Source organism: Nothobranchius furzeri, chromosome 9, assembly GCF_043380555.1.
Source record: "Nothobranchius furzeri strain GRZ-AD chromosome 9, NfurGRZ-RIMD1, whole genome shotgun sequence".
In the NCBI taxonomy this organism is placed as follows: domain Eukaryota; kingdom Metazoa; phylum Chordata; class Actinopteri; order Cyprinodontiformes; family Nothobranchiidae; genus Nothobranchius; species Nothobranchius furzeri.
In genome coordinates, this window is record NC_091749.1 from 54,044,090 (window position 1) to 54,108,846 (window position 64,757).

Below are 64,757 nucleotides of genomic sequence, written 5' to 3' on the forward strand. Positions count from 1 at the left end.
TGAACAAAATGTCAAATAATTACCCTTCATGATCACAATCAATGCAATAATAAATTTGTTGTTTTTCCACTTTTCTCAAAATAACCTTCCCTGCCTGTGTGACTCGGCAAAGAAAGCTCAGGCTGATCATCGTCTCACACACACCAGCCTGGAAGTCATCCTTCTCTGTTTTGGCCTCAGCTAAAGAAAGCAGTTTGTATTTATAGACAGTTGTAAGCACACAAATGTTATATTCGTTCAGTGTGGTTCGGGTTATTTCTGGATGCCTGTGCCCCCTTGGTGTGTGTCTTTGTATGATCGACAACAACAAAATAACAGAGCTCTTTCTATCCCCAGAATGCGCCAGCACACACGCACGCACACACACACACACACACACACACACACACACACACACACACACACACACACACACACACACACACACACACACACACACACACACACACACACACACACACACACACACACACACACAAGCAGGGGGAAAAAAGAAAATCATGAAAGCATTAGAGCATCAACTGTTGAACTCAACACAACCACTTCCTGTTGAAATATTTGGACACAAAAGGACACAGCAGTTTCCAAAATCATCTTTCTTCCACCTGAATGATTTGTGTTTCACCTGCTAACACGTTAGTGAAGTGAGGTGTGAAACCAAACCCAACAACAAAATGGGTCAGTGGTTCTCAGGGATCCAGCTCTCTGAGGATCCCAACATTGTTAAAACTTCCTCTCCAGTTAGCTGGGTCACACCAGTAGTTATTGTCTTTGATGCGCCTGGCCCCGCTCGCTCGGATAAGACACAAATGATCGCCATCAAACAGGAAGTAGGCCTGTCTCAGGGAGGAGACCACAGAGGACCGTCTGATTGTGTGTTTGTCTCCGTGCTGCTGGAGGGACCACGCCCAGACGTCCACCACACAGACAGGAAGTTGATCTGTCAGGATGCCAACAGGGTTTCCTCTGACAGAGGGAAGACGACTCGCAGCCTTGTTTTCACCCCATCATCCATTCCTTCTTCCCCTTTTCCTGTTTAACCCTCCATCCCTCGCTTTTTCTCCTCACCACAGAAAACATCCCTCCTCTTGTTATTGTTACTATCTAAAAGAGGGTAACCGGGCTCGAGTTGTGTATGTGAGCACCCCACCCATTGTGCCTCCTCACACGTACACCCACACCCACTTCACTCACCACAGTTACTAACCCCAAAACACCCACATGCTTTGTTGTTTCTTCTGCTGCCACCAGCCTGAGAAGAGAAACAGGGAGTGGAAGATGTGGTCGGAGGCCATTAAAGGACATGTTTAATGTGTGAATCAGTCATTTACTTTGTGTGTGTGTGTGTGCGCGCGCGCGCGTGCATGTGAAAATCATATAAGCTCTTTGAACGTGCTTAAAAAATGCTTGAATCAAATGATGGTGAGGGTGTTTTAAGCCTGTTTTTAAAGCATGGACATTGATTTATAAATTGACTGATTGATTGATTGATTGTGCCATATTCAGTTTCAATTAGCTTCAACGACTTCCAAGCACTTAAATCCAAGTACTTTCTAAACCTTGAAAACACCACATTGAGATTCAAGCCTTTTTAAAGGACTTCAAGCACCTGTAGGTCTCTTGTAACAGTGTCATCCGACAACAGTTACAGCTGGTTTATTACAGAGCATCTGCAACAAAAACGACCAGGTGTTTGGTAGTTACCTGAAAGCCTGACGCTGAGCTTAGTTTCTGATCATATTTGAATGGCGTCACACTCTAGTATGACTCTAGTAGGACTCATCCTGCCAAAACAAATAAATAAATGAGTAAATACATTTGAAAAAAAAAAACATTTTTAAATGTAGGAATGATCCATTTTCACATGTATTTGTTTATTTGAACTTTTTAAAATATATTTCTAATTTTATTTAAACATTTATGTATTTATGGTTTTTTTTGCTCAACTTGGCTCCAGAGAAAAAACAACTCAGGTTAGAAATCTTGGTGTCGTAACTGACTCAGACCTGAGCTTCTCTGGTTACATTAGGCTATGACTAGATCAGCGTTTTATCATCTTCATCAAAAAGCAAGACTCAGAGGTCTCATGTCTAGACCAAACCTAAAGAAACTCATTCATGCGTTCATCTCCAGCAGGCTGCGGGACTATTGCAGTGATCTTTTGTCTGGTCTTCCCTAAAAAGCTGTGAAGCAACTGCAGCTTACTCAGAAAGCTGCTAGAGTCTTAACAAGAACCAAGAGAACCAAACACATCACTCCTGTTCTTAAATCTCTACACTAACTTCAGAATTGACTTCAAAGTGCTTCCACTAGTTTATAAATCACTCAATGGCATGGGGCCAAAATACATGTCAGATCTCCCTCAGGTATATACGCCCAGCAGGGCTCTGAGATCCTTAGGAAACAGTCAACTGGTAGAACCCAGGTAAGACCCAAACAGGACAAAGCTGCTTTTAGCTACTATGCTGCTCACAGATGCTTCCTCATAACCTCAAATGTGCCCCAACTCTGGTAACTTTTAAAGCAGTCGAACATTTTCATGTATTCATCAACCTTTGAATGGTTGTTTTTATACTGCACCTTCTGCACTGCTCACCCTTTTACTTAAAAAAAAAATCTTAAATCTGAAATTAATGAGTGTATTTTAAATGTGCCGTCATGTTGATCTTAATGTTCATGCTATTCTTGCTAATGCAAAGCACACTGAATTGCCTCTGTGTATGAAATGTGCTATATAAATAAAGCTGCCTTGCTTCATTCTCTGCATTGATCGGATGACCTTTCTAGAGTCTGGTCCTCTCACTTCACATAAGCATCGTATCCAACTACAAAATCATCTGCATCGTGCCGTAGGCCTCGAGCACCCTCCGCGTTTATGCGCTGAATCACGGCTGCACCACCATGTTTCCAGCGTGTTTGTGCATCTTTTGTGAACATTTAACATTTTCTCTTTCACGTCACTTAACAGTTGAGGAAAGCCTGAGAGCCCATTGTATCGCTGACCTTCTGTGGTTTAGCTCTGCTAATCCCACCCTCACTGTATCAACAATCTGACCTCCCTCCATTTGTTGAGTAAATCACTCTCACATTTCTTTTCTAATCTGCTTATGGCCACATGCACAAACACAGACACACAAACATGCTCACACGCATAGAGAGGAATGAAAGTGCTCAGGCTGGAGGACTTTTCTACATCCCGTGGTGGGTTCATGGTGAGTGACAGCCAGCCACCAACTCAAAAAGAGAAGGATAGGAAATGGGTCAGGTCTATCATGTTTTCAAATCTTTATAGCCAAAATTGTACCACTTTTTTGTTCTTTTATTATTATTTTGAAAATAAGAAATTATAATCCTTATTAGAAAATGATGGAAAAGAATAAATTCTAAACATCAATTTATATTTTAAAAGGTACAAATGTAAAAAAGGTCTAATCTGAATATCTTTTACAGTTAATTTTTCTACTTCAGCTGTTTTTTTTTCTTCCACCTTATGTCTCACTGTGGTGTAATTAGTCAAAAACATCTAATAAAAATAAATAACGAGAAGAGTAAGACAGTTAGGCAAAATCTAAAAGTTATTTAGAAACATGAACGAACAATTTGGAAGCTCTAAATAAAGTTTGTTTGGACTTGGCTAAAACTCCAAAGGTGATGATTTTTACAGACAACTTGGTTACTAACTGGAGTTGACAATGAAGACGCTCCTTTACGGAAACCAAACAGCACAAAGACAAAAGCGAACATTTGAGGAAGTGCAAGTCCAAAGTTAGTTTAAAAAAAGTTTTATTTTGAGATCTCAGAATAAATTTAAGATCAGTTTGTTCTTTACGATGAAACAATTTAAGAACTAAATAAAAAAAAATTCATCTCAAACATTCAATTTACCACGGCGTAAAAAAACAAACAAACTATACAATAATAATAAATTTCCTGTAGCATGAAACATCTGGGGTGGTCTCTTTGGTTTCAACACTAAACATACATGATAATCTAAGATAGTCCTCTCACTTGATATTTGACACCAGCATCACTCTTCATCTCTTTACTTATTTAAGCTTTAAAAACGTTTCCTTTTTAATGTAAAAAATTAGACAAAAATTTATCCTGAGATAAATCAGAAGCTTGGGGGCTCATTTTAGACAAATCCCAGAAGGATTTTCCTCTGAGTGACACTGTGAAGTCAGCAGGTTATGCCTCCTGTTAAACCCCATTTCTCATCCTACTGCATCCTTTAGATAAACAACCCCAACAGGCTCCTCAATAATCAGTTTGTTCTGAGATCCGACCCCTTTTGCCTGTCATCATGTCTTTCCCCATCCTCTTAAGTCCTTCCTTCTAATCCCCAGTTCCTCTCCTTGGGGTTGACTCGTATTCATGGAGCTGATGGATGCGGCCATCTGAGAGGGGACAAGAAATTATTAAAACTTTTAAAAAAGGTAAGAAAAAAATTGCCTTGTGCCACTCTGGTTGTACCTTGGAGCCAGCTGGTACCGTCCTCTACAGTGATTTGAACGACCTCTGGGTAGCTTCAGACATCGGCTCATATCTTCAGAGGAATGACATGAATAAAAATCTTGTCCTCGTCCTCTGTGTCCTCCTCTGCCCCACATTCTGTCTCTGCTTTTATAGACATTTTGGCCTCTTCTTTCCCTCCATCCCCATCCACGTTGATGTCCTCCTGCTGTTTCTCCTCTTTGTCTCCAATCTTCACCAGAAGAACCTGAGGGTGAGAAAGATGCCTGAAAATGAACATCTGGCACCTCAAACAGAAAGATCGGACTTTTTTTTTTTTTTTTTTTTACTGTTGGGGAAAGAATTTGGACATTAAATAAATAAATAAAAGATCTAAAGTTGTATTGAAAAACGTTAGGCTCTTTTTATTTATCACTTGTTTTTACTCTCTTAATGAGTATTACGGTAATCAGACTTGTCTCATTAGCTTAAAGCAAATAGGACACTGAGTGAAATAATAAAAACATTGTGATGTCACAAATCATCTGGCTTCTCGTTTACAAATCTGTCTGAATTTCATATTTCAGCCAGAATGTGCGTTATGTGAGATTGATAGCAGGTTTAAAATAGTGTAAAAAAGTCTTCACATGAAATTTAGGGGATTAGAGGTGTTTTAAGACGACAAACATAACCGGTCCCACTGTGATTAAAGGAGGAATAGGAGGTTTTTCTTGTCGTTCCCGCAAGTTGTTTGAAAAATACACAATCTAAAGGTCCAACCCACTTCCTCACTCTAAACCACGCCTCCGGTATACAAGAACATGCACTGCTTCTTCCTGAGGATTCAGTTTCACATTTTCAGCCTGTTGTTGGCACCTTATTTGCCTTTATTCCAAACGTAACACACCTTCATAACCGTATAACTATTTATAATGCTAGCTGATGTAATATGGTGTTTAATGCTGAAAAACCAACCAGTGTTCAGATTTCTTGCTGTATTCTTAAATTAAAAATCACAGCAACTCAGTGCCACCAACAATCTGGGAAACCCCCCGCAAAAGGAACCCAGCCCACACATCCTCAGACTTGCTCTCTCTTTGCTGGGTCCCCCCACACACAAAAACACCAGTTGCTCTGCCAGCCAAAAGAGGACTGACTGCGTTTACAGACAACAGGTCCGTCACATAAACGTTTCCCAACAAGGTCAGAACCAAACTAAAAGAACACATAAAGCAACTCCTTACATGAACTTTGTAAACGACAATCAAAATGTAACATTCTGTTTGTTACAATAGCTAGACCTACTCTGGCTTCACCTCCTGTTTAAATGCTCGAAGCCAAGAACACATGATCCATGCGCAAACAGGGGTGTGAGCAGAGGGTGTACGGATGGCCAGAGGGCAGTTTGATACATCCAGTCAATTAGAATGGGATGAGCACATTGATTAGATGAGGTTTATAAAATTATTCCTTTTTTTTTTTTGCAAAACATTTACTTGTTGAACAACATTTCATACCACACCTTTAACTATTCTGTCTGGGTAGAATTAATCACCGTTTCCCCAAATTGAAGTTGTTGAAGTTCAAGATAAGTTTTTCATAGCAATTCAACAGAACCCCACTTCAAAGTTCCATCAGAAGTTATTTAAAGTTTGCAAAAAGAGCTTCATTAAACCAGGGAGACAGACCTTTGTATACAGAAGCCTTCTTAAAGCCGACATGCTCCAGTCATTCTAATAAGCACCTGTTTTCTCTCTTAGATGCTCAGACAATGTCGGGCACCAGAAACACAGCAGGAGGAAAAAGGAACACACACTTATAAACACTGAGAAATGGCAGAAATAATGTTTTATGAAGCTCAGAAAAAAATAAAAAAGCCACACAATGAACATGATTGTTTTGTACTGATGATAATCAAACACGTTTGTCCTGAAATTGGTTATCAAAATGATTAACTGGCAGGAACGGACTCTCTGAGCTCGTTTAGTTTCTTTTTAAGTCTCTTCCAGCAGAGCAGAACAGCTTGTAACGCTAAAGGAAAGCAGCCAGATGGGTGAGATTTAAGCCAATTAGAAAGAACAGAAAATAAAACATCCAAATCTAACTTTAGATTGAACCAAATGAGACCTGCTAAACAAAATCAGGCCACCATACACAGTCTGAGCGTTTCATTACTAAAAAAGCACACGTGCTAATGCCAAGTTTCAGTAAATGAGATGTCAGTCGAACCACAAACAGCCAGGGTTTATTTTTTATTGTCTATTGCTTCTTTAAAAAAAAAAAAGAAAAATGTCAATAAAGAAACTGGAGACATTAGAGCAACATCCCTGCTCTCATCTCGTGAGTTGTTTTCTGCTCTAAACATGCACGAGTATTTTTTAACTTTCTAAGCAGAAATAAAATGAAGAGATGTGGGAGAGCAGCTATTCTGGATTCTCTGTTGGAGTGTAATTGCGAGGGCAGACAGGCAGAAGAGATATTCGCTGAGGAGACTAAACATCAGGCCTGATTCCAAACAAAAACCCAACTGGGCTCTCAGCGATACCACATAGCGCCACTGCTACTCACGCACATACGCACACACACACACACACCATTTACCCGCAGCTCTGTAGTAATGATTGGTGTCTGCGTCCAACAGAAATGAAACGCTGAGGTACAAGGACCTATATCATTCATCTATAAAGCCAGAAGCATCCTCCGGAGACCCACATAGGTTGACTTGGGCAGAAAGCAGACAGTTCGGTGAGAATGTGAGACTCTGTGCCAACATGGCACACAAACAAATAAATCCCCACAAAAGAATCAGAAGATTTGTAGCAGAGGAGAGATTGTGATGAAAACCATTCACCCAACCTTGAGAAGTGTGAGAAGACAACTAACTTGTATGTAGGGATGTGTAGCTCTTACAATGGCACATGAAACTGAAGAAAAAGCAGAGAATAAAGGAGATGAAAATAAAAGCCCAAAGAGGGGAAGGGGAGCAGAGAGAGAGAGGAGGGGAGTCTGCAATCAGTTAGCCTTGTTGTGTGTCTTAAAATAGAGCTCTCCCAGCCTATAAACAGAAACCTACTATTACTGCTGCACTGACAAAGCAGGTCTCCACCAATGTGTACACACAAGTGTGTGTGTGTGTGTGTGTGTGCGCGCACACACAACGGTATGCATTACAGCCACAGTACACATGGACTTCATTACAGCCTTCATTACAGCATGGCCCTCTGGGTAATGTGGTTCTGTGAGGAGGCCAATGAACTACAAATAACTGTCAGATTATTAAAAAAAAAGAGTCTTCCATGGAGTGTTTTTGTGTTTCCAGGAGTCAGGCGTCTCTTGTTTTAAATAAAAATGTTAGATGACAAGATACAAACAAGAAACCCAGGAAGAGAAAAATGGCTTTGACAACAAAGAGTCACATCATTGCAAAAGAACATGGCGGTTTTATGTTAGGCATCCTAACCGCAGCATCGCCAAGGCGTCCTAAGAGCAGCAGCTCATTTTTTAAATCCAGTATGACCCTCGAGACAGGTTAAAGGATCAAAATACTTTTTTCTTAAAGACAAACAGCAGCATAATAAACGTGAGAAAATAAAAGCATATTCTTACATTTTTGCATTATGAAAATCTTTAAAAAAAAAAAAAAGAACCAGACAGATACAGACAAGAATATCCGCTCACGGAGGCGTTATTTTCCCTTGATTTGAGCTGCTCTCACTAATGTTGTTTACAATATTGATGGTATTGTTTCTATAGAGGAGCACGGCTAAGTGATGTTTGTCAAGGGCACTGCTGGAATGCAAAGCATCAATGATCCAATGACACACAACAAAAAACTAATTAGATGGTTTCTATTAAAGCAACTGATTCAGGTACAACGCCTGAGTGCTTGTGTCTGTCCCTACCTCCAGGTGAAGGGCTCAGACTTCTCTCTGGTGCCCTGGGTCTTGACTGCAGGGCTCGGCTTCTCTTTCTGCAGGTTTCTACAAGTTTCTCCTTCAATAGAAGAAACTGGGAAAGGCAGGACGGCTGGGAGGAGAGGCAGGTGAATTCAGGTAAGAAAAGCAAATTCTACACAAATAAATATAAAAGAATCAGTCCATAAATCGACTGTTACAGCAGAGGTCACTTTTATCTCTTAAAATGCGGACACAACCAAAGCCACGTTTGGTTGCCCTGCTTCACTCACATCGTCGTCCAGCAGCTCGTGTTTTTCCACGCCTCTGTGTGCCAGCAGATACTTTGAGTGGAACAGCCTTCCGTCAAAGACATGCCAAGGCATCAAGGCAGCACTGGGCAGTGGGCAGCCGCTGGCATTGTTAGCACCCAACAGGTGGCTGATTCCTCGGACATACAGAGATCCCAGCTGCACGGCACGACTGGAAAGGAGAGGCAACTGAAAACCGAAAGCATTGTTTTAGTGTCACATTTCTGTAGAAGCACCTTTCCTCAAAGGGTTTTGTATTTATGCTTTATTTTTGTCCGGTTGTGAAGAAAATATGAGACCAGAGATATGTTTCACTCTACGTTCTAGCTAACACTTATATATAAATGACAATAAAGTCTTATCAAGCTGATATCACACAGCCAACGGCCCATTTAAAGTTTATTTTGTCATGTACACGCAATGAAACATTGGTTTACATGTAAAACATGCAAAATGGTGTGAAGAAATGTTTTTATATTTCAGAGGATAGTGATGATGTAACAAAGTTTTTTGGGCCCACACAAACAAACAACCAATCAAATGTCTTTATTTACAGGAAACATGTAAACCTAATTTTACATCATGTTAATATTAATCACTCACACACTTTCTCACACACTTCATTTTGTTCAAAAAACGTGATCTACAGGTTCCACATGGTGGGAAGCAGCAACCAGATGAGGTATATCAAAGTTGAAATGCATTAGTGAGCTCCTCTTGTAATAAATATTTACAAGCATTTGACACATTTTAAATAGTTTTAATTATGTTTGTGAAACTTGGCCTAAAACCCGCTGATCTGTAGTAAAAAAAATCCTAGCTAGCATCAAAGCTAATGCAAGAAACAATCTAGGCTTATCAAAGTCAGTTAGGCTAATTGTGTTCGAGTAATTACTTTGTTTGTTGACGATTCTAGACAAAAAATATATTATTGAAAAGCCTGATTATATACATATACAGCATGACATTACTTGTAAGGATTGTACACTGGTGGAATGAGCAACGACGTGTCTAACATGAGGGTAGCAGTCCCTAAAGATGTGTCAAAAACAGCTGTAAAATTATCCTGGTAACACTTCACAATAAGGGTCTATTTGTAACATTACTTAATGCATTACTAAGCAATAAAAAACAGAGGGTCCATTTATTAACATTCCCGGTACTGTTAATGACAGTTTCACGTCTGAGCCAGCATGGACCAGACTGACAGCTTTTAAAGTGTTCACGTCTAAGTAGCCTTGTATTTTTCCGAGCTCAACAGGTCGATTTTTCGACCCTCATACCAAGCAGGTCTGCTTCGGGTTGAACCGGTCCAACAAACTCAGGACTAACTGATTGGCCGTCTCAAATTCACACCTACAATACTAGCGAGAGCTTCCCGCACGCGTGATTCATTATCATTCTGGATACTGAAAGTAAACGTCGCCCCTGACTGAAGCTGCACTCTCTGTCTGTCTTTTTCACTGCAGTGAGGAGCACACACACACACACAGACACACACACGCTCACAGCTGCCTTTGTTTAAGGGAGACACCACAGACTTTTTGCTCGGAGATTTTCCGGTTCCCGAGAAGTGTGTGTGAACAAACCCTACCGGTGCAGGACTCGGACCAATGCCACCCAGCCCCGACCGTGCTGGCCTAAATGTGAAACTGCCATAGGTTTAGCTTTATGTTAAGGTCTATGTTAAGGTAATTTCTATGTTATGGTAATGCTAAGATAATGTTAAGGTAATGCTAAGGTCTATGTTAAGGTAATGTTAAGGATTATGTTAAGGTCAGGACAAAGGGCCAGGGGATGTCTGCTTAGTAATGTAATAATAATGGATAAGCAGTTGATAATACTTTATTAAATTGTTTATTAATGCACTAAGTAACATTAATAATGGGACCTTTACTGTAAAGTGTTACAGAATCATTGATACAAATAAACAAAATAATATATATATCATATTGTAACGTCCAGCAATGGTCAATTTAGGTACAGTCTGACCTTTCAACATCTATTCAACATCTGGTCAGAAAGGAGACACAACACTGCATGTGTTCCTTTTAAATGAGTCTGCCTTCATACCAGCTGGGACTCACAGACTCTGCAAGTCTGAAAGATAAACAATAACTTTCTTTCCCAAGGTCCCATCTGTCTGCCTCCACAGAAAGAAGAGCTCCAGCTCGAATCAATTGCTAAATTCAAGAATGATTTCCTAAATCAATATGAACTTCTTCCATGACTTATAATCTAGATAATCATTAAATAAACATTTGTTTATTACTACTTATAATAATTATAGTATAATGAAATGCTTCATTAATCTGTGCTCACTGAATGGATGTTATGTTATGTTTGTCTACTAGAAACTGCCATGTATTCAACATGTTTTGACGATGAGGTCCTCACACCTGCACTCACACAATAAGAAGTAAGGTTGAGTTAAACTCCAACGCATAGAGACTTTTAAACCAGTCAGAACATCCTGTATCAATAAGGTGTTTTTCTGAGTTAGAGCAAACCAAATTCTCTTCACCAGAACTCAGCTTACTTTGATAAGGAAGCTCTGACTGACATCGCATTCACACATAGGTTCCTTCATCACGTTTAGTTACATCCACTCACCATCCACTCACTAAATGCTTAGGTAATTAGTCCTGTTTTAATTGTTTGCTAAATAAATCCTTACTTTTATAAACCTGACTCTTGAAGTAACGCAAAGTACGGTTGATCACTGAAAAAGCAAAGAACCTAGATCTTCTGAATTAAATCCTAGAATCTTCTGAATAATTACAATAAAGACCTAGCAGGTTAATATTTTAGATTTATATAGAATATTACATCTTCCTGGTCATAACAAATAAAAATCATCGATTTGCCTACGTGACAATATCTATTTCATAAATATCATTATCGCGATTCTTTAAAACACACTTGTCATTATTTCGGGGGCGATATAGCTTACCACTACTACACACCAATAACACCTGAGCTGCACCAGAATATAAACCCAAATCCCATCTGTTTACTTCGTACCACCCATGGGAAATTCCTTAAAGCCTCCCACACAGTTGCAAAATGAATCAGCATTTCTCAATCCCAATTTGCAGAACAGACTCTGCCCAACCCCAACACATAAATCAACCAATTTAATCAACTCAAACCACCCACTTTGCAGTCCTGTCCATTGGCATATAAAATAAGTCTCTTGACGAGTCAATTTTTGTATATTTAAGAGTTGGAAAGATGTGGTGTAGTGGCATTTTGCACTATATTCAAGTTCTACTTATGCGGTTGTTTTAAAACTCTTTTTCTTTATTTACATCACCAGCAAAAAGCTTACAGCTCTCATTCACATTCTTTAATAAAATAGCTGTTGCCTCTAGTATGAAAGAATGTCTCCGGAGTTGATTTCTGTGGATAAAAAGCTCCGGCGCTCCTGTTTCTGGGGGTAGAAGTTTTTTGGGTGGGTGCAGGAATACTCATTAATATTAATGAGATGGAAAAAAATCCTTGCGTCTTATTGGCTAAAAGCAAAGAGACTCTTTTGCTGCCTCTATTTTCTCTTCTTTCTTGGGTAATACTGCAAAGCTGATGTTTTATCTCCACAATTAACACAAGCCTGAACATGTACCACCATGTTGTAGAATGGCTAATGCTAACAATTAGCTACTAGCTGAGACATGGGTGTTTCTCAATGTCAAGGCGCCTGGCCTTGCGAGGACAGGTTCCTTGGGGCAACAGTAGCTCAGGTGGTAGAGCGGATTGCCTCATGATCGGAGGGTCATGGGTTCGATTCCTGCTCCCGCCAGGGGTATCCTGCTGTTATGTCCCTGGGCAAGACACTTCACCCAACTTGCCTGTGTTAGTGGTGGTCAGAGGGGCAGGCGGCGACAAATGGTAGCCTCGCCTCTGTCAGACCTCCCCAGGGCGGCTGTGGCTACAAGTAGCTTACCATCACTAGCAGTGTGTGACTGTGAGAGTGTGTGAAAGCGTCTTTGGGCGTCTAGAAAAGCGCTATATAAGTTCAATGCATTATTATTATTATTATTATTATTATTATTATTAAGAGGACACTGTCCATCCTTGGTCAAAGAAAATGGTTAAATGGAACAGACTTGCATCACGTGACCGCGGCTTCCACAACGGTCACGTAGCGTCACGTGACACGGGAGACAACATTATATTTTATACGTATTAGTTTCAATATAAATATATAACCTTTTACTTTTTAAATTGTGTATATGTTTATTAAATTAAAAATATAAGTGAGTTACTACCCGCTAGCCATCGAAGCTGCAACTACTAAGCAACTGCCCAACAATAGATTACTTCTTTGGATCTAAAAGAACACTTTATCCTCCTATATTGATCATATTCAGCTACCGGACAATCTCTCCTGATGACCTGGCTGCTCGCTACAATGAACAGTTAGCTCACATTTTAAACTCCCTTGCTCCAGTTAAAACCCGTTCTGTTACTTTCTGTCAGTCTGCTCCCTGGTTTTCCCCTCAACTCCGGACGCTGAAAACCAAATCCAGGCAGCTTGAACGCCTCTACAGAAAAACTGGTCTCACCATTCACAAAGAACCATATAAAAATCATATGACTCAGTATAAGGACTTAATTATACTAACCAAACAACAGTATTACTCCTGTCTAATCAACTCCATTTGAGGCAACACTAAGTCATTGTACTCCATTATCAATAAAATTCACCGGCCATCCGATACTCTGCCCCCACACATGTGCTCTACTGCTACTTGTAATGCCCTTCTTCTGTTCTTCAACAAAAAATAATAAACATTCACCGTGCAATCAACCAAAGCATCCCCCCTACCTCCCCATATGATCCTCCCGAACCAACACAGTTATTTTCCATTTTCCAACTTCCCAGTGATTCTGAGATATCAAATATTATCCAAAAGTCAAAGCCTTCTACCTGCCTTCTCGACCCCCTTCCCACGGCCTTGGTTAAATCCTGCCTCCCCTCCCTGCTCCCTCTCGTCTCCGCTCTCATACACGCATCCCTTTCCTCCGGTATTGTTCCCTCTATCTTCAAAACTGCTGCAGTTACTCCAATACTTAAAAAAACCTGGTTTGGATCCTAACATTTTTACTAATCTCCACCCCATCTCCAACCTACCCTTTGTCTCCAAAGTTTTAGAAAAAATAGTCGCTACCCAGCTCCACACCCATCTGACATTAAACTCCTTCTATGAACCCTTCCAGTCCGGTTTCCGCCCACTTCACAGCACAGAAACAGCACTCCTCAAAATAACTAGCAATCTCCTCATTGCTGTTGATTCCGGTCTACTATCCATCCTGGTCCTTCTTGATCTGAGTGCGGCCTTTGACACAATATCTCATTCCATTGTCCTCCATAAGTTATCTTCCATCGGCATTGCTAGCATCCCACTTCAGTGGTTTCAGTCCTACCTATCAGGTTGCACTCAGTTCATTACTATCAAATCCTCTCGCTCACAGACCTCTTCTGTCTCTTCTGGTGTGCCCCAGGGCTCTGTCCTGGGGCCCCTCCTTTTCATTATATACATTATTCCCCTTGGCAATATCTTCCGCAGATTCAATATTCATTTTCACTGCTTTGCGGATGACACCCAGCTCTATTTGTCCAGTAAGCCAAATTTTGCACTTCCTCCCTCCTCACCTGCCTTCAAGAAATAAAATCCTGGTTCAGTTTGAACTTCCTGAAATTAAATACAGACAAAACAGAACTTCTTTTGGTTGGTACCAAGAACACCCTCTCACAATTTGACAGTTTCTCTCTCACAGTTGACAATTCTTCAGTTTCCCCCTCTCCCCAGGTCAAGAGTCTGGGTGTCATCCTAGACAGCACACTATCCTTCCAATCTCATATCAATAGCATCACACGGTCAGCTTATTCCCATCTTCGTAACATTAATCGTCTTCGCCCCTCCCTTGATGTCCACTCTACTTCTATTCTTGTCCATAGTCTGGTTACATCATGTATCGATTATTGCAACTCTCTTCTCTCAGGCCTCCCTCAGAAAACCCTCCGTAAGCTCCAGTTGGTTCAGAATGCAGCAGCACGAATCATTACTAAAACTCCCATCCCTCATCACATCACCCCCATCCTCAAACAACTCCATTGGCTACCAGTGCACACCAGGATTAACTACAAGATTAAAAATACCGTGGCGTATTCTGGGCAATTTCTGACCAAGGCTAGGCTACGAGACACCTCCCGTGTATCCTCGCTCAGCTAGCTAAACGGCTAACAACCAGAGAACACAAGCCTCGGTAGAACATGAACAGTGGAACACGTCTTGGCGGCTCCCGATGACGTATCTCCTAGGCAACCGGGGCGGGGCCAAGACATCAAAGCAAGGTTCCTTGGCATTGAGAAACACCCATGGTCACAAGCCAAGGTGGCTATGAATGCTAATATTTCTCTGTTACGTAAAAGTGAGTGGCTTTTTCTCACTCAATCGTTTTCCTGCTCAGATGTGCCTGAATCAGGAAGAACAAGTCAGCTGAAGTAGAAAGTAGCTTCAGACGGCAGGATTTGGAGCCTTATTTCCTGATATTTGGACATCTCGCCTCGCATTGGATACCAGCAACAAAACTCTACCAACTGTGCCAACTGACTCCAACATTGATGTTTTATCTCCACAAATAACACAAGCCAGAAGGAGTTCTGCTGTGTGGTGGAGTTGCTAATGCTAATGGTTAGCTTCTACTAGCGGAGTCGTTCTCTGCTGTTTCCTGGATGCTAAACCAACACCAGCCTTCCCCGTCGTGAGTAAAGATGGGCGAATGTTAAAGCCCCATTCCACAACTTTTACACCTTAAATGTTTTTTTAAATGTTTTGGCGGCATACTAGTTTATTTATGTGCTTGTGTAGCCGACAAACAGAGCTAAAACACGTTGTTTTACAAGTATTATTCTCAGGTGATGTTGCGTTCTCGTATAATTATATTTTAGAGACTTACTTGTCTGTGAAAAGTTCATCAACTCTGCATCAGCCAAGGTACGTCCTTAAATTTGAAGCATGTAAGCGGTAGTCTAACGCTATTGGCTAGTTCTGGTTGGCGCTGTTTATATTGCACGGAGCTCTGCGGGGAAGGGGGCGTGCTTAGCAAAAAAAAAGACTTATTGCTTATATTATATCACAGTACATGAGAAGATAATCACTTTTACAGATTTCTGAACAATCAAAAATCATTTCTGAAAGGGGAAAACTCAGGAAAGATTTTTCAAGTGTGATGTCACTCTGCCAGGCTTGCCAAATCCTTAAGATTCACCATCTATTTTCTATCAGAAGCTAATGCAGGGATAGGTGTAGGACACCATTTTCATGTTCAGCCTGCATGAAAAACTCAAGTGACTGACTATAATCAGAAAGAATTGTTTAAAAATGTGTTTTCAGTGCTCCACACCTTTAATTTTGGCATCAGTCTGAACGTTGAGGAGGAGATTGTGTTAAATATAAAGAGGAAAATAAAATTTTGTTCCACTAAACAAAGCAGTTTCAACTTATCTTTACAATTGTAAAACACACTAAGTTCACTACAGATACTATGAATGCAAAATAAACAGATATACTTTTCATTCTGAGAGAAGAAGGAGTTGTAACCGGAGGAGTCAAAAAAAAAAAAAAACAGCTGCAACATTGGTCAGGAACAGCAGGCAGATGTGCTCTGTGAATGTGTGTCCTCTCTCACCTGTCCTTTAGCAAACAGCACTGATAACAGTGATTACACATCTACACACATGCATGCACACACACACACACACACACACACACACACACACACACACACACACACACACACACACACACACACACACACACACACACACACACACACACACACACACCATCCTGCCTGCCTGCCACCTGCTTCCAGTCAAACACAGCTTCATCTTCTGGAAACAATGGATTGCTGAACTGAGACACAGAAGCCTAAAGGCGCACACAAACAACACACTGACACAAAGAGCGGAGGAAACAAGAGCTGGAGAGCTACATGAAGAGAAACACAAGCAGAGAAAGTGGTCAGATGTTAAAAGTTAGAGAACATGAGAACCCACAAAGGCCAGAGACAAAGACTGAGATGTGTCTGTGTGTGTCCGTCCAGTGGGGCGGAGTGTGTGTGGTGTAAATAGCTCCATGTGGTGAGGGCCAGCCAGGACAGACAGCCGACTGTCGCCAGCATACCCTCCCTGTCACACACACACACACACACACACACACACACACACACACACACACACACACACACACACACACACACACACACACACACACACACACAGAACACACACATCAAAATCAAAATCCCATGAGGAGGAATGCTGGAACTACCTACAAATAAAACTTTTCACTTTCTCTAAAAACACACAGTTTTATTTATTGTTACTTTGTAAAACAGAAACACATTTTTAGTCATTATTGTGATAACATTTTTTGGTGACACACACACTCACACTAAATAACCAACCATTTTAACTCTCTCACACATTCATGTGTGAGTTTGTGTATTTAATCTGTACATTAGTAACTCTATCAAAGCCCCTCCTGCAACTCTGAGTCTCCTCCAAATCAACGCCCAGATCTAATTATTGTGTAGGAAACAGACAAGCAGCAAAAATACAAATTACTTCACATAAGTATGGTAATTAAGCAGTAAAAATAAATGGGGCTACCAAAAATGGGAACAAACACAACGGCTGTTTTCCCAGAGAATTAGAAAAAAAAGAGCACAGCTGACTGCAGAAATCTGTAAAATTCCAGCTGAAACTAAATCACAGTTTCTACAACTAGTTTCTGATTTCTGATTATAAATTTAACCATAAAGCATCATCAAAAGGGAATATACTAAAAAATAAACCTGAAAACATAACATATTTGATGTCACACAGTAAAATCTGATTAGTTCAGCTTACTAGAAAAAAATAATCCAAATCGAATAATTATGTGGAGCTACTAATACTTACAAAGCAAAATAAACTTAAATACAAGTAACTTTAACTCAGACAAACTAGTACAAAGTACTTAGAAATGTTTTTACTTAACTAGTTTTTCTGAATTGTATATACTTCAGTAGTAAACTGTAAGCAGTTTTTTAACTAGGTTGTACAACTTAAAACTACATTTAAGTGTATTTTACTTTGTGGGCATTAGTAGGTCCAACACATAATTACCTAACGCCGTGTGCTTTAAGTGTATATAAGTTTTAATTCATAATGCAGCCGCTACATTTTGTTGTGCCTCTCAGACATTTTTATAAAGCTGTCCCATGAATTCTTAGAAAGTCAGGAGCACATTCAGGTTCTCCTCTGGTTCCCTTGACTTTCTATTAATGGAAGTTTTTTATTTTTTCTGAGCTGAGGACTTTGTTTACTGTAAACAGCCGCGTACATTGTCTCTTTGGGAAAACAGCAAAAGTTTGTGACAAAAACAAGAGGCCAACAAAAAAAAAAGAGTCAAAGAAATATTTGATATGTTTGAGAGCTTGTGGCTGAGACAAACCTTGATCTGCTGAAGCTCCGGGGAGGATTTCAGCCTCTGACAGACGGCCTGACTCAGGTACGCATCGACGTCCTCTTCGGACAATGTTTGTACCTGAAACACACACACACAAAACCGCACGCGCGGGACCGCGCACAGCTCGTCATTTCAATCGCATCCCCGCGTTGGGTCAGTTTGTTTGGTCTGCTCGCTGCGGTACGAGTCAACAGAAAAAGAAACAATGCTGACAGCAGAAACAAAGCGGCCCAGTTGTGAGCAAAACAAACAAACCCTGAAGTTATTTAAATAGAGTGAGAGGGGAATGTGAATGCCGTTGTGAATAATGATCAGACAACGGCCACCATTGTGTGTCAGACTGTCTGCACATCTCTGACTATCTACTCGCCTAATAGTTTGTTTGACAAGCTGCTCTCGTGTCTGTCTGTTTCTCTGTCATCCTTTTAAATCAGTCTGAAGAAAATCAGCGTCTGTCTGGACTCTGAATTGTCACTCACTCAGCTCTATTTATGCTGATTCAATTAGAGAATTACCTACAAATCTGAAAGTTCAACCATCATAAAGCAACTGAAACTCTGAACTTTTGGGGTCAGAAAGTTCAGGTTCGGACTGTTCAAAATTATTTTATTGTTTAGTCATGGAGTTTGTTTTGGGTTTTTAAACAACTAAAAATAGAAATACACTAATTAAGAGCCAGTTTAGGGATAATTATATTCCTTAAACCAAAAACAACTTATTTAAAATAAGTCTAAAGTATTTTTTGTTTGAGATCACATTTTTAAGTGTTTAATTCAAAATCTCAGAAAAAAAGCATGACAACTTGTTTTGGGCCTTTTTATGTTTATTTACTTGGCAGATGCTTTTATGCAAAGCAACGTACAATTTATAACCTATAGGGCATGTTGTGATCTGTGGGGGAAACCGGAGTACCCGGAGGAAACCCACGCATGCATGGGGAGAACAGCTGAGTTTTGAACCTGCAACCTTCTTGTTGCAAGGCAACAGTGCTAACAACTGCACCACCATGCAGCCCAACGAGTTTTTGTTTGAAAATATTTAAATCAGAGAGCAGTTTAGATATTTATCTACAGTGAGGCCAGTAGCGCGTTACTTAATGCGTTACTCTAAAATGACTACTTTTTCTAGTAATGACTAATCTAACGCGTTACTATTTCCATATCATTAATCAAATTAAAGTGATTTGTCCAAGAATCTATGCATAACTGGTTACTATTTACGCTTTGATTTGCTAAGTTCAGAATGCTGCTGCTAGAGTCTTAACAAGAACTAAGAGAAAGGAGCACATCACTCCTGTTCTTAGATCTCTACACTGGTTACCAGTAAGCCACAGAATAGATTTCAAAGTCCTCCTACTAGTTTATAAATCACTCAATGGTATGGGGCCGAAATTCATGTCAGATCTCATTCCTGTATATACACCCAATAGGGCGCTGAAATCCTCAGGTAACAATAAGCTGGTAGAACCTCCGGTCAGAACCAAACAGGGTGAAGATGCTTTTAGCTACTATGCTGCTCACATATGGAATCAGCTCCCCCAGGACCTCAGATCTGCACCAGCTGAGCTGGTCCAGCTCTAGTGTTGTTTAAATCAAAACTTAAAACCTTTGAATGGTAATCTGTGACGTAGTTGCTCAACCTTAATTCTGTCTTTTCCTTTTAGCTCTAAATTATAATTTTATCTGTGTATAATTCTAATTTGTGTTCTCCTGTTTAATGAAAGTGCCATTTAATGCTAATTGTAAAGCACAATGAATTGCCCCGTGTTTGAAATGTTCTATATAAATAAAGCTGCCTTGCCTTGATAAAGACAGCAAAACTAGCGACAGGAATAGCAAGATGCGTGTAACCAACAACTGCAAGTATACTATATTCAGAACAAGCAGAAATGAGCTACTAAATGATGAACAAATCCCATTCCTTGGAATGGAACCGCTACTCTCGATGCAAAATAACACCAACCAAAAACAGCACCACCAGAACACTGTTGGGGTTCTATTGCTAGAGTTGTGTTGGTTGTTTGTCTCTTGTGTCGACCCAAGCTGAGAAAGCAGCCCACCAAGACAGCGCCAGAAGGCCAGATAGGCCAGTCGACCCCTGGGCCCCGGTGCTGTTGGGCTTTTCAACATTGTGTCTCACAGTAATCTTGGGTTTCAGTGTGTTTCTTCATGCTGGATGCTAGCTTTTTGCACACTAATACTGCTATTGGCACAGCAAAACTGATTGCTACTTTTTATGTTGAGACAATGGGTTTAGTCATTGGCAGCTGCTGAAAATAATTAATAAAGCTACTTCAACTCTAACTTAGTTACTTTTACCATAAAATAATCAGTAAAGTAAGTTACTCTTGGAATGAGTAAGCATTAGTCAGTAATATTATTTCAAGGTAACTGCAGCAACACTGTTTATCTGAAAGGTAGATGTCATATCGTGTGATTTTCCAAAAACTAACCTAAAATGATGCATCATGTGCTATTTGTTGTTATTTTTGCAGCAAATAAGACACAAAATCAAGAATTTGTTTGATTTTGAATGATTTTTTTTAACAGCAGCTTTAATCACCAATTATAACAAATGTGCAGAAAAGCTAATAAATCAAACTGAAGTCTAATTTTTGTTTTCTTTGACAATGTGACGCATGCACGTTTATCCAGGTTCTGTTATCTTTTGATCTCGGCTTTGTTCAATCAGATGATGCTGGTTTAAAGTCCAAAATGCACAAATCTCTGCATCTCTCAAACGCAAAAGGCATTAGTTTAGAACAAACAAGCACAATAAGGATATTGAAGTACTGAGTTAAATTTAAAAAACATCTTTTTAAATAAGCAAAGCCGTGAGTTGATTATAAGGCTTTCTGCTGACGTAATAGCTGGCTCTCGGTGGCAAATAATGGTTACTGTCAGCCGATGGCAAAACAACGCAGAACAAAATGTCAACAGAACAGCGTTTGATTTCACATCACGTGTTGACAAAAGAGCAGAATAATTGTTGTGTAAGCGTTAGCGCCGTAAAGCCGACCTGAATGTACAACTGTCACCAAAAAAATTTGGTCTTTCATTTTCTGCTTACATGAACCGACAGGTGTATTCGTCTGCAGCAGGACATATTTATCAGAGCCTACGACAACCTCAGAAACCCACAACAGACATATTCATCACAGCAGAGACGTCAGCACCTCAAAGCAGCCATCATTCCCCTCGGGTTTACTAGAGAACTGGAGCTGTGATGATTATTTTAAGTGTAACTGTGTTTTCAAGCCAAATCTAATCACTATGCTTGCATTTTGTGACAAATATTGTAACGTGTGACTGAGAATGATAAGAAATAAGTCAAAAATTAAATGATCAGACATGTACTCATTCTAGGAGGAGTGCATGCTGTCAGAGGTGACAGATCATTTGCTGCTGTGGCCAACAGACTCTGGAACTCTCTTCCCCTGAGCCTGAGACTAGTGGACTCAGTGGTCTCCTTTAAAAAGCAGCTGAAAACTCACTTGTTCAAGCTGGCTTTGTGTGACCTTCATCACCACCCTCTCCTTTTCAGCTCTTTCTATCAACTCCACCTTTCCTGGGATCCACTGATTTCCCTCTCTTTCTTTCCTTACAATTTTATGCACTTTTTTAACTATATCTTTAAATCTTAAAAAAACAATCTTTTTTATATGTTACATATTTTGTTCTTGTGAAGCGCCTCGTGGTTTTTATCTTGAGAGGTGCTGTATAAAAGATGGTTTTCTTTCTTTCTTTTCTTTTAAACATTTTTTAAATTTCTGCTTTCTGTATTCTCCAATTCAAGCGTGACCCTACCTGTAGGACTACGTATGTGATGAGACAAAGCGCCCCCAAGAGAGAGTCCTCAATCTGTCCGAACAGTTCAGAAAACTCGACGCAGTCAAAGACTGACAGGAAGGCTGTGAGACGAAGAGCAGAAACCTCAGGACCAGAGCTAAACCACAACACGTCCAGACTGGGGTGACCGCCTACGAATGAAGACAGTAGAGAGGACAATAAAGTATATTTGCTACTTTAAAGATTCATTGTTTTATTTGCTGTCTTGTAACAATATTGGAGCTTTTCTCCCTTAATAAATGAAACAATCCTCTGAAAACAAGCTTTTGTGTTCGTTCAGGTTATTTTGAAATAAACAAACAGGTACGGTACATGAGATGTTGATGGGGACAGGATGAATCATTTCAGGCTCATTCAAAGGGTTTCCAGGGTAGACGAACCATTCCCTGATGGCTGGATTCTCCAGAGAGTTGGCTGGAATCAGAAAAAAAGTCTAGGTTTAACTTAAAGAGACTTGACACCGTTGCAAATAAGAAACAGAAAAACAATTCTCCAAGCAACAACAATACAACAAACTGTCACCCCTGAGGAGTCGGTTCGTATAAAATTAGCTTATGTGATATGAAAGCTCTTCTTCTACACTATTAAATGTTTCCAAAACAACAAGCTTTATGTTACCAGAATGCATGTAAATCTGTTGTGTTTGAGTGTAAGCATTAACACGTGTTCGTTTTCTTACCATCTGGCCCGTGCAACAGCAGCAAGCCATAGATGCGTTGTCTGCAGGGCCTGTAGACGAGGGCCTGAGGCAGCAATTCCTCATCCTCCTCATCCTCCAGAGAGTTGCTGCATTCAGTGACTCCAGCACACACAACACAGTAAACCATAAAACCCTCTGCTGCGACATGTTTCTCTCTACATGCCTGTGGAAAACCACACAGAGAAAATCTTTCACCATTCTGCGATTTGTTATGCTAAAAATGTGCAAGACAGTTTCCAGCTGAAATGCACATTATATTGCACGTACCTTTAATATTTCCGGACTTACAAGCTTCTCAAAGGTTGCAGGAGAAGCTGAAACATCAACAAACTCAAAGCTTTTTTGTCCAGGTAACAAATAGGAGGAGATCCCCTTTTTTAGGAGGTCTCTTAGAGGAACCGGGGCATTCAGAGACCATGGAACAAATTCAGTTTGTTCCCCATCAGGGCTACGTAGAGTGCTTACAAGCCGGGTTACAGCCAGCACCACCTGGCCATGAGGAGCACGGGAATATGCTGCTGGACTGGCTCTCCTATAAACATAAAGCCAAGATGTTTGATCACATTTAAATATGCATTGCAGAGAAATCATTTACAAATCCACAATAAAATCCCAAAAACCTGTAAGTTTCCACGGCACTGTTCCTGATCTGGCGTACATGCTCTTCTGACACCACATCGTTACCAAGGAGACAGGCCAGCAAAGGCAGCTGCGTAACAGCCAGTCCGATGGTTGTGCAGAGTTTCTGCCGGTCGTACATGACAGTGGTCAGGCTGTTGATCTGCAGCTTTGCCACGGACAAGTAGGGGGCACTTAAGAGATGAGATAAAACTGCTTGTTTACATCAGTTTGTCAACACTTATTACTGTCATCTTCCACCTTAATCAGCGTGAAGTACAAGCCGGTACTTAGCTCATAACTGTCATTTTGCAGTCGATAAAACCACTTTTAAAAACCAAGAGTTACAACGTCGCCACTTTTCCAAACCTGTCATATATGATGTAGTCTGAGTCCTGTCCCAGAATGCCCATGCTGTCGTGCTGACGAGCATAGCTGGCAATCTCATAATCCGCCTCCCGTACTGAGCAAAACACTTCCTGACCCAATGACCTACAAAAAAAAATAAAATACGCCAAATGGATTCAAACCTCTTTGCATTTTAAATAAACATTGAAGCACTTGAAGAAAGACTGTCCTTGTCACAGGTACAATAGATTTCGATTTACCTGAGGGCAAAGGGTGTGAATGTTGCCAAACCAGATGGCAGGCAGAAGAGCTCTTTCCCAGGCTGTTCTCCGTATTTCCTGATGTGGCTGAACACTTTTGAAACATCCTTGTTTACTCTAAGTCGTCTTTTCACCTGTGAAACAAAAATAATGTTGTTTATGGGTAAAAACAATGGAGATGAGAGTATCAAATATCCACTGTGAAAATCAAATAAAGTTTGAGCATTTTAAGTAACTTAATGTCTGTGCTCACCCACTCTTGTCTTTTCTGATGTTCTACTACCCCATCAAAGAAAAAGACCAGTCTGATACCTGCAGAGGTGAAGGTCTCCACCCAGCTTCTAAGAACATCTACATATTCCTTCCACTGGCCCCCACACACCCAGTCCTTACCGAAGTACCAGTGACGGAGGCAGCACATGCCGTCCACTACAAGAGTGGGACCTGTACAGTACAGAAGAATCCTTCATGTAACAACGTTCTTTCCTAAAACCACTACAGCCTGATGTGCTGAGGAAGAAAATGTAAGGTTTATTTTTTTTAATGTTTGAATTTTCCACAGAAATTTTCCAGTACCGTTTCAAATCAGCATTTTTGGCAGATTAAAAAACAGAGGACAGAGGAAATGGGACAGAATGAATGATGAGTTAAATTCCTATTAAATAAACCTTTAACCATCCATCCATTTTCAGCCGCTTATCCGGAGTCGAGTCGCGGAGGCAGCAGCCTAAGCCGGGACGCCCAGACTTCCCTCTCCCCAGCTACTTGAGCCAATTCTTCCGGGGGAATCCCAAGGTGTTCCCAGGCCAGCCGAGAGACATAGTCCCTCCAGCATGTCCCGAGTCTTGGGTCTCCTCCCAGTTGAATGTGCGTAGAAAACCTCACCAGGGAGGCGTCCAGGAGGCATCCTGACCAGATACCTGAGCCACCTCAACTGGCTCCTCTCGACGTGGAGGAGCAGTGGGTCTACTTCGAGCCCCTCCCGGACGACCGAGCTTCTCACCCTATCTCTAAGGGAGAAAACTCATTTCGGCCGCTTGTATCTGCAATCTCGTTCTTTCGGTCACTACCCAAAGCTCATGACCATAGGTGAGGGGAGGAACGTAGATTGACCGGTAAATCGAGAGCTTTGCCTTCCGGCTCAGCTCTCGCTTCACCACGACAGATCGGTACAGCGCCCGTATCACTGCAGACTCAGCACCAATCCGCCTATCGATCTCACGCTCCAGCTTTCCCTCACTCGTGAACAAGACCCTGAGATACTTAAACTCCTCCACCTGGGGCAGGACCTTGACCCTGACCTGGAGAAGGCATTCTACCCTTTTCCAACTTGAGATTACACTTTTTACAGTAAATAATTTTTCCATAATAGTTTTACAAGGCCAGAATATGCAAACAGCATATACACTTCCACTGTCACACTGACTACGCACTAAAATGAACTCAACTGGTTATGTTAGCTGTAGATGAGCAGCCTTGATGGTTTTTGGCAGCGTGCTGCTTGGCCATCTCTCTCAGGTTCACCATCACACAGGCCTCTGGACAGCAGCGCTCCATAAAGCTCTCAAGACCTTTTACACCCATTCCTGCTGAGCAGAAACATGGTAATGCCGGCAATCAAATAAATACTCAGCAGCCAAAGACAGTAATTAAAGCTTAATTTGTTAAGCCTTAATAAATTTAAATGCATGTTTCATTTATAATATTGTTTTTATAATGTAGTAATGTGCTGTGTTTTAATGCTAGTGCTTTTGGGTCTGTTTAGCAGTTACCACAGGGAATCAGCTGATAGTAAAATGTTATTCTGAGAAAATAAAAGATAACAAATTGAACTCATTTTCTATTCTCAGTGAGCTAATAGCTAAAACATGGTGCCACACCAAGTGTTACATTATGGTGTTTTCTGTCATAACCCTATAAACTATTATAGACATGTGACTGCTTTCTATCAGAACATTTAGAGTTTTCGTTATCTTTAAACATCTCAGTTGGGAGGAACATCCCACGTACAAGACAGCAGTTATATTACTCGATCTGTAACATTGTTTATATGTGTAATCCTGGATTAAATAATTTATGAAACATCTAAACAAATACACATACCAGTGGACGCGTTAGGATGTAGTAGTTATTGTTGACCCTAATATGTCACGTTTGTGTCATAATTCCTTTATGGGGTATAACAAACAAAGCTCGAAATCAAAGAGAAACCATGAATGCTAACTGTTAGCTTCACTGTTATCCGGTCAAGCAGCCGCTCTAAGCCGCATTTTCTGTCCATGAAAACAAACGAGTAAAAAACAAAATTGGGTCATTAGTTACCAATAACGTCACATTTCCCACGCGTATTATTTTAAACTTACTTTTACAGCTTGAAGAGCTTGTGCAGTATTTGTGCTGTTTACTTGACCAGAGTTGACTTCCTGTTACCTACGTGCTACGTCACCACGTTAGAAAAATAAAAGCACGTGCTCAGTTCGTTGCAAGGTTGCAAGCAGGTTTATTGCACGTTTTTCAGATGGGCTTTTTAAATCAGACGTCCATATTACATTTTTTCATCTAAATTCCCATTTTTATGTCCAATAGTAAAACTATCTTGTCTACAGTCAAAACTGTTGCTTAAAAATCTTCATAAGACAAACATAACGCTCCTTATTTTTTTATTCTGAGCTTTCAGGTTCACATATTCAAAACAACGTTCTTCCTATTGAGTATGAAATATGTAAATGTCTGTAATAAAAGTCATATTGGGAATGACACATACTTTATGTTTAGTTATGAAAATGTTAATTAGTAATTATTCTTTCAACAGAGAAAAATAAATAAAGGTGTGGAATCATGAAGCAGAAGAAGAAGTAGGGGTGAAGGGGGTATTGCCAAATCTGGTATGCCAAATGAAATTAACATTTAATTGGTCATTGAAGATTCAGAAACAACGTGATTGGCCAATATCACAACAGACCTTTTGACTTACTGATGAAAGAAATGAACACTTCATTTAGTGAGGGCTGCATTCCACTTCAGAAGCTGTGCATGCTGGAAGTTCTGTAAAATAAGCACCTGCCATGAAATACTGTAGATCTTATATTAGATTAACTTAATTGCTGATGTTAAACATGAATTTCTTCTGGTAGAAATCAATTTCAGGCTTTCTGGAGATGAAGGCTTAATGTAAGGAAAGTGGTGTCATTTATTAAAGATGCACCAAAACACTGGACTGTATTTTCTGGGATCAGCCAATATTCAGTATGATCATCTGAATCAATGCTCGGCCAACCTGAAACACAAAAATCTGATTAATTTGGTTTATTTCAGCCTAATTGCAATTTTTTTTAAAAAATGGACATTTTCCCACTTCCTGAACTAACCGTCACCTAATAATTATTAGGAATGTTCAGACTTTATTTTGACCTAAATTATGTTAAATACTTCAAAAAAGAAACTGGAAGTGTGATTTTAACCGTTGTGCTTCCTGTCCAGTGCACATCCACAGCTCTGCGCAACAAAAGCAAGTTTAAAACAAACATTTAATTATATGCAGAGAAATGTAACTTGAGGGGCCGTTCTAACAAATACACTTTCTAAGTGTCATGAATGAGAATGAAGGATTGTGGTGTTCAGTCAGTCCTCATAATACCTCTCCAGGAGAGGATAAGTAATGGTTTAATTGCTCTCCAAGATAATGGGGGCTCCTCTCTAGAGTCGCAAGCTAGGTCTACCTTCTCAACACAAAGCAGCCCCATTCTGTTCGTTCTATTGTCTGCACAAAGCAGTAATAAAGAAAGGAACATATGCTGGCAGTCAGTCCAGCTGTCAGCATCTGTTGTTTCTCAGCCAGATGTTCTGTTAAGAGGGCGGACAGTCCTCTCAAACAACGGGTTTTCCCTCTGAACAACATCTTAAAGGAAGGAGGAGCTGTGCTGTAAATCTTTTCCAGCATAATTCTCAGTCGCTGATAAAGGAAATAAGAACCAAACTCATGAACTTGGTTCTGAGATGACTAAAGTGAAATTTAATATTTTATTTGGAAACCCATTAATAAGAATGTTTTGCTGTCTTGTTGAAACAGCAGCTGCTCCGACCACCTTAAAACATCAGCGTTGAGTGGTTCAGTACCTAAGTCAGTTTTAAAGACTTCAACGATGTCTATTTTATTCAAAATGTTAAAGAGAATATTCCTAAATAATGAAAACGAGTTTGACCACGTCACTATTTTCTATGACAAAAGCTGTGCAGTGGAGAATATTTAATATGTGAAAATTGAATATATGTTCAAATTTGAGGAAAAAGTATTTTACATTGAAAGTTACTGAATTTTTACTTCTTTAGATTTAAAAAATGATATTTTTCATCAAGTTTGAGTTTGAATTCATGAGTTTTGAATCACAAAAGAAAAGCACACACCTGGATTTGCACAAATCCATTCATGCCCCCAGCTCCACACCCACCCCTCCTCAGAGGCTTAAATCTCAACAATCCAGCGTCTCATTCACGTTTCTTTTAGTTTGAGTCAGTTGCCTATTCATGCTGGATCTTTTCAACTTCCTCCACCAACTCTTCCTTATCCTCTTCAATCTTCTCCCCTCCGATTCCCCCTTCCTCCTCTCCTGACCAAAGCTTGACTCGGGAGCATCAGGGGCAGATGTTTCAGGAGCACACGACTGCCCTCAGCTCCACCCCACCCCCAACGCCTCCCATTTGTACTGGATCAGCAGTTAACCCCCGGAAAGAATTGACCATACAAGCACGCACACACTGGTACAAAGAACACCGCTGCCCAAATCTGTAAGGGCTCAACAGTTGTCCAACTGAATGAACAACACACACACACACACACACACACACACACACACACACACACACGCACACACACACATGCACACACCAAGCGCTGTCCAGATCCCCTCAGGTTTCCTGATAGTAGCCACCCGGGTCAGGCCTGGTGTCACCGTCCAGGACCGGGGGTTTTTGTGGGCAGCTGGTCTGGATAATCCAGCTGCTGGAGGCCAGTGCTCCTGAAACTAAAGGCCAAGAACTCCTGGAAGGCAATGAGGCAGGGATTTCCAGGATTTGCATGTTTACTTGCTTGTTTTAACACTGAATGTGGTCGATCACACGACTCAAGTCAGACCATCAGGGATTTGACAGCTGATACTTTTTTTGTAAATGGAATCTAAATAAAGCAGTGTAAAATAATTTACACCCTTAATGTGAAAGGAAAATAAAAAAAGTGGATTTGATGGGATATTAGACTATTTACACAATGCATGAAAGTTATTGTCGCTCTCCGAGGCTGAGCAGATGGTGTAAAGTCGCTACACTTATGAGTTGGGAGGGGTGCCTCGGTTCTTTGTAGCTCAAATGGGCGAGGTACGTCTCGAGTTTCTAACCTGATCACAGAGCTGTTGTTGCAGGGGAGACTTATTCATAACACCACACAACTCCTCCTTTATCATTATAATCAGCATTAGAGAGATCCCCCCTCAGCATGCACCTGTCTGCTTGTCTATGTACGGTGCTGTGCAAAAGTCTAGAGCCATCCTTCATCTTACCTCCAAAAATGACAATGTTCTTGAGACATTTTAATGGGGTTTTGATCAACTGAAGGTCAGTTAAAGGACTTTGGGTTTTGGCAGCCTCCTGTTCATTTATTCAGGACCAGTGACCAAAGTAATGACAAGTATTTTAAATTGGATTGTTAAGAAAAACAAATGTGTTTTCCCAAATCTTTAATCAAAGCTATAAATATTACCAAATATAGAGCACATTAACTTCCAACACACGTAAAGCTGATTAGCAGAATATACCATCTAGAAACAATAAATACATTAGAAAAAAGGCAAAAAACAATAATTATCAACATTGAAATGATTAACAATGTAATTATTAAAGAGTTATTAGCCAAAATATTTGGAATTCAGTAACAAGTAAATGAAAGAAACACGCATCTCTTCAGTCTGAGGTCTTAGAAGAGGATTTTCTGAATGTTCATTTGCTGAAGCTAGTTTTTCAAACATGAAACTTATTATTCTGTCCTCTTTTTGTGCATTTTTTGCTTTTTTAATTAAAAAATTTAAAATCAAGTGATGTTGAAAATGGACTCACTCATCTTGGATCATGACAGGGAAGTAAGTAAGCAAACATGTAAGGAAGGAAGGAAGGAAATAAGCAAGTAAGGTTAATGTATTACTTATCACAGAAAAGAAAATCACAAAGTGCTTCACAAAGATCAACAAATAAATCTTGAAGTCGTAAAATCATCCTGAAACCAAATTAACAAAATTTTATAAAAATAAATGAAAGATAATTAAAATCACAACATGCTCTTATACAGAAGAATAAAACACAAACCATTTATGTGACAGCAGAATTAAATAAAATGACAAAGATTTATCACCCAGGAAAGAGCAGAGCACATTTCAGCTAATAGAAGCTAACTGTTAGCATGAGCAACTCCACAACACAACAGAACTCCTCCAGGCTTGTGTTATTTATAAAATAACATATAATAAGTATAATATACATATATAAAACATTAACTTTACAAAGCAGAGTCCGTGGTAGAGTCATGTTCCTGTTAGCCAATCAGAGACAAGATGCATATAAATACATAATAAGACTCCGAACTGCCGTCTTTGCTCACCTCTCTTCTGGCTGACTTTCACTTCCTGAAACAGGAGCGCCAGAGCTTTTTCCCCACAGAGATCGGCTTGCAGGGCATTCATTTATTCTTAAGACCACAGCAGGTGTGTTGAAGAAATAAGTGAACTTGGTCTTTAAACTTAGGCAACAAATTAGGCCTGAATCTTGTTGATCCAGGAAAGGCCATCAAGATATGTTTAGTAACAATGTGTCAGTGTGTGTGTGATGATGATGATGTGGAGGTTCCCACGATGGCCATCCATCCTTTTCTTGGCACACACACACACACACACACACACACACACTGGCCATATGGCCATTTCATACCCCTGCATGCCACCACTGTGACTTGGCTCTAAAAGCATTTGGCATCTTCAACTGAGGGACAGACATGGAGGAAGAGGATGGCCTACAGATGGAGGAACATCAATGCGAAGAACAAGCAGGAGACGTTATGTACAGTCTATGGTTAGACCAGATACAGAACTACTGAGCCAGTATGGAGCCAGTGATGAGAGAAGCCATTTGGTGGTTGGTTGGTGTTGTGGTGTTTGGTGAGCAGATGGCCAGGGCTCGAGGAGGGGCGTGTCTTGTCCTCGCGACCCTTCACAAATCACAAGTTCTCCCCTGAGGGGCTCGCGACTCGCCGTTCAATAGGAATCAATAGGAATTACTTCACGAGAGAAAGAGATGAATGGGCGGCGGGGAGCAAGATCTCTCCTTTGTTCTTCCGCTGCACGTCGTGGTCGTGCGCGCACACACAGACAAACACGAGCGTGCATGCACACACACACACACACACACACACACACACACACACAAACAGGAAAGCACTTCAATTGAACAATCAAGCTTCAGTTAAACAGTTTTTAGTCCCCATGCGCATCCACGTAGCGCGCACAAACTACGTGGGATCAAAGGGGAGGAGTTTAAGCATCTCCTCACATAAATTATGTTTTGGGGGAAATTGTCGTCTTGATGTTGAATGAAAGGGGTGGGGTCACTTTCCATCTCACATGCCTTTCAGTCACGCTTTGCTGGCATAATTGGGAAATGTGCGCCACGTCATGGTGATGAGTGACTGGTGGTAGATTGGCTTGGAGAAAAATAGCTGCAGGGACCTCTGGAAGTCGGGATGAGTCCCAATGAAAGGCTTCAAGAGAGGGATTTTCCGCCATGCCACTCTGGTAGTGCTGCTGATTATTGACAAGGGGTCTGAAATCAGCTGTTGTAATGAAATGAGGACAGCGTCCTGTCTCTGTGGCAGACAGGCAGGGATAATAGTGTTAAAGCTTAAGGTTAAAGGCCTTTCAAGCGGTCACGTGGGGTGTAAACAGCACTTCACGGACACCCAACCGCATTACGGCGCACTGGCTCAGGGGGATGGCCCAGCAGGGTCAGAACCACATCAGCACGGTAGTGTGTTGACACGTCAAGCTGAAAGTTGTCCATATGTTAGTTGTGGTTCGTGAATGAGGGCCTTGTTTGTGAACAGCAGCAGCCTCAAAGCAAGTGATGCTATGCAGCAGCTTCAACTGGAGATGTTAATTAAGACCCCCCTCATCCCCCTCCTCGCTGTGTGTGTGTGTGTGTGTGTGTGTGTGTGTGTGTGTGTGTGTGTGTGTTGGTATGCATAAACATTAGAAGTGGCAGTTCTCTGATGCGGTGCACTTGTTCCTCAGTGGGATCTGCTGTGCCAACACGTTAATAAATAAATAATTCAGAGAGGAGGCCCTCTCCGCGGATCGCTGCTGCGTTGCTTAAGGCTTCGGTTGATTGACAGGCGCTGCACCAAAACACCAATTAACGCTCCCGACCAATCAGAGACTGTTAGCATCCTTTCATTTCCTTTTTTTTGGGGGGGGGGGGGGGGGGGGGGGGGGGGGGCGCTCACACTTTTCACACACTTTTCATGCGTAAAGGGAAACCAGTGGTTCTCGTGTTGAGGTGTGCTTTGTTATTTTTGCCCTAATAACTCAGGATGCAGCAACAGATGCGCGCTGATTTTCGAACATTTGAAGCTGCTTAAACTCACAAGTGCGCATTTTGAACTGACTGATTAGCATCCAGGACATTTATCTCGTGTCATAGCTGATCAAAGTGATTTTTCACAATCAAAAACATAAGATTACTGTTTGTGCAAGCCCCCCCCCCCCCGGGTGTGTGTGTGTGTGTGTGTGTGTGTGTGTGTGTGTGTGTGTGTGTGTGTGTGTGTGTGTGTGTGTGTGTGTGTGTGTGTGTGTGTGTGTGTGTGTGTGTGTCTGGTGTTGTATTATTGTGGGAGAGCAGGTGCTGCCGACCCAATTAACATACAGCTGAAAGCACAAAGAGAAAAAAAAGTTTACTCCCTCAACGAGTCCCCTCCTCCTCATCCTCTTCATCGTCCTCCCCCTCCCTCTCCTCACAAAGTCTCTTAATGACAGCCACGCGAGTGACACACCACCAAGTCTTTTTTATTACTACCAAAGAGTAAGTTATAAGGAAATAACAGAGGCATGCAATGAGATGTGCTGAGGTTTGTTGGTGCATGGATGCGTATTTACGCACGCAGAGCATGGTTTTCCCTGCTTGAGCCCATAAAATTTATCATTTTAAATTACATGTAAACATATTGGGTCATGGGGTGATTTTGGAAGCCATAAATTAAGTAGTAAAGAAGCGCATCTCTCATCAGTTATAACTGGATCAGAAGGAAACGGCATCCATCAGGCAGCTCTGTCATTTTTACTTTTATCAGATCAGGAGAAAGATGAAAAACACAGAAACTATCGACTCATTGATTGCGCACATGATGAGGTCTAAAACGAGCAGATCGACTTGTTTGGGGGGTGGGAACATGCAAGAAAAAAACGGCAGCGGTAACTCCATAGGAATGCAACTGAGCAGATGGTCGTTAGCGGAGTTGGGACGGCTGGCCAAGCCAGGAGCGGGTCAGCCAAGACTTTACCATAATAACCTAATATATGAGGAGCCACCGTCAGACTGGCTGCTGTGCATAAATCTCCCGACAGAGTTGAGGATTCTGTTCGGAGGTTAAAGAATTTGTCGGAATGTAAATGGGCCCCGTGCATTATGGAGGAGGGAGGCATCAGGGGAAGCAAGGGGTTGTTGCACATTTAACAGCTCACTGGCCATTTGGTTCCCCCCCCCCCCCCCCCCCCTTGAGAGAAAAAAGAGGGAGAGAGAGAGAGGAGGGGGCGGGTTTATAAAAAGTTTTTGCCCCCCCCACCCCACCACCCACCCCCCCACCCCCTCCTCCTCCCCCTCTGTGATGGCCCCGGGGCGGACTTGTGATGGAGGTGGAGGGAGGGGAAGAAGGGGAGCAGAGGGGCTCATTTGCATCTTATTACCCTTCGCCTGCTGGCCTCGTATAAAACTCTGCGCAGTGCAGAAAACCCATCAGACTAAACGCACTGACGCACCAAGAGGCGCAAAGACGAACGGAGACTTGTTTTCTGTGTTCAGGATATGTTTTGAGCTCATTACAGCCAATCATCTGGAAAAAAAAAACAACAACATCATCAAGAACTCTGGTTGGAATTATTGTTTCCATCAAGGATTTCATTCACGCTTCTTGAAGGAGGATCACCGTTCTGCTGGATTTTACTCTTCTTGGCTATCTGAACGTTTGATTCATTCTCCCAGTGACTCTTCCTGTGGAAAAGAGGGACAGGTGACAGAAACCACAGGAAAGGTTTCACCTCATCATCACCTTTGCGCGTAAAAACCCTCGACTCTGACAAAGGAGAGCTTTTAAAAACTTTCTCCATGATTATTTGAGGACCGTGGAGCTTTCGCCGCTTGTTGAGGGGCTGTCAACACAATGGGACGCCTGTGTCTGCTCCTAGTTGTCAGTTTGTCCCTTCTCACCTGTCAGGTAGGTCCAATCCATTTCAGCTCTGTCATTAATGTGGTTTTATGCATCTTTTCATTTGGGAATCTTATAAAAACCTGTAAAAAGAATCGTTATGTTCACATTTCCAAGGACACAGTATTCTCCAACACACCGAATTAATTCTGTGCCACAGGTTTTGAGCTCCGGAGTGTTTGAGCTGAAGCTGCAGGAGTTTCTCAACAAGAAGGGGATAGCGGGGAACGCCAACTGCTGCCCGGCTGGCTCTGCGCATCCGCAGGGCCACCAGCAGTGCGAGTGCAAGACTTTCTTTCGGGTCTGTCTGAAACATTATCAGGCAAACGTCTCCCCTGACCCCCCCTGCACCTACGGGGGAGCTGTGACTCCCGTCCTGGGCTCCAACTCCTTCCAGGTGCCGGAGACCAACGCCGACAGCTTCACCAACCCAATACGCTTTTCCTTCAGCTTCACGTGGCCTGTAAGTCACGAGAAACACCACATTGTGTTGTGGTTTTCCTCACCATCTCACACTGTACTGTAAATATGTAGAATATTTAAACTGACTTATAAGGTCATTTTTGTCATACTTGTGCCATTTCTGAGGAAAAGTTTGAAAATTTTGAGCAGACAGTTAAATAATGTTGAAGAACACGCGCACGCACGCACGCACGCACACACACACACACACACACACACACACACACACACACACGCACACACACACACACACACACACACACACACACACACACACACACACACACACACACACACACAAAACCCTAACAGATGCTCCCCAACTCAACACTTGGTAGGGTCTTTGTCAGCAGTGTGTGAGAGGGGCTATTGTAGTATTTCATTGCTCTTTGGTGGGATAAAACAGGGAGGGGAGGAGTGTGTGTGTGTGTGTGTGCGTGCGTGTGCGCGTGCGTGTGCGTGCGTGTGTAAGAAAAAAAAGAAAGGAGGGGTTCACCAAAAAGATTTTCCTCTCTGACCAGCAGTGGTGGGAAATATAACATCCTCTGAGTTGGCACATACTTGGCAGCACTGCGTGAAATTCAGCCTCATTTTGGGTTTTACGGTGGTGTCAGAGTGTGATAGTAGCAGGGGTGTGAAAAGGGAGCAGGTAGCCTTGACTTATTAGGCCTCTAATCAACAGGAGAATTAGGCTGTGAAGTTTACTGCAAGGCCTCCTAATGGCCCTCTCTGTGTGCAGAGTGGTGGGGGTGAGTGGGGAGGTAGAAGGACCTCCAAGCTGAGCAGCTGTTGACTCTCTCCATCTCTCTCCTCAGGGGACATTTTCACTGATCATTGAGGCTCTGCACACCGAATCCCTGGACGATCTGACAACAGGTGGGTGACAGCAAGAGGAGCCACAAGTGTAACTCAAAGATGCACAAGACGACTAATGAGGGCCCGAGTTTCATACAGTCATCAGATCAGGACTACACGTCTTTAGAAATAAAACAAGGGTTTAATGCAAACTCTTAGTGCAAGAGCTGACATTTCATCAAGCCAAATGCAGTTTTTTTTATCCCAGGACTTTGCCATGCTTCTGCAGCGCATCACATTAAACTTATAATTAGGATACATTTACAGATTTTGGCCCATTTCTGAGATCTTTTTTGTTCCATCTCCTCATCACTTGCAACAGTGTGTGTGTGTGTGAGGATACTTGAGATTTAGTGATATTTGTTCCTAAAAGACACAAAAAAAATCCTTGTTAGAGCTAACAGAACAGCATCCAAACACTGTTTGTTGCAGCGTTGTGTTAAAAATGCCATCATGCATAGCCAAGTCTTCACACAGGACTGAGCAAGGATAGAAAATGCATTTCACCAAAGCAGACACAGCAAAGTAATCCTAACAAACTTTTGGTTCACTTGCACAGACAACCCAGAGCGTTTAATCAGCAGGATCACCACTCAACGTCACCTCACTGTGGGAGAGGAATGGACCAAGGACATGCAGACAGGCGGCCGGACGGAGCTGCGCTTCTCCTACCGCTTCCTGTGTGATGAGCACTATTACGGCGACGGCTGCTCGGTTTTCTGCCGACCCAGGGACGACGCTTTTGGGCATTTTACCTGCGGCGAAAGAGGAGAGATCATTTGCAACTCTGGCTGGAAGGGCCAATACTGCACTGAGCGTGAGTCGCTTTGGTTATCAGTCCTCGAAAGTCTTTATTGAGCAACTTAAGGAATGAGAGATAAAAAGTAGGAATGTTCTTTCAGTTAAAGTCATGGTTAAACATTGTTTTCGGAGACAGCTGCTTGTCTGAAGGCATCATTAACAGTCTGTTGATGTTTATACATAGCACTAAGACTCAAAATACTCCATGATGCAATAATGTGTGTGTGTGTGTGTGTGTATGTGGGGGGGGGGGGGGGGGGGGGGTTGTGTCAGAGATAAGAGCCTCGCCGTCTTCAGGAAATAGTTTTTTAATTGTCAGAACTACAGATTTGGAGGGTTTTCCGTTTCCACGCAGTTTATTCAACAACTTTCAAAGTTAATTTCCTCTACAGTCATTTGACTCTCTTTTATTGTTGGAGACTTTTTCCACCTCATAATGCGGGGCCCGTGTGCAACAGGCATCAGTTAGTTATCCCATAGCACCAGAGGCCTCCATTCTAATGAGCTGCAGTGGCTCCTCAGTAATTCACACGCCGCGTGCCTTCCATTAGACCACTGGGGCCTCCTCGCTCCAAACCTCCTTCCCGATTGGCCGAGCGTGGGTCCGGTATTGTTGAGGCTCGGGCTGGTGATTGGCCGAGTGGGGTTGTGTATTGTTGTGGAGGGGGCAGCTGCTCAGTGAGAGGAGACAATAGAGCAGCTGTCTGGTGGTTAGATCCTCACAGACCAGCTGGCCCTGGGGGGAAGAGGAGGAGGAGAGATGAAGAGTGGAAGAAGAAGAGATGAGGAGAAGGGGGGTAGGTGGACGGAAGAAAGGAAGGAAAAAAGAGGAGAGAGGGAATGGGTGAGAAAAGGGACTTCTGACCCCCCAGTCAAAGGTAAAAAGGAGGCTTTGTGTTGTTGAGCAACCATTAAAAGTACTTTTTGGTTCTGGTTCTTCAGTTCAGTGACCAAAACTGCTAAAGTTTGGCTTTTCAAACTGAAGGGTAACATTTCAGTAAAACTTGGGATGAGCTTTCAGGTGATCAAAACCCTAGAGATAATAAAAGAGCAGACAGACAGAAAAGTAAGCATGTCTGACAGACAAGAGGTCCATCAGACATGCAGAAAACACCCACATATGTTAGACAAGGGACACAGCGGGCTGAAAAGCTTATACAGTGACAGATGAAGAGCAAGTGTCTCGATTTTCCCATAACTCTTCCAACCTTATTTGTTTCCGTTTCACAGCAATCTGCCTCCCTGGGTGTGATGAAGAGCACGGCTACTGTGATAAACCCGGAGAGTGCAAGTAAGCCCAATAAAAGTTACTTTAATATGTCTCCATGAGCGTAACGGTCTTCCAACGTCTCATGTTTCCTTGTTTCTCTTAATAACCGAAGTGTTGTGTTCACAGGTGTCGCGTGGGCTTCAGTGGGCGTTACTGTGACGACTGCATCCGTTACCCGGGCTGCCTCCATGGCACCTGCCAACAACCCTGGCAGTGCAACTGCCAGGAGGGATGGGGGGGACTCTTCTGCAACCAAGGTGAGCGTTTTTTTTTTTTACTCACAAATTCGCCCCTTTTTTATATTTAATCCCTTTGTCTCATGAATGATGTTGTTGATGTGTCCAGATCTGAACTACTGTACACACCACAAGCCCTGCCTTAATGGCGCCACCTGCACCAACACCGGCCAGGGGAGCTACACCTGTTCGTGTCCACCTGGATACACAGGTGCTAACTGTGAGATCCAAGTCAGTGAATGTTCTGGAAATCCCTGTCGCAACGGAGGCAGCTGTGTTGTGAGTATCCAAAGTGGAACAGTGGTTTAAGTATTACCATGGCAACAAGCTTGTGTGTAACCGCTGTTCGCGCTGATGCCAACACAGGATAACGACGATAGCTACACCTGCACCTGTCCACCTGGTTTCTATGGCAACAACTGTGAGTTAAGCGCCAACACGTGCGCGGATGGACCTTGTCTCAATAGTGGACGTTGTGCGGACAACCCCGAAGGTGGCTACTTCTGTCAGTGCCCAATGGGATACGCTGGCTTCAACTGTGAGAAGAAAATCAACCACTGCACCTCGAACCCGTGTTTAAACGGTACAACACATTTCAATGTTGGTCACTACTCCTGCCTGTACAATTAAAGGGTAAGACTTTATCTTAACGCGGGTCCTTTCTGCAGGTGCAGAGTGTGTGGATCTGGTGAACTCCTACATGTGTGAGTGTCCAGAGGGATTTTCAGGTCCTAACTGCGAGGTTAGCAGCAGTCTTCCTGGATTATGTCAGTCCTTTCCTTGTCAGCATGGTGGAACCTGTCAGGAGGGAGTCGACGGCTACACATGCACTTGCCCCCCAGGTGTGACACCTCTTAACAGCTCTTTTGCTATTGTTTTATGAGGCTTGGTATAAGTTGTCCAGACTCTGATATTCCACATTCTTTGCAGGTTATACTGGCAAAAACTGCAGCACCCCGATCTCTCGCTGCCATCACAGCCCCTGCCACAATGGGGCTACCTGTCACGAACGAGCAGGTCGCTACGTGTGCACCTGTGTGCCTGGCTACGGCGGCCGCAATTGCCAGTTCCTCCTCCCAGATGATCCTAGGGGCTCGCAGCCAGTTCCGGATGGACCAGATCGGCGATATTTGCCATCCGAAAGTGGAAGTAATGAAGACGAGCAGGATGATGACAACGGATTTCCTTGGACGGCTGTGTGTGCCGGTGTCTTCCTCGCTCTTGTTGTCTTGATCAGCTGCTCTGTGCTGGTAGTCTATGTTCGTGTCAAATTTCAAGACAGATACAGTCACAACAATGACAGCATTCACAGTGACAGCCAAGAGACCATGAACAACCTCACGACCAATAACTGTCTCCGGAGTGATAAGGAGCTTGGTGGTATGATGACAACGTCTATAAAGAACACTAACAAGAAAGCAGATTATCACTCAGACCTTGCTGGGTCACTCGGTGGTTTGAGCCTCAACGGATCAGAAAAAAACGGATTTAAGGCTCGTTATCCGAGTGTTGAGTACAATCTGGTCCACGAACTCCGGCCTGACGAGCTGCCGCCGTGTTCAGAGGAAGATCATAACGTGCAAGAGGCCAAGTGTGAAGTGCTGGATGACTCCAACGCAGACGAAGGATTCAGGAAGAGACAAAACAGGTACACAAATCTAAAAATAGGCATGAAATGTTACAAAATTGAAAAGTAATGGTAAACCTGAGCAGCCCTTGTAGTCAACCGTGTTGTTTGAGGGGTAGCATCTCTAACAGTTTTTTATCCCACAGTGATGCTTCAGAAAAAAAGCTCCCAGCAGAGTCAGCCGGCTGCAACGAAGCAAAGCATCAGTCATCCGTTGATTTAAACTGTCACACAGCGAGTGACCCTCAGCACCAGCCAGCCTGTGACATCAAATTCCAGTCAAGCGTTGATGCTGAATACCACAGTGCCAGCGACAGCCGGTACCCGTGCACCACCGACACCAAATACCAGTCCGTCTACGTCATTTCAGACCAGAAAGATGAATGTATCATTGCTACAGAGGTGAGTATGCAGTAACAGATGTATCCTCTCAGGGAACTCAAAGGTGAACCTTTTCATCAGCACTGGATAACAAATGTATTAAACTCTACTTCCTGTTTGTCTTACAGGTATGATATCAACTTGTTCTGGCTGATGGTGCACACACACATCATCCCTGAGCAAGTAGAGCTCAGATAGTTTCTGGGAGGTTTTACTCCTACTGTTTGCTGCTCTTCCCCGGGAGTTCCCAGAGGACTTTGAGCTGAGGTGCTGATGAGCCACTGCAGACTCTGTGCCTGCTCAGAGACAGCCGAGGACTACACTTACACTACGGGTCAATTCTGAATATTTCTGACCTTCAATGGACGTAGGTCTTTTAGTGACTTGATGCTATGGATGAAGCACTGTAGCAAGCTCTCCACAGACTTTGTACAGAAATGGTGCTGATCGAGAACTCACACAGTCAAAGACTGCCGGGGGACTGATGAAGAGCTCGTTTTAATGCCTCCTTGCAGCGCTGGAAGATTTACAGCTCATAACAGGATGAACTGTTTTCCCCTGATAAGCAGCGCAGGAATGACTTGGATGGTATTTTTTTGTACGGTGAGATGCCGGCTGAATGAACAGTGTAGTACCTTTAGGGTACCAAAAACCTTTAAAGTACTGCTGTAGTACTGTTATGTGCTGTGGTTTTACAACGCTGTGTAAAATCTGTCATGGATTTCAAATGTTTAATGTTCTGTGCAGTGCTGCAGAGAGGAGTTAAGTGTTGCTGTGTCAAGAAATCACTCAAAAGTGGAAGTGGAGCTTTTCTTGAAAGAGCCGCTAAACATTATAGTACAACTTGTCTAACAGCTGAAAACTTTGAACTCTACAGCACTGGCAGAGCTGGCTGAGCTGGTTCTCAGCAGGAAATAGAAAACTGAAAACTCCAGTAGTGACTGCAGATCAATCCAACATGGATTCTGTTGGGCCATAGTGGCCTCTGACCCCTGAAAGGTGGGCTAAACGGGAAGTTTTAGGCAGAGCAACCTATGAAACACTTGTGCTAATAATGAGAATGAGGGGAAAGATCAATTTTTAATTAAATCAGACAAAACAAACATGAATTTTAATGATTAAATTACCTGTTAATTTTGATGTTCTGTGTTAACGTAAACAGTTTCAGTCAAATCATTTATGCATCGTCTCAAAACAGACAGTTGGGCTTTTCTCCTGACCTCTTTATAATGTTTGACTAAGAAGACCAAGCTATAAAGTCTTAACTGCCAAGACCTCATTGCACTATAGAGGCGTGTGTATACGTGTGTGTGTGTGTGTGTGTGTGTGTGTGTGTGTGTGTACAGAGGAAGTAATGCCTATGTCTAGTGTCAATGTATGCACTGCCCACTCCTCCAGTCTTTCACTATTAGCCAATTCAAGAACACCATCACCCTGCCAGCTGTTGGTTAGGATCTTTTTATGTTTTAATTTTATTTGTTATCTAAAGAAAATGTATTCTTTTAATTTAAATATGTAATTATTCGTGTTCAGATTTTGTTGTGCTGTATTATGTTTTTGTTAAGCTTGTTCTAATTTATGTTGGATTGTTTTTATTTGGCAGATGATGTGTGTGTGTAAGTAAGTATGTCCGTATGCATGTATGTGTTAGGCACTTGAGACCACTGTGACTGTGTTGTATTTAAGAGAAGAGTCGTATGTACAGAGCCTGTCGTTTTTATTACTGGAAAAACAAATATTTTTCCACAATAAAAGAGGAATGAAATCTACCACGGTGAGCATTTAATCCTTTTCTTTATCATTTCTCAGCAGCAGATAAAGAATCTATTTCTATGGCAGAAATGCAGTTAAATAAGCTCCCTGCTTTATTTCACAGGACAAAAAAGCAGAAATGTAAACAGCTGCAGCCATTTTCTCCTTATTTATAGTTACAGCTCATATAAAAAGATGTTTAACAAATGAAAGAAAAGAGAATTGTTGTCACTAAGTGGTTGTATAATTCATGTTAGTGTGTGTGGGTGTGTGCGCACGTGCACGTGTGTGTGTGTGTGTGTGTGTCTGTCTGACACAGCAGAAGGCTGTCTCCTTGTGGAACCACTAAATGAGACAAAGACACACCCCATAATCATACGCCTCTTAGCTAGCCTCCTCTGAGGCCAGAGTCATTTCTGTGTGGATTTGTGTGTGAGTCCAAATGTGTGTGTATCTGGGCTTTAATGTGTTGGTGAATGAATCATTTTTTTTCTACAAACCTCTTTATTTGAGTGTAAGTTCATGTGTGTGATCTTGTTTAAGCAGAGGGGTACTTATAGCTGGAGATAGAAACCACCAGTCTGGATTTAGTTCCAGTTGCCCCTGCTTGACTATGCTCCTTGCTCCTTGTGTGTGTGTGTGTGTGCGCGCGCGCGCGTGCATGCATGCATGTGTACTGTTTTGCAACCACAGAGCGTAGAATTAGTCATCAAAGAAACTCATCTGGTTTGCATTTTTATATAAACACACAGTGAAATTGGATGACAGATGATCAGAAATGTACAACAATTGGAAAGGATAAACTGTATTAAGTGTCAAGATTACACACACACACACACACACATGAAAATATAGGGCTGCCTGATTGTGGTTAGTTCAGTAATGAAATAAAAACAGTCTTCACCAGTTACTGCAATGACACGTTCATTTGTTTATAGAGTCGTGTTTTTCACTGGCATGTGAAAGTTTTCTTCTGCTGTGAAGAATTTCAATTAGAGTGTGAACTGTTGTAAAAATACAGAGATTTTAGGTTTTCTCATAGCACTGAGCCTTTAGTCAGTGAAGGCAGACTTCTGAAAAGCAGCTGGATAAAGGTTTATAAAATGGTATTTGTATGCGTGGATATGATTTTATGACATTTTAAGATCAATCCATTTTTCTTGGTCTCTTTCAGACTTGCTAGTATTTCATTAATCGGTAATCATTAAAGCACTACTCTGGGATACTACAGTTTTCATTCAACCACTTTGCAACAGTTTTCACAAGATTGATGTCTTTTTTCACAACTGTAGACACAAAACCCAAAACCAATGATCAAAATGCACATTTGTTTCTAAACTCTCCCCGTTTCTCAATTGCTTGGATGCCACACACATAAAACTTTGATCATTTGTTCATTAAACAACAATCACTGTCTGGTTCAGTTCGGCGCAACTTAACATCAAAGTACTACTATTTCAAAATGCAGCTCACCCATTACACTTCAAATGAGTGTCTATTCCTTTCCTTTCAATGATCTAACTATCAACTACTCAAAATGATAAGTAACTGTTGCAATACTCGCAATGCTGTATGGATAAAAACAAACATTCAAGCAATATGTAATTTGCTGTCCAATTCTGCCAACTGGTTCCTGATGATTGGATGCTCATTGTGGAATGAGTGTATAAAGAGGTGATTTGGAGCCAGCAAGAGAGCCAGGTTACAATGGAGGTCAAGCAGTGGTGGGAGGAGAACAAAGAGGAAGACGTGTTGGTCAAAGGAATGGCAGAGGTGTGGACAAACCCGAAGGTGGCTGAGAGGTGGTCGAGAACCTGTGGCCAAATCTACATCACAGAGTTGAAGAGCATATAGAAGTTGCCATGAGCTGGGATGAGTACTCCTCTCAACATTCCACCTCTGAGCTGTGTGTTGCAGGAGAGGGAGGTTCCCAGCTGCATCTCGTTGGCAATCAGCGGGCCCGGCTTCTTAAGGAGAATGGAGAACACACCTTGATGCCTGATGATTACTACTGCTTGGTGGTTTCTAGCCTCCTAGTGTACTTGGGTTTGTGCTCTCGAGTTTCTTGGACTATTGTGAATTTTGGATTTTATGATTACCTGTCTCCAGGTTTTTGTAACGTCTCTGATTCAGCGACTGCTCAGGATTACTCACCCATGCTTCATAGGACTTCTGGACGCAGCTCTCAGCCGTTCTCCATTCCTCCTAACCGACCCGCTCTCCTGCCCTCCTCACGCTCCCTCTCCTGGACCCCCCACTTGGATACACCCCGGCTCTTGACCTGCCCTCCCTCATCCCGGTACTTCCCAATCTCCCAGTAAGTCTTTTCTCTGCACCCACCAAGTTAAGACTTACCTCCCTGGACTCACCTGTATCTGCTCTCCCCTCCCCAGACGCTGCGCTCCCATTTCTCGATCCTCGCTGGACTTACCGGTGCACCTTCAGTTCCCGTTTATAAATAAATATTATTTTTTACCATCAATCCGTGAATTGTTTTGATTCTGCATGTCTTGGGTTAGACCAGGAGTGGGGAACCCTGGTCCTCGAGGGCCAGTATCCTGCATGTCTTTGCTCCAACACTTCTGATTCAGTGGTTGGTTCACCTGTTCTGCAGCTCATTAAGCTCTACAGAAGCTTGTAAATCACCTGCTGACTGAAATCAAGTGTGATGATGCAGGGTTGAAACTAAAATATGCTGGATAGCGGCCCTTGATGGACCAGGGTTCCCCACCCCTGGGTTAGACATATTCCCCAGACCATGACAGAAGTAGAGTAATCACAGTTTTGTTTACAGTATTATAGTTCAAAATAGGAAGCTGAGTGTTGGGGATTTTATCAATATGTTTATCAATAATCCATTTCCTGTAGTCAAAGAGAAAAGGAGACAATGAGACAACAAGTCAACCAGTTATAACTGGGGCATATGCACGAGGCAAAATGCCCTGAACATCTGGTCACAGACTTTATTTAAACAGATAAGAATGGGAGTGAGGACATTGTGTGAGAGAGAGAGAGTCAGTGTGTGTATGAGCAGGGGCGGCGTTAGGCCCGGCTACTTGGGCTCAAGCCCCGAATGTTTTATGAAAAGCCCCAGATCTCAAACGTGGAAGTAACATGCAGTACCAAAGTCCAACAGAGAGAGAGCAGCTGGCAGTAGTTTGTATACAGCCTGCCTGAGCCTCCACCGCTGAAGAAGAAGCCCTTCAGCAGCCGGCTTCTTCTACAGTCTCTGCCTGAAACGCAAGTGTGAAGATGGACATAAGGACGTTTTTTTTTTTTTTACAAAAAGTACCGTGACAGAACCCCAGCTTTGATGATACTGGTGTTGAATCAGGTTTGTGAGTCTTATTTGAAAATATTTGTTGTGCTGCTGGTTTGCCTAAAGTTAGCTTACTATCAGGTAAAGTTGTTGGAGAAAGAAAGGGAATATTTACTATCATCTCACACTAAACACTAAAAGGAACAATACTCTGACCTGAAAATGCTTAAAATGTAGCTTCAGGTTAAAAATTATGTGGTACAAGACAAATATATATGATGTTGACTAGTGTGTGTCAAGTGTGTGTGTGTGTGCGCGTGTGTGTGTGCGTGTGTTAAGCCCCGGATCTTCTTCAGTCCTAAATCCGCCCGTGTGTGTGTGTGTGTGTGTGTGTGTGTGTGTGTGTGTGTGTGTGTGTGTGTGTGTGAATGAGAAGAACAGTGTGTGGGTGTGTCTGAGTGTGAGAATGCTTCAGGACATTTGTTAACAGGATTAAAGCAATGAGATGTCAAATTTCCATTAAAAAAATCCCTCCTGTTCATCCAAATAGGATAACCAAACAAAAGGAAAACAACAAAACAAAGAACAAATAAGTAAAATAATAAGTAAAACAATAAGAAATTCTACCCACTTCCATTACTTGTCACCATTACCTACGAATCATGACTCAAGGGACAGGGAAGGGGTAAAACCAGGAAAGGTGATCATATCAGTAGTCATAATGACCAATAGGGTACAAATCAAGCACAGCTGTTGAAGACTATAATTACTGTCTTTTGATCCAAGTGAACCTATGTTACAGTATGATTGCACTGTGGTGTGTTGGATCAATATATTTCAGAATTGATTTGATTCCACTCTCTCTGTAGTATTCTCTCTACTACTGCAGTATTTTACCAGATATTTGTGGACTGTACATGTAGTACCATATGTGATTTAGTTCTGCAACATGGAGTTGTAAGCTTGTATATTTGTTTAGATCTTTTTGTTTCTATTTCTAGTGTTGGCAAAGTAAGAATTTTATTGTGCAGAAAAACATTTTTCATACTTTTCACTTTACATACGACAATAAAAACTTAGAATCTTTGAATTGTGAAACCTGTATCACCTATTTTGCTGTACAATATTAAATGATTGTTTAAACAATGGTTTGTTGAAACTATGGGTTACCTGAGTGTCTAGATCTAGAGTTTTGTTTTATTGGTATTTCACAGTAAATTTGTTTTTTGAACCAGTGTTTGTGTAAGTGCAAACATGTGAATGCACAATGCAGTGTTTTGAACACCGGACAGCCTGCGTTACAAGCGATGACCGTTATGAGTTTTGTATCTAGAGCTGTAAAAAAAGACATCAGTGTTGTCAAAAATGTTGCAAAGTGATTGAAAATAAATTGTAATATGGACGGGGTAACCTTTTTACAGAAAACAAAAGATCTCGACTAAGTGAGTAACTGTTTCAGAGGATTGCGCAGACATCACAATGGTACAGATTTTTTTTTTTTTCCTTGAAGTCAACATGAAGCCAGTTTCTTGTGTTGAGGATCAGCAGGTCCACACTCCAGTGTATACTACCACATGGTTGCCACTGATTCCAATCTTGATTCTTGTCTCTCCAGGTCCAGGCTCACAAGAAGCTGGCACCCAGGTACCTGACCAAACCCCAGAAAGCTCAGTCACCAGGTGCTCAACTCATGTGTTAAGCTACTAGGTGATTAACTGCTGGATTCTTAATTACCAGGTGCTCATCAACCCAATGCTCAACTACCAGGTGTTCAACCATCAGGTTGAAAAGCAACCATTGGACAGTCCAGTTGTCAGTCTTGCTGAACCACCACACTTCTGTACTTTCCTGGGTCCTCCATTCATTATGCACTCATGTATTTAGCAACAGAACAAGTTTATTTAAATTCATATAGTTTAATTACATAGCGCCAAATACAATACCATACCATAGTTTATTTATATATCGCCAAATCAAGACAAGAGTCATCTTAAGGCACTTCACAAAGTAAACAATCCAATACATTTCAGTTCATTAAGCCAAACAGTAAAAAGTTTTTTATATAAGGAACCCAGCAAATTGCATCAAGTCACTAACTGTGTCAATGTCTTTACAGCAATCCTCACACTAAAGCCGGGCGTACACTGTGCGACTTTTTCACTCGCAGCGTTCAGCTTCAGCTCAAACTGTACGACTTCCTCGCAGAGCAGATCTCACGAGTCGTGTGCTCACACTGCACGACCCAGTTCTCGCATGCGACCTGACTGCTCACACTGTACGTCTGGTAGCAACACGTCGGCCCTAAAACTGTGCTAAAAATAGCAGTTTTTACTCAACACGTCAGACTTTTTTGTCTTGCCTGTTGTCCTTCGGGAGTGCTGCAGGAGGACACACAGGGATTTATGGGGGTTGGATGAGGAAAACGAAATAAAGAAAGTGAATCTGTGTTTTGTGATCAGTTTAATTTGACATGAACACGACAAACACGCTTTCTTTACAATCTTTGAGTAAAAAAAACGTGTAGAAACAAAAACGAACAGCGTGTGTTATTAGGGAAATAGCGAGCGACCGGCCGGCGTTGATGCAGGATTGCGCGCGCATGCGCCGTGAGCGGTTCTGATGCTTTTTGGATCGTAGCTGCTCGCAGCTGCTCGCAGCGCCGCTTCAACAGTGCGATACCCTCACGAGGGACGAGCGAAATATTAAACACACCAGAAGTCCCTGCGACCTCACGACTGCTGATCGGCAGCTGGTCACGTGGTGTTAATCGCCTCTCGTAACCCCCAGTACACTACACGACCGCTCGGCGCAAAACTCGCCCCGATGTCGTGGCTTCTCGCACGACTGGAAAATCGGCTCAAAAAAGTGAAAAAGTCGCACAGTGTACGCCCGGCTTAAGCCATCGTGTAGCGACAGTGGAGAGGAAAACTCCATTGAATAAACCTCCAGAGGATCCTAGCTCAGTACAGTTTTTCTCAGTCGCTTTGGTGCGTTTCTCAGATCAGAATTAAAATTCTCATAACTATTAGTTCAACCTCCACAACATTTGTGCACATCATAGTAGCAATTTCTCCTTTCTCTGAACAAACTGCAAATGATTTTGGACATGTATCAGTTGCTTTCATACATTTCTCAGCTGTTTTTTTGACATTTCCATTTGCTTATGTCATGTCAGTCAAAATGAATTATACTTATGGATGCTGAATAGTCACTCTCAATAAAACTAATAGTCTTACTTTCATTGCTTGAGTCATTACACACAAAATTGTTGAACTAGTTATCAAATGTCAAATATCAGTCATCTGTCAAGCAAATTCTATACCTTTCTTTATCATTTTATTCTGGAAATGTCTCCTAAATTGAACAATTGATCACAGGTGAATTTCATCTGTCACTCATAAGGAGGTGAATCCTCCATTGGCAAGCACATATGAACTGAGCAGGAGCTAGTGTGTACCATTTCTATACTTCTGTATACTTCTCCACTCCAGGAGATACTTTCCTCGCTGCATTGCGAGGGATGACATCCACTGTGATGTAGATGAAAATGTGTGGCCAGACAGACAGGAACGTCTGGATGTGCCAGAATGATTTACTGTACCTGTATGTTACAGTACTGTGCAATACTGTATGTACTGTTACATGTACTGTATATTGTTCACATTTGTGCACAGCTCTACCAAAAGGGTGATTTTTTGTTTACATGTATTCTACAGTAAACAAGTGACTGTAGCATATTTTTCTTTTGCACAATGCTGTAGAATTACAAACACTTCTGTACAGTAAAAATGTAAAACGGATGTATTCAGTGTCTCAGTTACTCCCAAAACTCCCATAACATCTACAGTAACTTTACTGCACATTTCAAATGGCTGTACAAGTAGGGCATAGTGCTGTCTTGAGCATTTTCTGGTGTCACCAAATATTCTTGCAATGGAAAACACTGAAATTATAACCTGTCCTAACATGACAGAGCAATTTGACTATCTCGTTCATAGAGATGGTGTCAAGACTTTTCATTTTGATGGCACTGACAGTTTCATTGACATGAATACTTGCTTTTGAGGAATGGATTATCAATTTTGAGCATGTGACGTGCTTTTTCAGGCTATCCACTAGGTTTTGCAGTTTGCACTAATTGTTTTGAGAAATGCACTAACTGCTGTGTTAATAGTGTTCTGAGAAACGCACCAAAGCGACTGAGAACAACTGTAAAAGCAGCCATTCGCCACGACTCACTGGGGATTGAGAAGACAGAGCAGACACACACGCATCTGATTAGTTGCCTCCTTCATGAGGTTTTCAGGGTACATCCCCTTGGGAAGAGACCTTGAAACAGATCCAAAACTTCCAAGAGAGCATATACATCCACTCTGGCCTGGGAATACTTTGGAATCTCTCTGTTGAATCTGGAAAGGTTTGCTAGGGAGAAAGATATCTGGGGTTTCCTCTTGGACATGTTAGATAGATAGATAGATAGATAGATAGATAGATAGATAGATAGATAGATAGATAGATAGATAGATAGATAGATAGATAGATAGATAGATAGATAGATAGATAGATAGATAGATAGATAGACAGACAGACAGACAGACAGACAGATGATAGATAGATAGATAGATACATAGATAGATAGATAGATAGATAGATAGACAGACAGACAGACAGATGATAGATAGATAGATAGATAGATAGATAGATAGACAGACAGACAGACAGACAGACAGACAGACAGACAGACAGACAGACAGACAATAGATAGACAGACAGACAGACAGACAATAGATAGACAGACAGATAGATAGATAGATAGATGATAGATAGATAGATAGATAGATAGATAGATAGATAGATAGATAGATAGATAGACAGACAGACAGACAGACAGACAGACAGACAGACAGATAGATAGATAGATAGATAGATAGATAGATAGATAGATAGACAGACAGACAGACAGACAGACAGACAGACAGACAGACAGACAGACAGACAGACAATAGATAGACAGACAGACAGACAGACAATAGATAGACAGACAGATAGATAGATAGATAGATAGATAGATAGATAGATAGATAGATAGATAGATAGACAGACAGACAGACAGACAGACAGACAGACAGACAGACAGACAGACAGACAGATAGATAGATAGATAGATAGATAGATAGATAGATAGACAGACAGACAGACAGACAGACAGACAGACAGACAGACAGACAGATAGATAGATAGATAGATAGATAGATAGATAGATAGATAGATAGATAGACAGACAGACAGACAGACAGACAGACAGACAGACAATAGATAGACAGACAGACAGACAGACAATAGATAGACAGACAGATAGATAGATAGATAGATAGATAGATAGACAGACAGACAGACAGACAGACAGACAGACAGACAGACAGACAGACAGACAGATAGACAGATAGATAGATAGATAGATAGATAGATAGATAGATAGATAGATAGATAGATAGATAGATAGATAGACAGATAGACAGACAGACAGACAGACAGACAGACAGACAGACAGACAGACAGACAGACAGACAGACAGACAGACAGACAGACAGATAGATAGATAGATAGATAGATAGATAGATAGATAGATAGATAGATAGATAGATAGATAGATAGATCTATTGCAGGTTGAAACTGCAGGTGAAACTCTGAAATTAGAATTTGGTGCAAAAGGCCATTTTTTCCTGTCATCCAGCTTAGACTGAGAGAATATGTCAAGGCTATAGGAAAATTAACTTATTAAAGTGTGACACTTTGAGCTTAGAATATTCTAATTGTCGGAGATTTTGAACGTGGGGTTTTCCTAAGCTGTAAGCATTTATTGTTATAATTATAACAACAAAGGGCTTGAAATACCTGGCTTTGCATGGAATGAGTCTGTCTCATTTTAAAGTGACAATATGTATTTTCCATCGCGATAGGGGGCAGCACATACCTAAATCATTGCAAGCAAACTTTATTTTTGTGTTCAGGTAAGACTTTACCAACAGATGGTCATTAAGGTCAAATCCTTGGGAGTGCAACCTCCAGCTAAATAACAAGAACATCAGGTTATTTTTCATCACTTGTAATGAGTAAAGAAGTAAATGTGTCAAAGAACAACATTTATTAATGCTGAAAGTTTTGTAACCTTTTGTTACAAATCAGTAAATGTGTTCTGTCCTAATGGGCTTCCGTAGAAAGAAACATGGCATCCAATATGGCGTCGCCCAGAGACATGAGGTGTTTCTCAATGTCAGGTTCCTTGCTTATGAGGACACTGTCCTTCCTTGGTCAAAAGAAAATGGTTAAAGGGAACAGGCTTGCATCACGTGTAGCCGCGGCAGTCACGTAACGTCACGTGACATGAGAGATAACATTGTATATTTTACATGTAAGTTTCAATATAAATATATAACGAGACTTTTACTTTTTAAATTGTGTATTTATTTGTTAAATGAAATATGTTTGTGAGTTACTACCCGCCAGCCACCAAAGCTGCAACTACTAAGCAACTAACCAACCTTAGATAACTTTTTGAATCTAAAAAAAACCATTTTAATTAGTTGACTTACATTTAAACTTGAAATTTGCCCCCGAAGTAGCTGCCGACTTCTGATCCGCCATCCTTTTGAAAACACTGCGGTGTATTCTGGGAAATTTTTGACCAAGGCTAGGCTACAAGACACCTCCCGTGTATCCTTGCTCAGCTAGCTAAACGGCTAACAAACGGAGAACACACGCCTCGGTGGAACATGAACATTGGAACAAGTCCGCAGTTCCTGATGACGTATCTTCTAGGCAACCAGGGCGGGGCCAAGACATCAAGGTGAGGTTCCTTGGCATTGAGAAACACCCTTAGACCCACTCCCATGTATTTTAGACCCAATTTTCATGGTTATATATTATGAAACAGCCAATATTCTTCAACAACTGGGTATCTTTTAATTCGTTTACAACATTTCACTGGATATTTCCAAAGATTAATGGTAAAAACTACACATTGTCACTTTAAGTTGAATTACTGAAATAAATGAATTTTTGCACCATATTCTGTTTTTTCACCTGTGGGTTTTGGATTCTCCTACAAGGCATTAATTAGCATTTTCTGAACCGCTTTCTTTATTACCATCATGGGGAGCTAGGGTTTATCAATAGCAGTTATCAGTAGAAAGGTGGGGGACACCCTGGACAGGCCGCCAGGCCATAATATGGATAAAAATATGTCACATTTACAAAAATAATCACCCCTCACACCTAAGGACAATTAAGGAGTGCCAATCAACCCTACATGCATCCCATGGGCATGGGCTTCGTGACATACTGAGCTGGATGTCAATAGCTTTTTCATGTACGGTAACTAAAATATCTTTCACATCTTTAGAGCTCAGCACATGGGAGCAGTGACCCACCCAGAGGCTGTAGACACAGTGACGGTTGCCTTTCCAAAGGCTGCGACTGTGGCTGCTCAAAACGCATTTGCTTGTATTACACAAGCAGCAGGCAGTTGTTAGCACATACCATGCTAAGCTTTTTAACTTAACTTTTTTTCAGTGCCACAATAGTTTTTCGCTGAGTTGGAAAATCACAGGAGACAGGCTTAAAGCTGGTCCTTTGTTGTAGTTAGGCTGTCCTCTGGCCCCTGAACAGTTGCACACACTCGCGTCCTCCCTCTCAGCATCTCTCTGGTGTCAATAGTCAGACAAAGCCCTGGTCACTGGCTGCCATATGCTGCTCTGCTGCACATAAAGAACAAAACTCTTTGAACTTCTGAAGGGGAAATCAAAACTTCTTCATGGTCAAATATATAGAATTTGTGCAATCACTGTCATATTTGTATGGGGTTGTTTGACTTTTTCACTCTTTCATCTTTCAGAACTCACCAGCAACGTTGTTCCAGTTCAAAAGTCGTTCATTCATAACATAGGACTGAGAGCCACTGTTGCAAAAACCAGCAAAACAGCCAAACAAATCATAAATTTGGAAATATTAACAAAATCTCCATCCCCTGATCTCCTCTCATGCACTTTTCATTGTGACAGGGCGTAGGCAGGGCCGTAGCTAATCCAGAGAACAGCCTGTTTAAGTGTGTCTCTGCTATAATCTGATTAATCTGTCCATTCACACTCTCTGCTCCTCGCTCCTGTTGCAGATCTCTTAGAATATTTAGGTGTGTGTGTGCGTGCTGGTGTGTGTGTCAGTGTGTATCAGTGTGCTTGTGTGTAAACATGTATGTCAGTGCCTGCTGGTGTGTGTGTGAGAACGTGAGCCGGAGAGAGATTGTTTGGTAACAAGGGAGGAAGAGAAAAGCTCACACTTGGTCACTGACCCTCCTTTTGTCTGTACATTGTCACATGTTACGCACACACACACACACACACACACACACACACACACACACACACACACACACACACACACACACACACACACACACACACACACACACACACACACACACACACACACACACACACACACATACACACACACTTAAAAAAATTACTATAACTGGTCCACTACTTGCTGAAGACTGGGATGTCACAAATTCATTACAGCAAATATTTACATGCAGAGCTCTAAACTAAAACGTTATCATTTTAATTGAATCCAGCTTGGATTGAAATCAAACTGTCCAATCTAAAAGGTGCCCAAGACCTTCCAAGTTTACCCTGCAGTGTTGCAATGAACCTTTATACATTGTAAAAGTCATAAAAGTTCTGGCGCTGAAAAACAGCAACAGATGGTTTGACCCCCACAGACGTAGGGTCAACATGACCGAGTCCGTCTGGGATTAGGTGAGAAGAAACTGGCTGTGTGGCAAGTTCTGTGAAGTTAGTTACAACCAGCAACCTGATACCGGAGTAAATAAGGGCTCTTTTATAAAGCAAAATCATGTTTATCCAACATAATTCTCAAATTGTTTCTGTCCTCTCCTCTCTGGCTCTCTGTTGGACTCTGATTTCAAAACTGTTCTGATCTCTTTCAAAGCCCCCAGCAGCCTTACCTCCAAAAGTATCTCAGATTTATTGACCTCTTTGAAGCATTAGACCTTGCAGCTGCTCTTTCAGATATTCAAAAAGTAAAGCTGCAATGGCAAATTTGGAAAGCAAAGTAGTTTAAAGTGACAATGTGTATTTTTACCTTTAATCTCTGGAGATATTCATCGAAATGTTGTTGAAAATGAATATGTGATCCAGGGAGAGATTGTTTTAGTAACCCTAACCCTAAATGATGTCCAGTCGTAACTATAAAAATTGTGTCTAAGTACACAAGGCATCTTTGAGGGACGCCATGTTTCTATCTGGCTGGCTCGGGGTCCTGCGCCTGTTGATGATGTCACATTAGATGATTGGCTGGATGTTGGCAGCCACAGGACCAGATCCAGAAACTACAGCAGCAGAAAACTAGCATCAGTATTGCATTCTCTCGATGGAATTAACTGAAGGACTATCAAAGTATGAGGAGTCACGCCGAGGTCACACGCTTTCCGCTCCAGGTAACAACATTTACCGTAATATTTTTTAAACCAGCGAAAGTCACAGCGATTTGGTGTAAAACTGTCCTGATGTGTACGTACTGCCCCCAAGCAGCAGGAATCCACACACTGCCACTTTAAAACAGCCTTCATTCCTCTTAACAACATTCTAAAATTGCACAGCTATTAATATATTGTGGAGATAAAGAAAGAAAGAAAGAAAGAAAGAAAGAAAGAAAGAAAGAAAGAAAGAATGAATGAATGAATGAATGAATTGAATAAAGTGGTTCTCTCACATTTGTCTAAAAATCTTCACCATTAACACATTTCAGACCGAAAGCAACTATTGGACCATCCAGTTGTCTGTCTCACCAATCCACCCCACTTCCTTGGATCCTCCATTCATTATGCACTTGTGTATTTAGCAGCAGGACACCACTGGTGTGAGAGGTTCTCAGCTCAATAATGTCAGAGAAGCAGAAACGGTTCTGGGAGGGGTGCTTGTTTGCAGACTGGCCATAGCATCTTTAAACCAGGATAAACTGCATCGTAACTGTGACTACCTGACTTTAGTTCCCTTTCCATTGTCAGCATTTTAATTTGTCGCCAGAACAAATCTCTCACACTCTCAGAGTCACTCGATTGGAAGTTTTTGGGTCTGAATCTTGAGGGAAAACAAAGATTTCTCTCTCAGCCACCCTTCATTGTTGAGTTTGAACAAACGAAGTGACCACAGCAGCCCAAGTCACACAATGACAGACAGCTTATTCAGTTACTTCATCTGTCGCAGCTCCCCAGGGACCAGGCTCTGATCTTTTCCCAGAGCTCCATCCCTTTTTTCTTTCACCCCCTCTTTCTTCCTCTTTTCCTGGTTGTCCCACTCTCTCTCTCTCTCTCTCTCTCTCTCTCTCTCTCTCTCTCTCTCTCGCTCGCTCTCTCTCTCTCTCTCTCTCTCTCTCTCTCTCTCTCTCTCTCTTTCTCTCTCTCCTTCTATCTCAGCCCCTTTTATAATCACACAATTTAATTTTCTTCCTGACCCTTTCTTACAGTCATACCTTTTCTTTATATATCTCAGATTTTTAGGGGGGGGGGGTGTGGTTGGAGGTCAGAAGCATGTAAAATCAGCCACGTTTCTCCGTTGTCTTTAAGGAGAAATGTTTTTGTTTGTGTTTTGCTTATTGTGGAATATCCCCGGGGGGTTAAAGTGGTTGTAAAGACAGAGCCATTCCTTCAGAGACACCAGCTCGCATCAGCACCTTCTGGTCATTACTGGTGCATCGTGGGAACAGCTTGGCGGGGACAATGATTGGCTAGAACAATGAGGTTGTTGGGGAGGGGGGCATCACAAAGGACACGCCTACTGCATGATGGGAAAGAGCAGCAGAGGAAGCAGATGTTGCCACAGAGGAGGGGACAGAGAGATGGAGGGACAGCAGATGTCTCCGTATCACTCTCCGATGAGCTTGAATTGTTTAACTCTTTAGCAGCAGGTGAGAGGAGAGAGCAGCTTTACCTGCTTCGTAGGAAGAGTGATGCATCTTTCTTTGTGCTCTCCTCCAGAGCACAGCAGGCTTGTCACACTCTTGGTGCTCTTTAAATGTTCTGTCACATGTCTTTAAATCATGATTTCTACAATGTGAAAAATGACTTCACAAGACAGGGATGAAATGCACATGGAGGATTCATTCATCTACAGCACAAAGAGTGTTCAAAAGGTGCGCCATATGTGGGAAATACATTTATATTATTGGGATTCTCTGGCCTCTTTCACTAGATTGTAGCAGGGAGGATGGGGCGATCATTTTCTGGTGATGTATAACTGGGAAGAGCTGAAAGATTCCAGTTAAAACTCACATCATTAAAATTTCAGAGGGAAATTTTGTTGAAACTGTTGCAAAATACAATTAGTCTCTCATGTCATACATGCTCAGTAAAAATTCTGCTACACAAATCACACATTAATAAATGCCAATTACACACGCTTTGTTGACTGGATGATCCAAACTGCAGAGGCATTTTTCTGTCAGATGCCACAACAAATGTAAGAGCACACAAAAAAAAAACATAAAAGTCGACATAATCAGATATCCATCCATCAATTTTTAGCTGCTTATCTGGAGTCGGGTTGTTGGGGCAGCAGTCCAAACCAGCTCCTCCGGGGGAATCCTAAGGTGCTCCCTGGCCAGGTGAGAGACGTAGTCCCTTCAGCGTGTCCTGGGTCTTCCTTTAGGCCTCCTCCCGGTTGGACGTGCCCAGAAAACTTCAACAAGGAGGCATCCCAACTAGATGCCCGAGCTGCCTCAACTGGCAGACAGTACTTTAATTGTATTGCAATGTATTTGTCTCTCATCTTAAATATAGAAAACATTTCAGAAGTCCTTTGCTTTTGTGCATATTCGCGAATTGCTGTTTTTCATCCATTTGTTTAGGTTATTGTGTGTCTGTATCAGTCTTTTGTTGGATTATGTCAACAGATGGGATGGAAAATGCCAGGTAATAAACTCATAAAGTGTGTGGTCTTGTTCTTGACCCGTCGTTGAAAATGGCCAAAGGGGTTTGTGTGGTTACGGGCCTGATCCACCTTGTGAATCTGGCATCAAAGAGATTAACTTTAATGCATTTAATGACATTAAAATGATATTTGAAAGAGTGTTATATGATTAAGATTACTGATGATAAAAACTGTTTAACTGGAGGACTGGTTAAGTCATATTTCATTGGTAATTAGAGGAAATAATTAATTTTTCATTTATTTGAAGTGATGACTAATGACTTAGAAGTAGAGTTAGACTCAGGGTGCATTGTGATCCTAAATCAAAGACACAACATCTTTTGGGGCAACCGAGTATGAAATTCAGTTAGAATGCTCACTAGTGACATGATTTTGGGGACGAGTTTAACCCAAGACATGCAGAATTCACCACTCACGAGTCAATTAGAAAAATTAAAGAATTTTATTTAAATATATATATATATACAAATCAGGAACTGAGGGTTCACTGGATAAGGTCCAGTGGGGATTGCAACGGAACCGCAGCGTCTGAGGAGGGGAGAGCAGAGGAACAGGTGAGTCCAGGGAGTTAAAGGTGCAGAGTAAAGACTTACGGGAAGCTGGGGGCTGAGGAATTGGGGAGGGTAGGTGGATTGCCAGGGTGAATCCAAGAGGGGGTGTCCAGGAGAGAGGGCGTGAGGAGAGCGGGCCAGCAGGGAGGAGAGGAGAACAGTGAATGCTGCGTCCAGGAGATTTATGGGGCACAGGTGAGTAATCCAGCGGGATCGTGGAAATGTCCAAGTAGTCAATCAGAGTAGCCACAGGAAAACCAGAGAAGCTCCAAAAGCTTCAGAAGTCCAAGGAGATCCTGAGGAGTCAAGGTAAGGTCCACAAACAATTCAAAAATCCTGGGAACAGGTAAGCACAAGTATATCCACAAGGGTTCTAAAATCCAAAAATCACTAGAATTAACCTGGAGACACAAAGGGCTGGAACTACCAAGTTGTAGTTAATCATCCGGCGTCGAGATCTTCTTCTTCTTCTTCTTCTTTGTGTTTATTGGCGGGTGGCATCTAACTTCTAGGTGCATTTCCGCCACCTACTGTGCTGGAGTGTGAGTCGGAGTAAGAGCGTAAAAAAAATAAATAAATAAATAAATAATAAAATAAAAATAATAAATTCTATTCAACAAACCACTGTGTTTTAGATACTCAATAACCAACTTATATTTCCTTTCTTCACCATTTAACAAATTCTTTACATTTATCACTCCACCTCCTATGTTTTTTAATTTCTCCCTGAGTTGTCCTCTACTTTCCTCATATTTTATGCAGTCACACAAAACATGTTCCACTGTTTCTCCCCCCACCCCACATCCACACAAACCTGTGGGATGTTTCCCTATCAGATGCATTGTATTATTAAGCCCAGTATGTCCCAATCTTAATCTTGATATTATTCTTTGATCTCTACTATTCATTCTTATATATTTCCATTTTCCTACTTTCCCTTGTATCTGAAACAAATGTCTTCCTTTCTCTCCCCTTTCCCACATTCTTTGCCACTCTTCCATTATATGTGCTTTAATGATAGATTTAATTTCAGCGGCACTATATGCAATATTTATTATTTTTCTCTCTCTTATTGCCTTTTTGCAAAATTATCTGCCATTTCATTTCCTTCTACTCCTCTATGTGCTGGTACCCATAAAAATGTAATTCCGTACCCAATTTCCTTAATCTAAATATGGTCTCATATTTCATAATACATCTATTCGACTCTTGGTAGACATTAATCTAACTGACACTAACACAGATAATGAATCAGTACATATAATTCATTTTTTTAATTCTATTTTGTTCCATCCATTGAAGACTAAATAAGATAGCTAACATCTCCACTGTGTACACAGATAAATGATCTGGAGTTCTTCTCCTAACTACTACTCCTATATGTGGTATCACAAATGCAAAACCGGTTTTCCCCCTACCAGGTCCTTTGATCCATCTGTAAAGATGTGCACAAAAGACTCATAGCTTTTTAATCTATCTTCTGTAATTTTATACCAATTTCCTTTCCCTCCACTGCTTCTCATTTTATCATAAATACCATAATCAACACACACTTCCGGAAATATCCATTTTGGATTAACTGTATAAAAAACTTTTTAATTTGTACTTTATCATGGATCTTACTCTCTTTTGCCCAATCTTGCACTTTCCAGCTACCATATTCCTTCGTCATTTTCTCCTTTTCCCAACATGGACTCAGTGCCCTTTTTCCAGCGTAGAGATTCTTCTTCTTCAAGTTTAATGGCAGGTGGCATCTAACTGCTAGGTGCATTTCCGCCACCTACTGTGCTGGAGTGTGAGTCGGAGTAAGAGCGACAAAAGAAAAAAAAAAAGAAAAAAAAAGAATAAAAGAAAAGAAAATAAAAAATAAAAATAAAATAAAAAAATACTAAATTCTATGCAACAGACCACAGTGCTTTAGATATCCAACAACCAACGTATAATTCCCTTCGTCACCATTTAACAAATTCCTTACAGTCATCACTCCACCCCCTATGTCTCTTAATTTCTCCCTGAGTTGTCCCCTACTTTCCTCATATTTTATGCAGCCACTCAAAACATGTTCCACTGTTTCTTCCCCCACTCCACATCCACACAAACCCGTGGGATGTTTCCCATCAGATGCATTGTATTATTAAGCCCAGTATGTCCCAAACCAGCGTAGAGATGTGTTCTCCTCCTCCTCTTATAGCTGGACCCGCTGATTGCTAATGAGCTGCAGCTGGAGCCTCCCTCTCCTGAAACACTTCAGCTCAAAGATGGAACAAATGAGAGGAGCGCTCACCTCAGCACATGACAACTAGGTGATAATTGAGTCACTTGGTGATAAAATGAAAATGGGAAATAAAACAGTAATTTTTGTGTCTTTTTTATGAAAGTGGGTCTGGCTTTCTGTAGTCTTTACTTCTGCTTCTAACCAAACCAACATTCATCCAAATGTAAGGCTAATTAGCAAAATAAGAACAAGATATGCCGTACAAAAATATAAAACCTTTGCTCCTAAACCCTCAGGATGGACTCTTCTGCGTGCCTGGATCAAGGACGATGCTGGGGTGGATCTTCTCCTTTTCCCTCTGACCTGTCTCGTCTCTCCTCGTTAAGTGTTTATTCGACTCACCCACCCCTTGTTATCCTGATTACCTTCATGTGTTTAAACCCTCTGTTTGTGCTTGTCTTTGTCAGATCCCTGTCTCTAATGTCACCTTACCTACCATTATTCATATTAAACAGTTCTTTGCCTGCTAGTTTGCCTCCTGTTCCTGCTCAGGGTTCCCCTGATTTGTCAAAAACTTGGTCATTTATCCTCTGCCGTCAAGACAAACGAGGAATTTGCGGGTTGTTTTTGACCAATCGATGTCTCTTGAAGGCCACTTAAAGCTTTTAACCAAATGGGGGTCAAGGTGTGTTATTTGTACCATATGCTTTATCTATATAAACCAGTTTAAACCACCCTACTGAATAATGGTCATTTTTGGGAGTGTAGCAGGAACAGAGTTATATAGGAAACTTTTATACTTGTGTGTGTGTGTGTGTGTGTGTGTGTGTGTGTGTGTGTGTGTGTGTGTGTGTGTGTGTGTGTGTGTGTGTTTGTGTGTGTGTGTGTGTGTGTGTGTGCGTGCGTGCGTGAGTGAGTGTGTGTGTGCGTGCATATACTCTTGTTCTTTCTGTGATATTTTTGTTTTTTCTGTCTTTTCTTTCTTCTTTACTTCATAAATTGAAATTGTGTTAGCCAACCTGTCCAGAAAAAAATTTGTTCAAAGTTAAATTAGGATTGTACTGTTGTTTCATTTGCATTAATGTTATTTTAGTTAAAAGTGGCAAATAACATATGTCTTTCTTCTTTCTGTCCCCTTTCCATTTTGGTTTAAGAATTTTAGTTTTGTATATTTATTTTAGTGTGAATAAATGAAAATAAAGTTTAAAAAAACTAATTGTTAATTAACTGAACTCAGTTGGAATGTTTTATTTTACAAACTAATTGTCTCGATTTGTCGCTGTATAAATAAACTGAATTGAATTGAATTGAACTGAATTGAATTGAATTGAATTGAATTGTCACATGCCTGATACGGGCTGTTAGGTCCTTGTATGACTGCCGGCAGTAAGTCGGGCTCGTTCCCAGTGAGAGTTGGACTCCGCCAAGGCTGCCCTTTGTCACCAATTCTGTTCATAACTTTTATGGACAGAATTTCTAGGCGCAGCCAAGGTGTTGAGGAGATCCGTTTTGGTGGCCTGAGGATCGGGTCTCTGCTTTTTGCAGGTGATGTGGTCCTGTTGGCTTCATCAGAACGCAATCTTTGGCTTTTGCTGGAGTGGTTTGCAGTCAAGTGTGAAGCAGCTGGGATGAAAATCAGCTCTTCTAAATCTGAGACCATGGACCTAATTCGGAAAAGGGTAGAAAGCCTCCTCCAGGTCAGGAATGAGGTCCTGCCCTAAGTAGAGGAGTTAAGTATCTCCTCATTTGTTCACTAGTGAGGGAAAGCTGGAGCGTGAGATCGATAGGTGGAATGGTGCTGCATCTGCAGTGATGCGGGAGTATCAATTTGTCGTGGTGAAGAGAGAGCTGTCAGAAGGCGAAGCTCTCGATTAACCGATCGACCTATGTTCCTACCCTCAGCTACAGTCATGAGTTTTGGGTAGTGACCATCGACATGTACATATATGGGCAATGGGTTTCCATATGCTCCAATAACACGTTTTTGAAGAGAAATGGAAGGTGGCCACCACCGCCATTTTGACCGTGTCACAGGTTCCATCAAGCCCAGACAATTCCACAAAAGGGAAGAGAGGTGGAGCTGAGGGTGGGGCTGTAAGGCTGGGATTAACTGACGACACCCGGTCAAACTAGCTACAAGCTAACCTGAAGCTAACCCAAAGCTAACGCGGAGGTGGGAGCTAAGCTAACGGAGGTAGCAACCTAGCTACAACCGGAGTTAACTGTGCACAACACCAGAGCTTCTGAGTCAGAGATACGCCGGGCTGACGGCTGGGTAAAACCGGGTGGAACACAGAGGTCTCCGAGACCTCCACAAGCCGGCAGCCGCACAGCAGACAAGCGCCACTGCGATCTGAGATGCGCAGAGCTGCCGCTGGGGAGAACTGGGTGGAAAGGTTTCCATCCCAGAGCTCCACATGTCGGCAGCCCGCACAGCAGACAGAAGCCACGATCAGACAGAGATGCGCCGAGCTGCGGGGAGGGGAGAACGGGTGGAAAACAGGGGTCTCCCGAGAGCTCCACAAGCCGATAGTCGGAACCCAGCTCCACCAACATGTTATGTTTCAACCCATTTTCTAAAGTGCAGCATTATGTTAAATGCACTGAGTTTTACCCTATTACATTTAAATTTCATGGTTAAACAGTACATGTTAAAATCTAAGCTCAGCTCGGCAGTGACCTAAAATACATAAATGTAATTTTACTTACCGAAAAAAATGAAGTGGAGACTCCTTGGACGCTCTATTAGTGCAATTAATGCCACAGCAAGTCATTTTGTCCAACAGTTGCACAAATAATATCCAAAAAAGAACGCACAAACGCTATAACTAATGGTCTAAGTTGAGAGACTGAAACTGACAGTTTCCAAGCCAGACCGAGGCTTAGACTGAGGCCTTTCCCCGGAGCTAGCTCTGTGGTCACGTGGGTCTGATGCTCATTAATTATACAGAATTTTAGGCTTTTAATACACTTAAACAGAAGAGTGAGAAAAAAATTCACCCCCCCTCAGAGTTGTCATGAGTGTAAACTAGATCTATGAAACCAAAAACACGTTTTGGTACCAGGCTGTAAACATGTTTATTTCTGCTGTGAAATTGGTATTTTTAACATGGGAGTCAATGAGGATTTGCTCGCTTCTGACACCAGCCCCCAGCGGATGAGGGTGGAACTGCAATTTATTTCACTTCCACGTTGGACTCAATTTCTGTCCTGCATTGTGGGGGCTTGGTAGTGACCGAAAGAACGAGACCGCAGATACAAGCGGTGAAAATGAGTTTTCTCCACAGATTGGCTGGGCTCCCTTAAAGATAGGGTGAGAAGCTCAGTCATCCGGGAGGGGCTCGGAGTAGATTTGCTGCTCCTCCACATCGAGAGGAGCCAGTTGAGGTGGCTCGGGCATCTGGTCAGGACACCTCCCTGGTGAGGTTTTCTGGGCACGTCCAACCGGGAGAAGGCCTAAAGGTAGACCCAGGACACATTGGAGGGGCTATGCCTCTCATCTGGCCAGGGAACCCCTTGGGATTCCCCCGGAGGAGCTGGCCCAAGTGGCTAGGGAGAGGGAAGTCTGGTCCTCTCGACTTACTGCCCCCGCGACCCGTCTCCGGATAAGTGGATGGATGGATGGATGGATGGATGGATGGATGGATGGATGGATGGATGGATGGATGGATGGATGGATGGATGGATTGAATTGAACTGAATTGAGTTGAATTGAATTGAACTGAGTTGGAGTGTGGCTGGTAAGGTTCTCTAGCTGAAGATGTTCTAGACAGGAAAAAAGCTTTCTACAGATCGTAAATAATAACAACTGATAACGCCATTTTTGTACAATTTTCAAAAAATAAAATAAAAATACATTATTTGATTTAGGTTATGTCCGTTAAAGTTTGACAATTTAAATCAAAAATGGCCTTTAAATGTTTGTTAACACTTTACAAAAAAGTCCCTTTTTAATGTTAATTAATGCATGATTAAGCATTTCTAATAAATAAAGTGTAAACCGCAGCTTAATCATATTGTTAAATGCATTTGAGAGTTTTTGACACATTTCATTAAAAATTATATTTGTAATTCTGTTCAATTCATGAGTATTGGTTTTGGTCCACTAATGTCATATTTTCAGTCTCAAATTAACACAATAAAATAATTCAAATTTAAAACAGGTTTTATCTGCATCACTTTGTATTTTATCAGCAAATTCTATTACAAATGCTGTTTTTGTTTTAGTAAGTCAATTTTATTTATACAGCACTTATATATGACAGACACCGAATCACAAAGTGCTTCACATAGATCAAATTAAAATAAAGCATGATGATCTCAAAACAGAAATAGATTAACCTCAGGAAAAAATAAAATAAAACAAATTGTAGATTATTACAAATATGAGTTAAAAATAAGAACACAAAAGATTTAGGTAACAGCAGCTTTAAATAAAAGGGTCTTTAGCTGTTTTTTAAAAGTATGTATTACAAATTTATATTATATTTATATTACAGATTTATCTCATTGTTAAATAACTCTCTACTTCTTGTTTTCCTCTTGTTTTTTATTTAATTTATTTGCTAAATAAGGGGCTATTTGTATTCTTTATGCCTCTGAGGTAATTTCTCTCAGACACCGTCAGCTTTGTTTAGCCTTTACGTACACTTATGTTGTTATTTCATGGGAATACACTCTTTTTTTCATTGTGGCCATTCATGGCGGCCAGACAAATTAGACAGCAAATTCCCACAATCATACTTGCCAATTCACCCCAAGACAAAAGGGGAAAACAGCTGATGGGAACAAATCTTCCTGTGTTCACTCCACGAGGGAGCAGTCGTCACTTAATGGAAAATGCAATTGAGACATCAACCGTTTGACAGAATTGATGGAC

The 64,757-nt window shown here is 41.6% G+C and overlaps 2 protein-coding genes and 1 long non-coding RNA gene across 6 annotated transcripts; 2 read left to right on the plus strand and 1 right to left on the minus strand.

Moving 5' to 3' along the window:
* Nucleotides 1-3,766: 3,766 nt before the first annotated feature.
* fam120b (family with sequence similarity 120 member B) lies at nucleotides 3,767-26,403 on the minus strand. 4 transcript variants are annotated; one of them, XM_015953813.3, is made up of 15 exons: nucleotides 26,315-26,403; nucleotides 25,400-25,537; nucleotides 24,205-24,395; nucleotides 23,952-24,085; nucleotides 23,713-23,835; nucleotides 23,346-23,537; nucleotides 22,993-23,257; nucleotides 22,705-22,888; nucleotides 22,338-22,439; nucleotides 21,984-22,156; nucleotides 18,163-18,255; nucleotides 8,639-8,845; nucleotides 8,355-8,478; nucleotides 4,474-4,720; nucleotides 3,767-4,397 (listed from the first exon to the last, which is right to left on the minus strand). In XM_015953813.3, exons 2-15 carry the CDS (start codon nucleotides 25,533-25,535, stop codon nucleotides 4,373-4,375), a joined length of 2,196 nt encoding a protein of 731 aa, XP_015809299.3. In that variant the 5' UTR covers nucleotides 25,536-25,537; nucleotides 26,315-26,403; the 3' UTR covers nucleotides 3,767-4,372. The 4 variants fall into 4 exon arrangements, with proteins under 4 accessions (XP_015809299.3, XP_015809300.3, XP_054588154.2 ...); XM_015953814.3 differs by having other exon boundaries at nucleotides 25,400-25,540; XM_054732179.2 differs by lacking the exon at nucleotides 26,315-26,403 and adding an exon at nucleotides 26,055-26,175.
* Nucleotides 26,404-33,990: 7,587 nt separating this feature from the next.
* dld (deltaD) lies at nucleotides 33,991-41,862 on the plus strand. The gene is made up of 12 exons (XM_015953816.3): nucleotides 33,991-34,470; nucleotides 34,622-34,924; nucleotides 35,739-35,799; nucleotides 36,338-36,595; nucleotides 37,810-37,870; nucleotides 37,976-38,106; nucleotides 38,195-38,364; nucleotides 38,452-38,668; nucleotides 38,754-38,927; nucleotides 39,016-39,733; nucleotides 39,859-40,114; nucleotides 40,222-41,862. The coding sequence occupies exons 1-12, from the start codon at nucleotides 34,417-34,419 to the stop codon at nucleotides 40,225-40,227; spliced, it is 2,409 nt and encodes an 802-aa protein (XP_015809302.3). The 5' UTR covers nucleotides 33,991-34,416; the 3' UTR covers nucleotides 40,228-41,862.
* A 1,697-nt stretch (nucleotides 41,863-43,559) lies between these two features.
* Nucleotides 43,560-44,327, plus strand: LOC139071622 (uncharacterized). Its single transcript, XR_011521472.1, has 2 exons — nucleotides 43,560-44,162; nucleotides 44,239-44,327. It is a non-coding gene; the product is annotated as an uncharacterized lncRNA (long non-coding RNA).
* Nucleotides 44,328-64,757: the final 20,430 nt, after the last annotated feature.

Bases quoted from the DNA above. Each gene is read 5' to 3' on its own strand.
- fam120b (XM_015953813.3), bottom strand. From the start codon at position 25,535: ATGGGTGTAAAAGGTCTTGAGAGCTTTATGGAGCGCTGCTGTCCAGAG. The intron at 23,258-23,345 runs GTTTTTGGGATT...TTATGTTTATAG, and splicing joins AGTGCCGTGGAAACTTACAG to GAGAGCCAGTCCAGCAGCAT. The intron at 22,157-22,337 runs GTACCGTACCTG...CTTCATTCGTAG, and splicing joins TGTCCCCATCAACATCTCAT to GCGGTCACCCCAGTCTGGAC.
- dld (XM_015953816.3), top strand. From the start codon at position 34,417: ATGGGACGCCTGTGTCTGCTCCTAGTTGTCAGTTTGTCCCTTCTCACC. The intron at 37,871-37,975 runs GTAAGCCCAATA...TTGTGTTCACAG, and splicing joins GATAAACCCGGAGAGTGCAA to GTGTCGCGTGGGCTTCAGTG. The intron at 38,365-38,451 runs GTGAGTATCCAA...ATGCCAACACAG, and splicing joins GCAACGGAGGCAGCTGTGTT to GATAACGACGATAGCTACAC.